This window comes from Cupressus sempervirens, chromosome 6, assembly GCF_028749045.1.
Source record: "Cupressus sempervirens isolate cs-2001-9-10 chromosome 6, ASM2874904v1, whole genome shotgun sequence".
NCBI lineage: Eukaryota > Viridiplantae > Streptophyta > Pinopsida > Cupressales > Cupressaceae > Cupressus > Cupressus sempervirens.
In genome coordinates this window covers 618219873-618291961 of record NC_143123.1, presented here as the reverse complement: position 1 = coordinate 618291961, position 72089 = coordinate 618219873, and the positions used below count along the sequence as shown (strand labels likewise).

At 34.6% G+C, this 72089-nt stretch overlaps 1 protein-coding gene and 1 pseudogene across 4 annotated transcripts; both read right to left on the bottom strand.

Moving 5' to 3' along the window:
* Nucleotides 1-12951: 12951 nt before the first annotated feature.
* On the bottom strand, nucleotides 12952-71579 carry LOC149553763 (diacylglycerol kinase 1-like). 4 transcript variants are annotated; one of them, XM_089789123.1, is made up of 13 exons: nucleotides 71140-71579; nucleotides 55082-55337; nucleotides 54546-54668; nucleotides 54245-54373; nucleotides 42183-42268; nucleotides 41595-41724; nucleotides 41067-41115; nucleotides 39949-40031; nucleotides 19502-19569; nucleotides 19101-19175; nucleotides 14448-14535; nucleotides 14081-14197; nucleotides 12952-13492 (listed from the first exon to the last, which is right to left on the bottom strand). In XM_089789123.1, exons 2-13 carry the CDS (start codon nucleotides 55304-55306, stop codon nucleotides 13172-13174), a joined length of 1494 nt encoding a protein of 497 aa, XP_089645249.1. In that variant the 5' UTR covers nucleotides 55307-55337; nucleotides 71140-71579; the 3' UTR covers nucleotides 12952-13171. The 4 variants fall into 4 exon arrangements, with proteins under 4 accessions (XP_089645249.1, XP_089645247.1, XP_089645246.1 ...); XM_089789121.1 differs by lacking the exon at nucleotides 71140-71579 and adding an exon at nucleotides 61153-61476; XM_089789120.1 differs by lacking the exon at nucleotides 71140-71579 and adding an exon at nucleotides 59782-60250.
* Nucleotides 45549-47342, bottom strand: LOC149553764 (vacuolar cation/proton exchanger 3 pseudogene; annotated as a pseudogene).
* Nucleotides 71580-72089: the final 510 nt, after the last annotated feature.

Sequence of the window (72089 nt, the reverse complement as noted above, 5' to 3'; positions counted from 1 at the left end):
CCTACTTTGTGTCTTCTTGGGTGTTTGCATACTGCTTATTAATTTATTGTATTGATTGTTGAATAAAGAATTATGTTGTAGATTTTGAAAAGGGAAAACTTATTAATCAAGAAAACTTGACTGAGAAAAATTTTAGAAAAACTGTAGAAAATTATTGTGACTGTATTCTTATAAACCCCTTTCTAATATAATGAAAATTTGATAATTGAAAATTGGAAGAAAACTATAAATTGAACGGTTAGGGTTTCACCTTTAAATTTATCATTAGAACTATGTGATTATCATGAATTTTCTAAATATAGATGAATATTCTTCTTACATCTAAAATAATTTAATTGCAATATTTATTTGGAAAGTAAAAAGTTAATTGAGAGGAAAGCACGTTGTAACTAAATGTATACATGCATGTGAAAACAAATATGCTACAAATAAAAAGTTAAGTATAGTGTAGTTACATGCATATGAAAACAAATACGTTAAAAATAGAAAGCTAAGTATAGTATGGTTGCATGTATGTGAAAACAAATATGCTAAAAATAGAAAGTTAATTATAGTATGGTAACATGCATGTGAAAACAAATATGTTTAAAATAGAAAACTAAGTATAGTATGGTTGCATGATTTGAGAGATCAACGACATTTGAAAATTCTAATTGTACGTGTATTTTTATTTTATATAATTTAATTTTCATATTTATTTATTTAAAAATAATAATAATAATTTATTAATATCTAAAATTAAATAAATATTATCTATTTAGTTATAAATTGAATGTTAGTATTAGTGATTATTTGTCTAATTAAACTCTTAGTTGCATATAAATAATTTTATACTTATTAATGCAAGAGGGAAGTTAATAAATAAATATTTAGAATTTTATTATATTTTAAGAGAAGTTGTGGCAAAGTTCACTTTGTAATCATTTAGTTAATAACTATTTGACTTTATGAAAGAAATTATAAATAATTAAATTAGATTTATAATTTTATCTCTATTTACATTATGAATTAAAGAAAAATTAAATGTTAATTTTAGACTTAAATAGAAGTCAAATTAATATTTTAAAAATGAAATTGATATTAATATTTAATCTAATAATATATATTTATGTTATTGATTAAATTATTTATCATTTAAAATTATTTAAATTAAAAATATAATAATATTGAATTATATTTTATATGTAAAGAGATTGAATATTTAAATACTTATTTATTTAAATAAGTATATTAGCATAACAATTTATATTAACATGTATATTCTTACCTTATTTCTAAACACATCCTTATGACCCAAACTAAACAAGAGAAATTGGTGAAATTAAATCATGTGGTTGAAAACTATGTGTTTTCTAATATTCTATTTATAGTCTTGTGATGTTTATTTTCGTGATGGTTTTTCTTTGTGGGTTGTTTAGTTGGCCAAGTTAGGATGTGCACTAGAGGCATTTTTTAGATTTCTTTTTTTATTATTTGACTAAATGTCATGATGAACTTTATGGTTTGAATTGAGATTTATGTTTTATGAGCTTTATACTATTGAGCATTTATAAGAACTTTGATTTCAAGAACCAATGTTTTTTTTGGGTTGCTTGTTAAGGAACCATATTCGATCAATATTATTCTTGTGGTATGGTACACTATTGTGGTTTGTGATTTGTTCGGAAGGTAGTCTAGGTGCATGTCTATGGGAGTGGTTTGCAGTGGGGGTCGGGGCCCAAAGTGGTTGCCAAGGTAACTCATTGCAAGTTGTGTAACAAGTGATAACATAGTAATTAAAATATCTTTCCTAGCCCTTTTTCCTTAAGATACATTAAAAAAATTTGTTAGAGATTTTTCCTCATCCATGCCTTGAGTGCTTGTATAGACCAGGGTTGAGATGGAGATGATACCTTGAGAGGTATGACTAGTTTCCTCATCTTCACGAGAGGGTATCCTAGTTCCACATAGAGTCACTAGGGGGTCGGGGTCTTGAGAGACTGCCAGGGTAACCTTAGAGTTGGCTCATGTGATGACACTCCATAGCATTTAGCCTGAGTCTCCTTCATGATTTCTTTTTATATTTGCCTCTAGTGGTGTAATTGTTGGATATTACTTTTGATGGTGTATTTATTGTAATTTTTTACTCATTGATTGGATGTCATTTATTGTTGATAGTTAACTTTTATCAATGAATGATTAATTATTCATCAGTGATGTTTTTATTTTTGGAGTTAGTGATTAGTAGTTTACTTGTATTGATGACAGTTGTTATGTGTTGGTCATTGTGCTTGTGATACTTGACATTGATTTTGAGGTGGTTGTATATTTTTTGTCTTGGTATTTGTATGTTGACTTGGTATGAGATGTTAGTATTGGAATGATTTTCCTTTCGATTTTGATTATCTCTTCTTCTTGAGTAGTTTGTGTTACCTTTGAGGTAGTTTTGGCTATTAGGATTCCTTACCTAGGATTATTTTATGATTTGATTATCTATGTGTGGATCATACATTATCTCTCCTGCACAATGGGAGTGGGAGCCTGATTACGTGACCACACAGTCGAGAGGTAGTGTACTCGTACTGTTTGGGTCCCCCTCAAATTGACAGATGTTGGATGCTCCTTGATACAGTGGCACATTAACATTCTTCCTCTTATCTTGAAGACTTCTATTCATTCGATGTATCTATGTACCATGTGTTTAGAGATCGTATGGGATATTGTATTATATATTGATGTACTTGTATCTATTTTCACATACCCTATGACATGTGCAGTGGATGTTATTTATTAGATGTGCTTTCATATTATTAGTTGTACATATGCATTTTCTTATATAACTATGCATGTGTTTATTCATTTTATGATTATGAACATTCTAATTGAGACTTAAACTTATTAATAAAACTTTCTTAAATGTGACTCAACGTGAAGGAACCCTTGAGGAATTGAAACTATATTTGTAATTGCTTATGTGTATTTGATGTGTATGTATATATTGCTTTCGCATTATTGTTACTTTGATGTTTAAATTTCAAACAAAATATATAGTTCAGTAAACTTTGTAACATATTAAGTTTATTTCTTTTGGGTTTCCAAGCGAGGTGTTACAATCAAGCATTAACGGGTTGATCTTTTGGTGCAATGATAAACCCTAGCCTTTCTAACAATTGGTATCAAAACTTGCTCACAAGTTCAAATCTCATAGGCCACGGCAAGTGACATTGGAGGGGGATTGTTGGCAGTAGGCTAGAGTCCCTTGGAGGATTAGCGACATGGCTTAACTGCCTCTTGTGGTTCTATAAGACTGTTGGTCGTATCGAACATTAAAAGGTCAATCTTTTGGTGCAATGGAAGCCTTGGCTTTTCTAACAGCAAGGCCTCCTTTTTTTTTTTGTCTATTAAACAACCTTATATCTCCCTATGAGCACCCTCTTGGTGGTGTTAACTTTTTCTCAATATTAATTCAATTCTCTACCATTTTAAATGAGATCACATATCTCTCTCTCTCTCTCTCTCTCTCTCTCTCTCTCTCTCTCTCTCTCTCTCTCTCTCTCTCTCTTTACTCTTAGCATTAATGAATGTTCATGATTCTACCTTGGGGGAGTATCTTAAGTATTGAAGAGTATTTGCATGTTGCATTCGTGATTGTATTTGTGAATGGTGTCAACATAGTTGTAAGTCTATGAAGACTGGCAGAGTAGTAGACAGAGATCTTAGTTGTACGGAAAATGGTTTGATTGTCTGGTGATGCATGGTCATGGACACGTTCCTCACTATGTCCTGATGATGTGGTTAAATGCGCAAAACGTTAGTCGAAGATGTACGAAAGTTGTACCTAATTTACAGAGAGCGGTATAGAGACAGAATGCTTGGAAAGTAGTTTATGATGTTTGTATTATATCTTTCATCTAAGATATAATAAGAATATGTGCAGTCACTCAGTGACTCGTGATAGTCTGATGATGATGTCAGCAGATGTGCAAGCCCTAATATCTCACCTGTGAGAAGTTGTATAGATTGTAAGCCAACAATGCTATTGTAATTTTAATTTAATTAATTATCTTATTATAATTAATTGGGAAAGCCTTAAGGTCAACTCAAGGAATTATTTTGAAGATATGGTATAAAGGAAAGGTTTTTTTCCTTGTTTGTAAAGTGTGGTAATTATTGTGTTGAATGCAAAGTGTGAAAAGGATTAGAGTGTTTACTGAATGCAAGTGATCTAGGGGATTATTGGATGCAAGATTTGTGATCAGGTTACAAGATCTTAAGGAGCAAAATTTTGGTTGAAAGGACAAAGAAAGAGGAAGGAAGGACATTTCATTTCTATTATTCTGCAAGGAATAATACGGAGATCATTTGGACAATGGGTTCATTGATCTTAACCTTGAAGTTGTTTGGGCAGTGGGTCCAGCTATATTCCACAACCCCTAACAGGGTTGGAATCTCCTAACGAGGATTCAAAGTCTCCTAACAGGGACTAATATGTATTCAATGTTGTTATAGACTCCTAACAGGGTTCAACCTCTAACAAGGAATATTTATATTAGTAAATCATCTTGTGGGTACCATCCCCACCGGGGTTTTCCCTCTGATCAAGGGTTTCTCTAGTTAACATATCTGGTGTTATTATGCATAAGTATTGGTTGTGGTTTCTAATTATATTGCTCATATGGTTAAAGTTTAATAAGGTTGATAATTGTTATATTAGTTGTATAGCTAATTCACACCCCCCCCCCCACCCACCCTTCAATTATATTGGTCGACTATATATTGTAACATGTGTGTGTGTGTGTGTGCACGCATGCGTGCAAGAGGTATATTTTCACCTAGGGACATCATAAAGTAATTATTATATTATTATATATTATAAGTAATATAATTATTATCAATATAATAATTATATTCTCATTTTAAATATAATATATATAATAAAAGTAATGTTAATACAATAATTATATTATCAAAAGCCTTATGTTATGTATGTTGACCTAAAGGAATCAGACCATAGTTTCAATGAAATCAACACTCCCTCTTAACCAGGGAGGAATCCTCCTTAATAAACTCTAGTTTTTCCTCTTGATGCTACTTTCCAACGCTCCCTCTTTAGCTAGGGAGGTTAATATATATAAGGTGGAAATATATTAACTTGTAAAATATTTACCATAGTGGATGTGGAAATTATCTCTATGGCATATCGTCTCATATCACCATATGTGCTATCCACCATAAAGAATTAGAATTTCTGCCATTATTAGAAGAATCTCCTACCATAATGAATTATAAGGATTATCTTATGGCATGTTTTCAACTTTATTCGGCATGGTTTCCCCCCAAATTTTACTGTGGGGGTTTGGGGGTAGTGCCCCTTGCAGGGTCCTAGGACTCTACCCTAGGTGCACTCCCTATTGCAGTACAGGGTGGGGTTGAGCCTACGGAGGTTTTTAGGGGCAGCGCCCCCGAAACCTTAATTGACTTTATTATTGTAAAGGGTGTCAGCTACTATTTTTTATCTTGGACAAGTTATTCTAGCCCTAATTTTATAAGTGGCAAAAAGCTTGAATAAAATGGCTTAAGGTTAGAGATTTCATAATGTATAGTGAGATGTAGCTTCTTGTGGTGGTATTGAGTCGTAAGAGATTACAGATTGTAATCAGGTTGTGATCATTGGATAATAAGAATATTGGACTCGTTGTTGGTGGGCGTAGCCTAGGTAGGGATTAGGTGAACCATGTAATATTTATGTTGTGTTCTCTTCTATGTGGTTTATTATTTTCTAATATTGGTTATATGTGCATGTAATTGTTATTTTTGTCTCTTTAATCCTAACATACCCACCATTACAACATGTCGTCAGATATCACCACATGTGCTATCCACTATAATGGATTGGTTTAACTACTATTATGACATGTCATTAGGTATCACCTCATGTGTTATCCACCATTATAGATTTAAAGAATTACATTTATGGCATGTCATTGAATATCACCATTAGTATTATCCACCATAGAAGATTTAAGTATCTACCACTATGATATGTTGTCAAGTATCACCACGTGTGTTGCCCACCATAATGGATTGAAGATATCTACTACTTTGGTATATTGTTAGGTATCATCACATGTGTTACGTACCCTAATGGATGTAAGATATCTACCATTATGGCATTTTGTTAGCTATCACCACATGTGTTACCCACCATAATGGGTGTAGAGAATTCGCCATCATTTGTGAGATCGTCACCCCGTAATGAAGGTAACAATGTACAAGTGCCTTATCATTGTGAGATCATCAGCATTGCAAGATCATCATCTCACAAGGATGTTCATATCACAAGTACATGGAAAATCACCACGAATTGTCCCACATAGCGTAATTATGGTGTCACACATGACATCCATAATGAACCATATCAAAGGATGGAATAAAAGATTTCACCTCAGACTTATTTCTCACAAAGAAAAACTCATTTAGAATATATCAAACTTTTGAACTCTCTTATTTTGCTTCAGTTGAACTGCCAAAGTCTCTCTAAATTTGATATCAACCTTTTGACCTCAACAAATTGTGTTGTTGTTCTTTATCCCAAATCAAGCTCTCTTCTAGAATGTTCCTTGATCCAACAAGTATCCATCCATCTAGGAATACAATATCCTAGATATCCACATAAAGGCCTTCTAACCTATATACATGGAACTTTATCATATGAATCATAGTCCTTTGACTACTACAATTTCCTGGAAACTAGAGAACCCATCTTGATATGATATGCTCCCTCTAAATCACTATAGCCAAGTTGTATTTCATCAACTCAACTATATCCATGGATCCTTATGACCTTTGAGAAAAATGACCAAGGGATGTTATTGTGATGTTATCATTTCCACTTCAATGCTTGATGATGCCCAATAGGCGAATGTCCACTTCTTTCCTCTATTTGACTATTTTTGACTTGGAGGGATGAGATGTGTGACGTGGAAAGTTGAATATCCTCTCCAAAACTACTTGTTGAGTAGATTGTGTGGAAGGAATCAACTCAACGACATGTTGGAGGGAAGAACAATATTGCTTGAGAAATGGGAGGAATTCGCAAGTACCCACAAATCTTTGCAAAAGAAAGGAGTCGCTTCATAAAGAGTTGAGTGTTGGAGCTAGATTGGAATGCACCAACATTGGAGCTTGATCAAGACGCATGCATGATGAATTAGCAATGTTTAATGCAAGATGCAGAGAGATAAATCCACACGGGGCAATGAAGGAGTCGATGCTTGTTTATGCAAGCCTTTTATGTGTTCACAAATTGATCTCTCTATAGTGATTAATGCAATGTCAAAGAGGTGAGAATGTATCACAATGTCTACGATAACTCATCATGAATGTAATGTTGATGAGCTAGACTTGCACTCAGTTAGATGCAATGTTTGTTTCAATATGCATTTTGGTCGACAACTTGGGCAAGTCAATGTCAAATGCAACTATGAAATAATGTCTCTTCTTCAATGCATAAAAAATCTTATTGTAGCAAATCAAAATGAAGATTGCGAATTAGAGGGGTTTTGACTAACAAAGCAACGATAAATGCTCTCATTAGTAACCTCTATAGTGTCATTTTTTAAGGTCTTTTGCAATGGACCTCTTCTACTGGACAATGGTGGGTATCATTCACTTGGGAAGATGGTGATGGAGTTAAAGGATGTAGCCCAAACATTACTGTAAAGCCACTAGAAGGTTTGCATGATCCTTCCATGAAAATATAATTTTTCCTTTGCTCTGTTACTTACAATATCTATGTTTTATTTTTTGATATATCCCATAATTGTTTGTCGCAACCTTTATTATTTGGCTCTAGAATTTCTTTTCTTTTCCTAAGCTCATTGTAGCACATAGGTGAACTTTCACTCAATTATATAAGCTCTTATATTTTGTTTTACATTAATTACAACATATGAAGTCAATTTGCCTACTTGGGACCCTGGTTTGGAAAAGGTTCGAACCGATTCTTGGTTTTGGCTCTCTCGATTGTGGATTGAGCAGGGTTCAAACCCAGGCAAGCTGGATTTTTTGGGCCAAACTAGGGTAGGCCCAAGCAGACCAAGTGCAAACCAAGTACATTACCACAAAGAGACCTTTTATATTTTAGTATTGCAAACAATTAATACAAAATTTGAATAAAATCTTCAACATTGAAAACCAAAATTTCTGGAATTTTAACTTATTACCATTTCAAATTAAACTAGGCCTAAGGATTCTTCCAGTCAAAATCTCATAGCCAATTGTTGATAATGACCCATGTCCAATTAATTGCAAGCTCTCTATAGTGATAAAAAAAAAATTTATTTTTTTTGGCAAAACTTTATATTTATATTAATAATCATCTAGTTCAAAAGGGCTCCCGAAGAAAGAACCAGGAAAGAAAACTTCGTTCATAACCCATTTACAAAAAAGAATAGAGTTTATCTGATTCAGACCTAAAACTACCCAAGATTCCTGGACAAAGAGACACCACGGAACCAGATTACAAAAAAAGGCAGAGAACAAACTATCAGTAAAATATGAACCTAATGAAAAAGGCAGAGATATCCTCATACATTACAAAAGTAATAACACCCAAACCTCAATTACATGGGAAATACATAGATACAGTACACATGTGAAAAAGCTAATCCACATAAATGAGCAATCATGAAGATGGGAAGATGCATGAAGACACCTCAAAGTTGCAGCCGACTAGTACGAGTAGGAGCAGTAGGCCACAAAGGGCAATATGATATCAAGTGAAAAGAGCTGACCAAAGAACATTCAAGTTAGTCAAGCCAAAAAAAGAACAAACATAGGGAACAAAAAAATTATGAATCGCCACCCCCAAAGCCACATCGAGAGGGAGGGGAGAAAAACAACAAACTCCATATCATATCACCATGCTCATGGATGGGATCAACAGGTCAAAGAGGGGGGGAGGAAACAAAGGGAGAGGATGAGGAAGCTACATGAGAGGGGAGATCCACAGAGTGACACAAAGGAGACAAAGGCATGGTATAACCAACACCAGCCCCCAAGCTTGGAGGACAATTGCAAGAGTGTGAAAGAATACCAAGAATCGCATAAGTGGGAGTGAAAGCCTTACCCCTAATAGCAGCATCAAAAGGGGTCTGATTCAGAAGATGATCCAAGGGCAAGATGGAAGAAGTGGCAATGCAGTCTTTAATTGCAGCAAGGATCATAACATGTTTGTCCAAATGAAGAAGAAGCTAGCACAGAAATAGCCCACCAACAAATGCTTCCACCTGCTAGAGATTGTACTTCTGAACTGCAATGAGAAGGGCATTATCATGCAAATAATGTGGCAAAATAACCCAATTAGCTATTGAAACCAGTAAGGACCACGATTGAGACAAGTCAAGTAAGTTTGAACAGAAGATGGAGACAATTTGGGACGAGGATATAATTATGCCAAAATGGGGGGACAACATAGATTCCCCAATAAGCCAGCAAATGCACCTAGCACATTTCGGACAATGGATATTAAACATAGTCGAAAGGTATGCATCATTGATAACAACTTGAAGGGGAACGTCAAGCCCAGGAGCAGAAAGAAGAATATGAAGATTGAAAGGTCGAAACTCATCTGCATAACGACTGAAAGCCATGGCAAATAAGTAGTAAGAGCAAAGTGAAGGATAAGCCAAAAGACCCAGTTAAAGAATAATATATAGGAAGGAGAGAAGAAGCAAAAATATCACATTCAAAAACATGATTACAAAATATTTATCGTGAAGTACACCAAATCAAGCAAAAGACAAAGATCCATTGATATGCAAACGTGCGGGAACGAGCCAAATTGTCAAAACACCTACATACTCATGAAACAAACATCACAAATAAATGCTGACATGTACAAAAAAGGATAGATACGATAAGAGCAAAGCAAAGATTGACATCAATTTGTAATCATCAACCGTACGAAGATGACATAAGATGGAATAAATAAGTTAGCATAATGATCAGCCACAAAGGAGGTGTCAGAGAATTTAAATAGACTCGGATTGGATCAAGTTGAAGATCGCCAAATGGGATGCCGGAGTCACATCAGTGGATGGATAAACAATATGGCAATCCTCTGCCCCATAATTAGCAAGCAAGTCTGCTAAAGTGTTACCTTCACAGAATGTGTGAGTAAGAAGAACATCAGAAAAAGAGTCAAGGGACCATATATGTGATGACACATAGTGAATGTCTTGAAAAAGAAGTTCTCTGAATGCATACATTAATAATTACAGAGGAATCCCCTTCTACATGAATATGATGCACACAAAGTCTCTTAGCAACAGAAAGACCTTGTAACATAGCATAAGCTTCAACAAGATTGTTAGTACTAGGGGCAATAGGGCAAGCCTCAAAGTAGATTACAGAACCAAGCTAATCACGAAGAGCAAAACCAATCCTAGACTTACCCGGATTACCCTTAGAAGAGCCATCAAAATTTAATTTGATAAAACCAGCTAGAGGGGACCATTTAACAAAGGCCCGAGATTGAAGTCTATCCTTAGGACAAAAGAGAAAGGGGAGAGAATGGAACTTCAATTCCATCCACCTTTTAGACATAATATTATCCCAATAAGAGAATCCTCGCTCCCCCATAAATTTATATGTATAAGCATTTGTAACTTCAACAATGGAATGGTGAAGTTTATTAAGCACAGTCTATAGAGAAGAAGGGGAATTTCAAAATATATGCTTATTTCTTTCCCACCAACTAGCCCATAAAACCAAAAATGGAGAACAAATCCAAATACATGAAAACATGGATTTGGGATACAAAACAAGCCAAGCTTGAAAGAGGTCCCACAGTTGAAGGAAGAGGCATCGGAAAGTCAAGCTTTCCCAAGACAAAGAGCTAGCAATCCCAAGCAAAGGGGCAATTAAGAGAAAGGTGATCAATCGATTCAAGGGCCTGATTGCATAGCACACATGAAAAAACATTAGCAATGTTGAGTAAAACAAGCCAGGTAAAACATCATGCCTTGAGAAGGACAGACTTATGCCAACAAAAATGACACACCCTTTGTTTAGCTTTGACATTTTGAGAGGCATTAATCAATTCATACCCCAACTTAACAGAGTACTTACCATCCAGGAATGGACACCAAAAAATTCGATCAGAAGATCGTGAAAAGAAAATAGATTGCTTCGAAAGAAAGATTAGCAGAAGAAGCATTCTAAAGATCAATGGGAAGGAGGGAGAAGTCAAGCCAAAGGACAGATCCAGAATATATAGAAACCGCAGAGACATAATTAACAAGCTTTGATCCCCATGTAATTGAGCCACTACCCAAATATCAATGAAGGGTTGAATGGTGTAAAATGGAGGCAAACCATTCCATGAGTCCAACTAGAAATTGACTGATTCACCATCGTGGACTTCCCAAGAAATAGAGGAGGTAATAATATGTCAAAACTTAACAACAAAATTCCAAATGGCCAAACCTTTTGGGGGATCTAGAACTGTTAAGATTCTAGTTAGGACATGATTGTCAAGATATTTTTCTTGCATCAGTCGACACCATATAACGTTAGGTTGAGAAAACAATTTCCAAACAAGTTTACCACCAAATGCCAAATTACGAGCAACCAGGTTGAGAAGACCAACACCACCAGTAGAAGGTGAGGAAGACATTTTTGATAAAGATATGAGAGGAAGTTTCTTTTCACCCGTCATATTGGCAATCCAAAGAAAATCCCAAATTAACTTATCAATTTGACCGAGGATAGATTTTGGGGCTTGCAAGACAAAAAAGTAAAAATTAGAAAATTAGGTATGGCTGATAATATAGTTTTGATTAACAAGATTCTACCAGAAAGGGATAACCATCTAGCCTTCCAAGCCAACACCCTAGACTTAATCTGATTGACAACTGATTGCCAATAAGCAACCTTGTTTGACCCAATGAAAAAGGGACTCCCAAATAAGTAGATGGGAGGACATCAAATTAAAAACCAAGAATCCCAGTAATCCTATTAGCAAGATTAGGATCAATATTAAAGAAATATATTTTAGATTTTTGCGGATTAACTTTTTAGCCTGATGCCAAACAATAAATATCAAGAACTTTGCAAATCTGTTTGGCCTCAAGAAGGGATGTCATACCAAAGAAGTGTATCATCGGCAAATAAAGAGTGTGTGACTGTAACAAATATATCTGGAATGGTAACACCTAACCATGAACCAGTCAAATGAGAAGCATTAATAGTCCAACTTAAGGTCTCAGCCATAATAATAAAAAGAAAATGGAATAATGAGTCACATTGCCTTACCTCTCGAGATGCAAAGAAACAGCCCGCAGCAGAACCATTAATTAAAACAGAGAAATGGGCACTAGAGACGGGCCATAATCCATTTACACCATTTTTGGAAAACCCAAATTTTGATAATACCTTTAATAAAAAGGACCAATTTAATCTATCATAAGCCTTCATCATATCCAATTTAACAATAAATTATATTTTAAACATTAAACAATATCTTTAATAGGTGAACAATTGCAAGCTACTGTTTGAACAATTTTTAAGTAGGATGTTAATTACAAACAAACAAGCTCATTGTTTAGTGAAAAAGTAATAAGCATTTGAGAACTTGGAAAATAAGAATGCTATTGGTACAGCTGATTTCATTGGCCTTGACACTATTATGTGGGTGCTCAATGCTTATTTCTTAATGTACAGGTACACTAACCAACAAGTTTAGAAATTGATGTCTATCCTCTTTTCTCCATTTCTCTCTTTTTTTTCAGAGAATGCAAAACGAAAAACGTCATGAGTTTTAAAAGTTATTAGCAGGTTAAAAAGCTTGTTATTATATTGTATTGTACAAAACCTTTGCAGCACTCAAACTGCCAAAATATAACATACATGAAAAATATATATGAAGGGTCTGCCTTCTTTTCCACAATAAGTATGACAACTCAACTATTTGATGAGAAAATGTTCTATTGATACACAATATGCTACAAACAATGTTGATAATCCATAGTAGTCCGCTAAAATACAAACACCATCAGTCAAATCCCATACCCATTCATAATGAACATCAATTGGTCCCTATTTAAGAAAATTCTAATTTCTACAAGAGCAGATAAAAATATACTGCATTTAGAGATGGAACAAATAAATAATGTCAATTGTTAAATGATCAATCGACGTGATCTGCATCTATTTTGAAGGTATTTGCAGCACCAAATTTTCTTCTTAATTCAATTTCTTCATCATCTATGTTTTCTTCCTCTACTTCATCAGCTTCCTCTTCAAAAGTTGTAATAGAGTCCTTTGCATCATGTATGCTCTTAGCTATACAGTTATCAGTTGCAAGCATTGTAACTTGTCCAAAATGAGAGATTTCAACAGTTACTGTATCATCGTCTGTTGGAAGAGGCTGCTTCCAGGGCTCTCCATCCATCCTCATGTATGTGTGCTTTGCAGCCCCCTTGTGAAATTCAAAACGAATCCCATGTGACTGCATCCACAAACCACACACAAACTATTACATAATCATGCATTGCAGCGTTTGAGATGTAAATGTACTATCACATGCACCATAAATGTTCACTATTATGCATATTTCACTTATATACACAAATATAATGAGAATAATGTCATGGGCATATTATGTGTCTTTTCCAAAATAAGTGTAATTGGGATTTCTTAAAAACCATGTATAGGATGAAATTCAAACCAAGACCACCTAATTTGTTTGGTCTACTGCTAAGCTAATTGCCTTGGTACAAGTCTTTACGAGTGTGGATTGTTACATCCAACACTCCCATTAAGCCACAGTCCAGTTTATATCCTAGCGATAGATGTCATTTTGAGATATTGGACATGATAAGAATCAAACCCAAGGTAACCATATAAAGCCAATAGGCCGATCAGCAATAAACCTTCTTAACCTTTCAATACAGATTTCTTTAAAAGTGAAAACTGTTACCTTCAAAAGTTTCATCTAATAAAAATTATCTTTTAGAAATTGAAAAATAAACCATACAAGAAGTATTATCCAATAGTGGCCCTATCTAATTAAAGAAAAATAGAGTCTCTTGGGGACCTGTGCAAGGCGTGTTCCATGACCATTGGGAGTCAGTATAGCAAGTCCATGCCAACCATCGCGGAATCCAACCACCTCTATCAGTCCATCATCCACATATGGAGGAGTCAATCCTCTCTTCATACAATTCAAGAATAGAGAGTCAAAGTCAGAAATTATATGTGGCAGCATAATCCTTGTGTTAGAAACATCAAGGTGCACTCAATTTCAAAACCCAAACAATACTTTAATAAAATCATTGCAAGTACAAATAAGAAGAGGAACAAATCATTGCCATGAATATAAAATCAAAATATAGAAAGCAGAACAATTATCAATATAAAATCAAAATATAAAAAGCTTTCCAAACCTGAGGATGGTAACTCACCTCTCGAGACTTTTTATCATTTGGTGTACCCCAAGGATTCAAGCCACCAGAAAAGCTGGGTAAATTGAGGCAAACAATTGACCTAATGCTGTAATACAAAGAGAATATATATTAAAATGACTTAATTAAATGCCGAACATGCCAAATGAATCTCAATTGTGAAACTCTAACAATATACCAAGCTAAATATAACTAGCAGAACACCATGTTGTGATGCAACAATAGAAGATGACTGGTCTTTTAATCCTACCTAAAAGACAAATAACGAAGCCATCAAAAACAAAACTGCCAACACATAAGATGTTTCGGTAGAATATGAATTGCACATAATTGCCTCGAGACAGCTAGTGGTGAAGTGATAACCATTGTGCAGGATGGTTATAAAACAAAATTTGGAGTGTATGGAGGAAGTAAAATAAAAAGAGAACCCAAAGTAAAAAACTTGATCTTCAATGATGACTGGTGAGCTCATGTGGAATATGTTTTGAGTTTCATTAAGCCTATCATGAATATAATTAGATATGTCAATATGGACTGATTATGCTAGGATGAAATTAATGATGGCAAGGACTCCATGATTGAAAACATGAGAACTCTGACATAACTCAAGGAGCATAACTCCAAGTATTTTTTAAAAGGAACGCAAATATCATTCAGAATGTTTTAATTGTTAACATTTTAGTTTTCCTCTTTTGGGATAATATAAAACAAGAAACAGTGAGACAAACCTTTCTTCAAATGAGTAAGGGATGATTTATAAATTATAAGATCTAAAACTATCTCCTGAAACCTAAAGTAATAAGCAAGCTTTTAGTTAGGTGCACTATATAAGATTACCATTGCGGCTTAGCATGAAGGGAAAAAAATAAAATCAAAATTGGCCGAACTTTTTAATCTCAAAGATTGAGCAGAATACCTAGAGATAGTGTATATAAAATTGCAACTCAAATAGCAAAATTGAAAGACGGTTACTAACTCACTATAGTAGAGACAAATAGATCCACATCCACAGAAGGCAATTGAACACATTGAACATCTAGTAATTTTTAAAAATAAATGACTAAACCGCATTTTATTTGGGCTACTCAAAGTTTGAAATACTTTATTAGAGGTCATGATAATTTTAGCTTCCTACTATTTTTAGCATCCACTATTTGTGATTTTGGGTTAATTATTGTTCAATCAAATATCTCATTATGCAAGAGGTGAATTTTTATGGCTAAATGTAATGTCCCCTTTCTAAAAAAGTATTAAGCAAGACACGTTTCTGGCATAATATTGGATACATGGTGAAAAAGGAAAATAAAAAATATAGGTTGGAAAAAATAGGTGAATATTCAAGTGCATTACTAGCATATTCTTCTATCACCCCAAGTGCATTATCCATCCTCGAATAATCCAAGGAGAACTTTCTTTCAATGTCAGCATTTTGGGTCTCCCAATAGAAAGGAATGGGCCCCTCCTTATTAACCAACAATTGATCTGTCATATTCCAAACAAAGTGGTGTTTCTTCTTATTGAGGCAGCTGTTATGGGCATAAGACACTTAAAAGTTTATTAAAATAATGACAAATTGAAATAACCAGAGTCTTAATGCTTAATTTGCTACACCCTACCACTAATCTGTGAAGGTAATCTGAGTGGGGACACCCCGATTTTTCTCTCCACTTGCAGACAAAATCTAGCAAATAACAAGCACTTCAAGAATTCGTGATTGTTAAAAGTTCTAGTTCACTCTACAACACCCCCAAGATCAAATGAAATGAAGATAACTTCCAAAAGAGAATGGCAAAACAATTGCACTAAGATGCAAGAATGATATTATTGATAATCGACACAAGAAAAATGTACGTAATAGGTCTGCTTATATAGGAAAGCTTATAAGAGACTATGATATGAAGAAGACAAGTTATCACCCACACACAATGGAGTCACATGTCCACCAAAGGTAGATCATCCTCCACTATGCAATGATGTATGTGCATAATGTAAGGACGATAATGTGATAAGTGCACCGAAGGTGGATCTCACACATAAAGTGAAATGTGATCACCGATAACAACTATCACCACCTAAAGTGGAATTTCTCCTACACCATGTGCTAATATAGGTGCAAACCCTAGGTGTCTCAGATCCTGAGTAAACTTAAGTGAAGTGTAATTAAAGATATTTAATTATACCAGTAGGAATCTTATCAATGGCACTATATTGGCCAAAAGAATTGGAAATAATCATGAGAATCATTTTGTTCCAGAAATCCAAGGCCAAAACAAGAAACGTTAATGTTACCTTCAAAGTATTGAAACCAGGAGATCAATCTTGAAGGCTAAGACCATTCACTCCCATAAAACAGAGAAGGATTCTAGAACTTACTCTAACAAAAAGGAAAAAATAAAAGGCCATTCAGCATTGTAGAAAGTTGAACCTTACCTCTAAGATTCCAAACCCTACAGATCCATTTTCTAACAGTGTCAGTATTGGGACAATTACCACAAAATCTCTCCGTAAACAAACTCCTTAGCACACTCAACTCAATGAGAAGAGAATCGAAATACATCCATTTGGATTTGCACGTCCTCCAAAACCTCACGAGAAATACCCTTGCCACCCAACAACATGGGGGGAAAAAAACAGGGCAGGAACATCAAAACTCTCATCTATTTCACCATTATCTAGAGAAGATGCAACATCCGCCCACAGTCCTCCAATCTGCAGAGAACCACCAAATCTCTAAGGTCAACATTAGGAAGAGAAACATCAACCTCCTGACACACCTACTCAAACTCCAAAGAAGAAGCATCAACAACACTCTTTAACAGAAAACCTTGGCATACCAAGGACAGAAGCAGCAGAAACAACATCATCTTTAATAGCCTTACATTGAATCCCATGTTTCATTGGAGTAGAAACAGCACACCTCATCAGATCCACGGAAATGTGTTTCAACTCAGAACGAAAAACACCCTTGGGAGAGGAAAGAACCCCTTTTCATTGACCCAAAAAAGGATTGCCAACATTGACCATCAACTGAAAAACATGAGCAACCTTTTTTCTGCTTAAGACAGGCTTCCAAGAGGATATCCAAAGGGGATTCATCCTACTCTTAGTTTGGAGTATCCATGGAAACAAAGACACCAACCCCATCTAAAGGAGAGAAAAGATCATCAAAAGGAGAAGGAAAATCTCCTTACATCCTCCTCCAATGACAAACCTCAACAATGACCCCATCAACAACCTCATCACCATAGAAGTTGTCAACATCCTCAGCAGCAACCAAAACAGCAAAATAATAGGCAGAAACATATGATGAGCTTGCCTCCATCTCCACATCTTTGTCATCGTCACCATCATCCTTATGAATATGTATCCGCAGCCATCCTTGCCAATGCAAAGCCAGCCCTTGCAGCCCCTCAAAAAAACGGCTGCAGAAGAAGCCCTAGACAACCTTCCAACACTCACCCATGGTTTCATTCCTGCTGTTTGGTTCTACTTATTAGCTTCATACAAATGTCAAATTTGTGTGCAGAATTGCATAAACTAGAAAATAAATTGCATGTATGTATGTATGTATGTATGTATGTATGTATATGTGTATATACATATATATACATATAGATAGATAGATAGATAGATAGATAGAGGTCTGCTATTACTACAGTAAATCAGAAAAAATTATTTGTGAAGATATTGAAATTGGTTGTACATTACCAAAAGGTGTGGATGGTTAAAAACAGAGATCGCTGTTGTAAGATAAGTGAGGTGCCACAGAAGGAAAAGCCAGTGCTACAGATTTTAGTGGACCCAAACACCCAACCACCATTTATTCTCCCTATTCGCTACCATTTCGCACCACTTTAGTTTTATTCACCTCTTCAAAATGGAATCGTAGGGTATTTTCAAGCTGTGTTCTACATTATATTTCAGATAAAGCACTGATATGGTGATATGGGTTTAAAAGGGTCAAAATTCAGTGAAGGGTTATTTCAAAGCAAGTCATGGATTTAATAGGTTAATAAATATTACAGCATTTATATTGTTTGTGACAACCATCTCTGAATTCAGGTTTCAATGGTCTCCATTAATAACCTGGTGTGAAACCATTCAGGTCAACTTCAAATTTTTGACCAAAGCCCCAACTGATGTAGAGATGCAGAATAGTTTCATCGCTTCAATTTGAATGTAGTTAGAGCAGATAAAAGGATCAAACTACACTCTTTAATTGGCTCGTATTTATATTTTTGCCTCGGCAAACAAGCAATAGAAGTGCTCGAGTTTTTTCCATCCTGAAAAGAACCGTATCCATTTTCAATTGACTGTTGTAGCTTCACTTGTATGGTTTATGACTGTGTATGCTTTACTCAGTATCAATATCCGTAGCAGACCATTACTGATAATAAGCTGGATTCTCATAAAATAACCATAATATCCATTCCAAATTTGTTTATAATGTTTGCATTGAAGAATGCTTGAAATGACAATCACTTAGCATAATGTTTGCACACTAAAAAGATCCTTCTCAAACAGAATTGTCTACTTTTCAAACCAATGAAAAATTTAATTAGATCCAAAATGCAATTAGTTCAAAACCCAAGGATTTCGACAAATAAACATAAGACATGAAAATAGAAAATGGAAGAATGGAAGACTATATACCTGCGAGGTATGGAGAGTTCTTCCCATGAACCATGTTGGTTTAAAACTTTCACCTTAGCAAGCTCAAGAATATTCCTGTAATGTAGCCAAAAAGGACCTCATATTCAAATTGATAGTCAACAGGTGATATGTTACAAAAATAACTTTTGTTATTGCAGATTACAACTACATAATGAAGACACTGTGTCTGAAATTAATTATGCAAAATAATCTGTTAAAAATGGAAATTGCATTTTCAAATGACCTAGATCTAAATTTTGTTTCTAGTTGCAATGGCCTTGGTCAGCTTCCTAAGCATAATATGTGATTCACCTTTTTTATTGAAGTAAACAAAAAATATCAATTCATTTCAATTTCTTAACCAAAAGTTTAAGTTATTGCAAGCATGACTTGAGATGTACCTTGAAGAAGGATGTGTAAGTGGAGCAACAAACCATCCTTGTGACCATCCAATCATAGCGTAAGCTCCCTATCAAAATATCAAAATAAGAAATATATTTTAAGCATCTCAATGCAATACACAGGGATTGCATGTGAGAAGCAAAAAAGTAAGCCGTTTTCCTAAGAATCCAGTATCAGTCATCTCAAATTTGGGACCATTTCAAAAAGACCTACAGACATTCAACCAATGAGAACCTTTTAGCATTTTAATGTGTCATGGAGCTTGCAAGAATTGGATGGAAGACATGTCAACAAGTGTATGCTTGTATTTATTATTCTATGGGGAAATAACATTGGAAGTCTTAAAGGATAATAAGTTAGCTTTTTGACATAACTAATGTAGCGCTATTACATTATTAAGAGATAAGGATTAAATGTCCATTTATTCAGAGTGTTGCATAGTTCAAGAGGAATTCATATTGCTTCCAATATCTTCTAGACGTTTCAGACAATATCTAGAACTCTTAAGCTACCTCCCTTTGTATTCTAAGATTTCTAATCAAAGAAATTACATTTATCCACGAGCAAACATAATTGTACTTGCACATCTAAATGCAAGCCACATTAATTACCAAATGAATTAGTTTCAATCAATATTTTAAGTTTTATGTTGATATTTGTGTCCCACCTTGTTTATTTTACATAAACTCTTCATTTTGTTACTTAGTTTATGGGGTTGTAAAGTTATGTTGAATCAAGAAATATTTAACAAAAAGGGTTTAGGCACAAAGAATCAGGAGGCAAAAAGAAACTTCATTTCATTGACTGTCCAAAACTTATCATGAAATCTTCTCTCGAGGAATTTTAGGGCTCGCAGAAGTGGAAGAAGTAAGGAGTTTTTTGTTTGACTTTCATTCACAAGGTCCATGGAGGCTATGCCTCGCTGGTGCAGCTTCATACAAGTAAAAAAGAGGCAAAAAGCAGTGGCACATTGCAGGAGTTCTGTTTGGCATTGAAAGAGTCATCTTCATGGCATGAGAATGGCATTTTAAAGTAATTACCCCACTCATGGAGATCACATGAAAGCTACAGATGGTTGAAGGGGCTCATAAAATATTCTCCACATGTTCATATTTCCAAAAAATTAGTGGGTAGCCTTCAGGCATTATGTGGCATGCACTCTACCCATCCATATAGAATGACTCTAAACATTGCATTCACAGTGTTCCGAGTTTTACATTGAATCCTTGCTTATGTGGGTGGACTGTCTATTCTCCAAATTTTACAAAGGAAAACTCTTATGTTTTAGAAAGAGGCTATTGGACCCATGAATACCTATCTAAAGTTTAAACAGTGCTTGAAACTTCCCTAAGGTATTCTTATGCTAGTAAGGTGTAAGGGTGAGCAGTCTTTATCTTCTAGGACTGTTCAGAGGCAGCCCAGAGCTCTGTCTAGCCATGTAGTTTATTCTTTAGTGTTGAGGTTATTCACGGTTTCCCAAGATCCTTAGTGGGGCCCTAAGGGGTTCTCCCCATCCCCCCTTGTTTTGTTTCTATTTGTGTTGCTTCCTTCAGAAAAGACGGTAGAGCCTCCCTCTAATCTAACAAGACTAAGGCCTCGCAAGTTGGTGTTGAAGTGTATGATCCCTAAGCCTACTGGCTTCCTAAAGATAAAGAGCAAGGCACCTTTGATCTATGTACCTCGAGGTAGAGAGCGACTCTACCTCCTTGAAGAGATGGTAGAACCTCCCTCTCATCTCCTAATATAAAGGGCAGAAGAAGATAAAGTAAATCTTAGACTCAACCTCCCCAAGACTAAAAAGCTGAAAAATCCTAGGCTACTTCTCAATTTGATGGTTTGTCTCAAAACGGAGCTGATGAGAAGCCACTACGAAGGAACCTATGGGGATCTCAAGGAAATGAGACCAATGGTTAGATAAGTAGCAAGGGTCGACAACAAGTTCATCCTTCAACTCCAAAGAGTGCCCTGCATAAAAGCCATCTTAGGTTGAAGGCCCCCGTTGGGTTGACACAAATGGTGTGGATGAACTGCCTGTAGATATTTGCTTTGACACACCTATTAAGCTCCTGTCAGTGAGTGAGAAGATATGGGGGGAGGGAAGGCAAGACATCAAGAGAGTACTATGGGGAGGGAAATGTTCCATCTCAATCCCAATAGAACTGAAAAGGGTCAAAGTTTTAGAGACCCAACCATGACCCCAACCAGAAAACACTAAAGCAGCAATAGACTTCAATGACCATAAGCGAAGAAAGGGTACTTACCACTCAACTGAATCAGCAAAGCCTTGAAGGTGATAAAGGAACCAAACCAGATCAAAAATATGGCCTCGAGCGAGCCTGAAACTCTACAAGTTTAATGTAGTGCATGATGGAGTGTTTGCACTTAATGATGCATTCAAGAAGGAGACTCTGAACCTGCTCAGCTAAGGCCCAATCGAAATCCAATAGAGGGACCTCAGACCCCTAATCCATAGAGAACAGTGGGTCCAATAAGAGTATCCATAAATGTCATCTTGGACAAAGTGTCCTAAAAATGGTGTTGAAAACACTATGACTCAAGAAGAGCCAAAGATCCATACCCCTTGTTGATATGTGGCTAAAGGGCAAGTCTCATGCTAAAACAGGACCCAAAGAACTAACCTAAAGATAAGTGTATAAGGAAGAAATCTCCACCTCCATGCCCCTATAAATGAAATGGAGGTGAGAGGGCTTAAGTGCATTGAAGAGCATCACCATGGTCTTCCCTAAATTCACTATCAAGTACCTCAAGTCACAAAAGGATGCAAGACCATTAACTTATCTGTACAAGCCCTTCGAAGAGGAAACCAAAAGAATGCCACCCACAAAGTGTAGAATAGAAAACTTGGTGAACAAGGCAGCCATTTCCTGCAAGAGTATGATCCTAAAGAAACCTCTCAAGCTCAACAATATAGGTATCGAACAAAGTAGGTGATAAAGGCAGCCCTACTTGACCCCAAAAGCACTCCTGATGAAATGTGAGAACCAAGAGTTCTCGGGGGTCTTGAGATGACCCAATACAAACTTAGAAGGTTTCATGGTAGCACACAAAAGAGTCTCAAAATACCAATGTCTTCAAGACTTTGAAACAAGGTCATCCTTAGGACAGAACCAAAAGCTTTGCGAAAGTCAACAAAGCAACAGTAAACCTTTGAGTAATGATGGCGTGCCTCCTCAATAATGACCTAAAGAGTCAAGATGTGGTCCATAGTCTGATGATCCCAACTTGTCCCTTGGCACAAATGTGATGCCGATCCAACTAACAAGAAAGGAGAATGTGAAGAGTTGTGGTTTGATGTTTGGAGGTGTGCCCAACCATGATGGACCTGTAATTGTTGAGATCTGAAGAGGACCCGCGTTGTGGGTCAAATTAATAATGTGGTGAAACCGATGGAGCCTCTTGCAAACAACATGATTGAAGAGATCGAACATGTAGGAACCCCAAAGATATATGATCTTAATAGAAGGGACAACATACTTGAAGATACTATTGATTCGTCTTTTATGACCCACCAAACAATAGAACCGAAATATCTTATCCTCTCTTGAATAAGGTCTCCTGTAGGCTAAGATTGCTAGAAGATCATACAATGACTTCAAGGTTCTTTTAACGTTTGGTCTTGACTATGGATAAGCTCAGTGGTTGATGTGATTTTTTGATGATCACAAGGGGCCTTACATGTTTACTCAAATGCATTTCAAGCCATACGAGATGTGGGAGCTATCTTAAGTTTTTGCAATGAAGCACTTTTTGGGTTTTCACAAAATATGCAGAAATGAAATAGGATAGGGTTCAGGAATTCTATTCTAATCCTAAGAGTAGCGATGAAAATAAATGGTACTCTAGTGGATAAATTTCTCAATTTACTGAGCTCTACTTCACCAAGTTATACTACAACTACAAGTGAACAGGTGCAATCTTCAAGGTTTATGCAAAAGATTTCCATACCACCACATACACCATCATTAAGAACAATGTATATGAAAGATAGAAGTGAAATATATCATGGAAGGGGTTCAAGCTAACTTTGCACAACAATTTGGAATCACTAAAACATCAAAAGTATGAACCAAAGGAATTCATCAAAACACCATTGCAATCACAACACTTTAACTATGCTAAACTTAATCTAAACGAGGAAATTTAAGAGAACAAGCAAGCACCAAGACACATCAAGTATTCGCCAAGCTTCAATGAAAACTCTATTATCTTAGTAGATCATAGCAACAATCTCAAAAATCCCTCTCTTTACAAACGAGGAGTGAGGCCTTTATATAGGTCCTCAATTACAATGGGCGGCCCGGATAATCACAATTATTGATGTCCAAGATCGTGCCACATCAGCCCTAATTAGGGTTAGGGAAAAGAAAAGGAAACTACAATAATGCAATAAGGAATCCACTACTATAGTGGGTAATAAATGTCCACTATGCATGCTCGTATGGGAAGGGAGTAGGGTGCAATAAATGACCACTTAAGAACACCCACTATGCATTAAATGCATCTATCCTTGATTCCCCCGCTTGAAGGCATGGAATTGGTCCAATAATGTCTCCAACTCCTTTGTATTGAAGCTTGGTGCCGATTCTTACTTTAATTCTAGAACTACAATTGCTCTTTCTGCTTTTCCCAAGCTTTCCTCCCAATCTGATAGTAAGTCCTAAGTGGTGTGCATTGTATTTGAGAAGATGGAAAAGTTCTCAAAATCATCTCTTCAACAGACATTCAGTTGAAAGAATTCCTCTAACTTGACTTTAAAATTATCAATTGTCATTTTCTTCCACCAATCTTTGTGACAAGGATGCTACTGTATTGGATACCCCTTGTTTGATGTTGTCAACCACCTTTTACATCAAGCGAACTCCTTGGTGAAGCTCTCAAACATTTCCTTAGCTATGATCACTGCACTGTACCATCAAAGAAAATCATAGATATCCCCCTCGCTAATAACTTGACCATCAATCAATGCTTGCTTTGGGGTCTCCATCAAATTCTAAATTTTGGAAATCATTTCATCTTGGTAAATATGCTCATCCTCCCATGATTCCTCCATGCACTGGATCCTGGAGAGTGCAACTAATGCCCTACTATGTACTTGCACTAATTCTTCTGCATGTTTGAAGGCTTCCTCCTGAATTCCTTTGACAACCTTTGCACCTTGAGCAATCTGCTTGATCCAGTCAATATCATCTACTACTTCAACTAAAACACCTGTTGGAGGGACTAAGAACGGACCTTCCTCTCTTACCGAAGGAGGCAAGTTGTTGATGTACTGGCACAAGACTTTGATTTCTCCTTTTTGTTTTTGGTATCCATCTTCTAGCTTCTTTAGCCTATCCTTCAAAGCCTATGTAGAGTCATCAAATTCTTCTAATATTTGCTCCCAGGAGGCACGACCAAGATTTATTTCTGTAACAAGGTATTCATCTGGAGCTACCTGATTTTTACTCTTGTGGACCGTAGGAGTTGCAATCTGCAAGATTCTGGATCCTGATTCTCCTCTCACAACCTTAGTGAATCTTTTTGCTTTCCCTTGCTCTTCTGATCAGTTTGCTTGGTCCAAAATTTCATGTAAATCAATTGCCGGATCAACCTCCTTTTGTTGACTCATCTGAATTCATTGCCTCAACCATTCTGGAATGGGTAATACTTTGGTCCCCTGGAATCACCAATTGCTCTTTCCTTTGGACTTCTTAAATGTCGATCTCCTCTTCACCTCCTGGACTATTCACTATTACTTCAGGAACTACGGCTTCAACATTTGGAAGATGTATTGCTACTGCAAGAGCCTCTTCCTCTAGTTGACCATCTTCGGCCTCCATCATTTCTCGCTCTAAAATTGTAGTTAGACTTTCCTCTATAGCTATATCTTGATCTCTCCCTCTCCCTCTCCCTCGCACGGATTTTTCATAGGCATTTATACTTAGTCTATCATGCGCTGGCCTATCCAAATTTTCTTCTTGCTCGAATCTCCTTATGCTTGTCTCTATTGTTAAAAATAGAGCCCAAAAATCACTAAAGATAACCAGCAATAAGAAAGAGATAAAGACTGAAACAAAGACACCAGAAATATCCAGCGAAAACCCTTCTAGAATGAAGGGAAAAACCCAACCACGCAATAAAACTTATCATTTTATTGATGATAGAATTCAAGTGTTCAATATCCTTTGCTTGATGCAAATATATATCAATAGGAGAGACTCTTCACATTATAACCGAAGGTCTCTTTAGATACTCATAACTCCTATAATTATTTATAACTCCTCGAATATTCATGCCTCAATGCATGTGAATGACACATGTCATTCACATTTAATATTTCAAATTAAACTTAAGTGTCATTTTCAGCTAAAGATGATAATAACGGAAATAACATTCAGATTTCGAGAGATAAAGATCTCTATCACAGCTACAAACTTTAACATTCCCTCTTGGCAAGAGAGAGATCTTTAGCTGAACAGTCACACAAAGCTACAACCAAAAAAATGTTAATAATAAATTCCTGATCATACGAATTCAAAACATAATTCATAAAGTTACTCAACATGAAGACCTATAACAACGAGTAATATTCATGGAATCACTCAACATGAAAACCTGTAACAATTACTCATATTCATGGAATCGCTCAACATGAAAACCTATAACAATTACTCATATTCATGGAATCACTCAACATGAAAAGATTTGTAAGACTCATAGCTAAGCCTTTAATCACGGACTCTCTCAACATGAATTGTCATGGAATCTCTCAACATGACATCCAACTCCCATCACGAAGTTTCTCAACGTGATGTCATCATGGATTCTCTCAAAATGATGTTCACTATCGCATAGTGAAAGAGTTATCATAGCTGATCTTACAATCTCATGTATTCACACAAGAATAAAATAGGCAATAACAAACTAAGACTTGATTCCATTTAAGTCTCAAATTTTATATATACCACAAGCATCACAAGCATATATGAGAATGAAAGGGATTCCATAAGCACTCCTTAATAATGAATCCTCCCTCTGAAGCTAAAATCTCCCTCTAAAGCTCAACATCTCCCTCTAGAGCTATAATCTTTATTCTGAAGCAAGAGATATTAAAATCAACTATCAATGCTAAGAATAATCTCTTTCAAAAATATATCCATAAATACTCATCTTTTGTGGTCTAATCTCAATAAACACACATACACAAGGAGATTTAGAATAAGCCTCTAAAGCTAATATATATCTCATAGCATCAATATAGTTATAAGAATATAATATCAACATCACAATAATACTTATCTCTTAAATTCCATGCAATACTTATCTTTGCAACCTCATGCAATACTATGTCACAACAAAGTCCCACTTTGTAGCTGAAGAATGCAATCGCATTTGGAACTCTTTTCCAACAAGAATCTCAAATTTTACAATACCAATAACTTATCACAAATAAAGAATCATATTAATAACATGCATCCAATGATTGAAACATCCTCGCAACAAAAAACAAATATAACGTTGAGTATCATAAGAAGATAGCTAAACAAACCTCCCTCAAAAAATCATAAGCTCCCTTTGAGTGTTATATCTGAAGCAGAGTTGGTCTCATCGTACATGACCCATATCCAACAGAACCGGTCCATGCTAATGACCTAAGTCCCGAATGGAATAAGAATAGTGTTTTGATCGAATTTAGAGATTTCCTCTATACAACATTGTGCCTTGGGTATCTGATATCCCTACCAACGTCACCTATTCCTCGACCTACTCCTGCACCAGCAACGGCATGATGCCATATAAGAAAAGCAACATGACTAGAATCCAACCAAATTAGTTCGATGACAAGGATATAAACACAAAGACATTTCCAAGCCAGCACACATCGATATAAAAAATGATGGATACAAGAAGAGGAAGAAAATAACACTCGAGAACATGTTGCCTCATGAGTATTGAAGAAGATGATGGAAAAGACTAACATTTTAAGAAACTTTTTGCAATCCAAAAGAATCGAAGGAAAAATGAACCTAAATTAAACGTCAGTTACAAATTGAAAATAGAGACTCATGGCACAATAAAGATTGGATGTCGACAGATGAGAGGAAGGGAAACTGATAATCCACAACACAAAAATAAATAAACAAAATGAAGACACATAAAATATGAGAATGGTGAAGTGTATAAAACTGACGAAATAAGTAAAACAGATGAGCATAAAGGAGTAATAATAATAAATCTTGCCACAGAACAAGACAAAAGACATAAGACCGAACCCTTGGCATGGCCGCCACAATGACTCAAAAAGGAATAAAATTCAACTGGCAATATGCTAGAACGTGAATGACGTCAAGAAATACACTCAGCCATCTCAAAAAATGAAGGAAGTGATCGACAAAAGAGATAAAGGAACAGACTCACCAAATCACCATCTTTGAGCTAGACGCAAAACAAGAAGCTACTACAATTTGCACTTTTTTTTAAATGGTTGTCCCCATCATCCGTAGCTTTTGAATTTGTCATATTATCATTTGATTTGCTAGAAACTATCATGATCGGCAGATTGGCTTGACCAAACCTACCCTTCAGATGATTGCCTCTGACTCAAGATTTTGTGCTCTCATATGATTGTGATTAGAATAGATGACGTGTAGAAAAAAATATTGGTTGCAAATTCAAATTTGTTTCCAAGCCGAAGGTAGGAAATGTTTCAGCCTTGAGTCATGTCCATGGACCAGCCCGAGTAAGAACAGATCTGGTGAAGGGCACACTTCCACTCAGTAATCTCCTCTTTTGGGTGTCGCCCTAAATGTTTGAGAAATAATCAATAGTAGGGACGGGACACCTTCTCGAGATATCTAACATTTGTTGGATCCACGTGATAAAATAGAGGAATAATCAACCCAGGAGTCCTTGACATTGCAGCTGCCTCTCTGAGACGCCATATTGAATCCACATAGCCATTGGAAAATATGGGAATGCATACCACACTACTCTCAATTGCTCTTTCTATGCTCACCCCAATCATTTCCCCCTTTACCAATTTGTCACTGTCTAAGAAGACATTCAATCCTCCTTGGGTAGAGCTTCATAAAAATGTTCAACCAGAGTCTTTCTCACATCTAGTCCCTTGAAACTCAAAAATACATGATACCTAGTATTGCTTTGTAAGACAATTCTAGTTGTGGGAGGCTTGTATTGTTCCATCTCAAAAGAAAACAAAGGATTTCACTCAAAATTTCAGAGCTTAATTTATGTGATTAACAATACATCGCAAAGAAATTGTCTTGAATTTTTCATTCACTGAAGAAGAGACCAAAAGATGGAATATCTAAAAACTAGAGCAATAATACAGGGATGCACACAAATATCATCTCAAATCAAAATGATTGATAGACATGCAACAATGATTTCACAGATTGAGGCATAACATAAATTAAACTGAATCAAAGATATTAAATGTCATCTCATAGACAATCGCCTTTGGGCGCATGAAGCTTCTTCTTTCACACAAAATTCTGATTGCTACTATCTAACTAGGCTCTAGTACCATGTTAAAACTAGAGCCCAAAAATCACTGGAGATAACCAGCAATAAGAAAGAGATAAAGACTAAAACAAAGACACCAGAAATATCCTACGAAAACCCTTCTAGAATGAAGGGAAAAACCCCGCGACACAACAAAACTTATCATTTCATTGATGATAGAATTCAAGCGCACAATATCCTTTGCTTGATGCAAATATATATCAATACAAGAGACTCTTCACGTTATAACCGAAGGTCTCTTGAGATACTCATAACTCCTATAATTAATTATAACGCTTCGAATATTCATGCCTCAATGCATGTGAATGACACATGTCATTTACATTTAATATTACAAATTAAACTTAAATGTCCTTTTCAGCTGAAGATGATAATAACAGTAATAACGTCTAGATTTTGAGAGATAAAGATCTCTATCGCAGCTACAAACTTTAACATCTACTTCCTGCCTTTCAAATCTTTCTATCTCTTGAACACTAAATGTGCGACTCTGAGCAGAGGGAACATTTCCATGTTTCTACTTCTTATGTTGAAACTTGAAGCTCTTGGATGACTTTCTCACTCCTAGGATGCTTCTCTTGAGATACTTCTTTCCCTTTCTTAGTTCCACATCCTCTAATGGAGTTCCTCTTTCTCCAATTGTCCCTTCAAATATTTGTCCCAATCTTTCATCCCTAAGTGGTTGGTGACCAAGCAACCTATACGTGAATCCATTGGCTGGTGCAACTAATTTTTCAAGCTTACGCTCAATCCACCAATTTGTAAAATCCAAGACTAGCTTTGAAAGAATATCTATATCTATGACTTCTTTCCTTTTCCAATCATATGGCTACACTATCATTTCTAGAATGAATCCTTTTCGCATCACATTTGGATCTTCCTCCATTTGATCAAGAACCTGAAATATGTTGCATGCTCTAATAATGTTCAATGGTAATCTAGAATGCATCCTCTTTCTAATCTCGTACTCATCCGCAACATTTGCCCAAAAATCCTCAAGGTGAACTTTATGTAGGTACTTTGATCCTACTACTGATGTGATCTTGTTGTAGGGATCAAAATCGAGCCTTTTCAGATAATGTGAAAGACGAAAGAAGTGGAGTTCATCTGATGATATCTCTACAGCCTTCAAACATGGGCATACCTCAACTTTTTCTTCTCCTATGGAAATTGGGAACTGCAATCCCAACTTATTCTTCCCTTTCTAGATCTTGTCAAAGGCTGTAAATTGTCGAGTAAGCTCTAACAAGAACATCTTATCTATTGGGTACCTGGGAATCTTGCATGGCTCTAAGGAAAATCCTTGAACTCGAATGTATGAGAAGGTAGGAAATTGGATGAACCAGGCGTCGTAATCTTCAACCAACTTCATCGCACCAACTAACAATCTCATATGTAGTCTCTTTTGCAGTGTTCTCACTATACGCATGGCAAATGCATCATTAACCCTTATATAATCATCTTTTGAGTATAAATGCAATTGCAAGTAGCATTTATGAACTTTTAAGTGTTGGGTTCCACTTCCAATTGGTCCTTTGCATCATAATCCATCATAGTTCATCCTCTGTGCTAGCAAGTAGATGACGTAGAGCTCATGTAAAATTTTCTTGTGTGCTCTAGATTCACCAACTGTTCATTCAAGTTGTCACTTATGAGCCCAACCCAATCTATCCTGTCAATTGCTCAACAAAGTACCACATCCAAGATTCAAATAAGAATAAAGCAAGCCAAATATGCAACTCAGCATCGTGATCATGTCGTTATACTCCCTTTGCAAGTTGAGCCATACTATTTCCTTAGGAATCTTGGAATGATGCGATCTATTCTTTTTCAACCATCTTTTGTTGACTATTTCTTCATAGAAATGGACTCCAGAGGTGTAGATTCTAAGTGGCTATTCCTCTGTTTTTGTCACCATCTTTGGATGAGAAGGAATCCCAAATGCTTCAGAAATGGATGCCGAAGAAAAATCTGCAAGAATATTTCATTTTGAATCCCTGATGGTTCTATCCCTAGGACTATAGTGTTTGGTGCATTCCACAATCAACTCCAAATGCTGAAAGGAAGGAGGGAAACCAATTGTAGCAACAATTCCACTTCTCACAATTCTGGCAACTAGGTGCATTGGATGATGGTCATTGTATCCAAACATCCTCCAATTGAACTCTTTCAAATCAAGGCCGCCAAGGCTTGTATCTCCAATTTCCGCCCATTTTTACATGATTTTAGATTCGGGGTAGAATCCTCTCCTTTCATTCTTTATCAATTGTCTGCGTGTCTCACCTGCTCCTCGGGGTTCTACCATTCTTCTTGCAAAACAAAAAATGTTCATACATAAGAATACGTAGAAATCATAAATAGCAGATAAAATTTGTCCAAAAGACAGATTTTGGAACTTCATCAAGATTTTCAAATTCTTCTCAATCACCATTTGGTGCTTCTGCTTTGGCCGACTCTTCTATTTGTATGCTCAGTCCCATAAACTTTGGTGGTTTGTCGTTGGACATTAATATTATTATCTTATCTCCTCGAGATCCACTTTTCAAGATTTTCTCAAGAAACATGCAATTTTCCACAACTCACTGAAAGGTTCCTTTCTGATAAAATTCAAGGTCCTCTGTTGTGAATTCTCACAAAACTCAATGATTTCAAAAAAAATCTCCAAAAATTTTCCTTCCAAACTCTCAAGATTTTGCTCCTTTTCTCAATTCGCTCTTCAAATCTCTAGGTGTGAGAGGGAATGAATGAAAAAGTTTCTTATATAAGTCATCTTTCAAAAAAGCTTCCTTTAAAACTGTGGGTTAATACTAGGAAGCTTCTTTACTTGTTGCTTTTTTCCTCGTTTTTCTAAAAAGTTTTCAATTTGATGCTTTTAGCTTCAAGATGAAGCTAAGTCCTCATTTATCCAATTTTTTGATTTTTTTGACAATTGATAACTAAATATTAATTAAAATCAATTTTTAATCAACTTTCATGATTTAATGCAAAAAAATCAAATTTCCTTTCAATTTCTCCCTATACTTTTTTTTTGGATAATTTTTCAAAATAACCAAATTAAATATCAATAAAATTAATATTTAATTTCCCATATAAATTCAAAAGAAAATCCATTTTTTAAATCCAACTTTTCCATTCATGAAGAATTTCCCAGCCTTTCGCTTTTTTCAATTTCAATTGATTTCTTTTCAAATTTTTCAAATTTGGGATTTTTCAAACTTTCCAAAAATTTTGACTTTTCACGACTTCCACACCTTTTTGAATTCTCTTTTTCTTTTTACATTTTCTCAAATTTTCGATGCTTTGATTTTTTTCCGAATTCACATCCTTTAGAATTTTCACCATGACCTGGATTTTTTCGCAACCTTTTCCATATTTCGAGATTTTTCAACCTTTTCTTGAATTTTCCAAGTTTTCTAAAACTTTTCCAATTTTTTGGGATTTTGGATGTTAATGTTATAATTTTGTCGGATAAATTATATTATATATGAGATATATAATATATGATATATGGAATAATTAACTTATATTCAGAGTGATATTATTATATAATCATAATAATATATTGAGGGTATATTACTTAACTATAACTAATATAAGTTAATATGTTAAAGAGACATGTCTCTTCAAGAGACATGCCTCTTTATTTCACATATATAATCATTCATATAGTAACTTGGAAAACACATAAAAATTCTACAAGTGCTATTACAAGTTACAAATCCTATTTCACTAACATGGTATTAGAGCGAAATTCTAGAAGAAAATCTAATTGATAAAAAAATGCTGATGGATGATTGAAATGCTATATGTGGATAGATTACAGAAGTCTGCACGCCATTTTAATTGCGTATGTAGTCCTTGGTGACTGTTGGTATTTTATTTTACCAAATTGCTTGGAGATTGTGATTTTATCTATCTACCGTATCCTGGAGTTCAGAGTTAAAGGAATAGTTGAACTTATGGGTATTATTTTCTTGGTTAGCGACTGCGAGGCAAAAGACATCGATGAGCGGAGGAACCATCTTGCATGAACCCATTTTGGTTCTACACAACATCTCCGCTCACCACCAACTGATCCCTAGAGACTAAATTTGCATGATAAGAAGAAGAGATCAAGAACAAAATCGAAAGCATTCAAAAGAAAATTGAAAGGAAAGACCAATTAGGAGAATGTGCAAGAAGCACATGTCAACACGGTGTGATATAGTAAATGACTCATGGCAATCCGATCCTATCCCTTTAGCAGTGTGTTACAAACATGCCACATGATATAGCAACCGTGGGAAGGACAAAAGTCATACATGGATTCAAACCTACTTTAATATTGAAGGGCAAATAAGATAGCATAAAAAAAAGTAGGCACTGAGTTATTGTTTCCTAATGAAACAGTTTATATATATATTGGAGATGAAGGAAGCTAAATGTCTTGGTTATAAATTCAATGATTCCTGAATTTACGTGTATTCAGCTATGAACTAGCAATACCATGTAATACAAAGTGTCAAAAATCACTTAGTACTCTATGGTTTCTCTAACCAAGAAATTGAGGAAAGAATTCGAGATCACTAAGTATAAGAAATACAAATTCAATTTCAATATTAATTCTCTCTGATGATGATCTTCAAGCGTCTACAAAAATTGCGGTCTTATGGCTGGTGCAAAATAGTAGACACTTTAATGTGAAGCAGCAACCTTAAGTCTTACGATTACTTCCATTGGTTGGAACTTTAATAAATGGTTGAAGTGAAAAGAATCGGTTTATGAGCATTTATATTTCAATGAAATATTAATCTAATTTACTGGTGACTAAGGCTCATAACTACGAAGAATTATTGACGGCAGTAAACAAGACTCGTGCAGGGATAAAATACTGTGCATCCTGATAAAATATAGAAGTGGAATGGAGGAAGAAAAAGAAATGATTAACGATAGACATTTCACGTGGGGGGTGATAGTTGATCGGTTGACCAAATAAATACCTGAGATATGATAACAGTTTATATAAAGTTACATATTTGTAGATGGCCATCAAAGAAAAACGAGCTGTTAGGTGGAGTAATGAAGCAGATCTCAAGTATCAAAATATAATTAAGCTCGCACAATTGCCAAGGAAGGAAAGCAATGGCAATGAAATGAACGACCATCCATCATGCTCATCAAACAAAAATGGGCAAAACTGAAATAATTCCATATGCAAATTAACACTGGAACTTTATAACATTACATTTCTCTGTCAAATACATTCAGCAAGATCCAGAGAAAGTCTCCAAGGAGAAATGGGAACAAAGGTGGCAACCACATTTAACTCCACGTTTCTTAGGGGCTCTCTTACTATTCCCGCATCATCTTCTCCATCTCAGAATTGTGCGCTAAAGTTCAATTGCCGAGATGAATGCAGAAAATGCCATCTTGATAACACGTGGACACCATAGCGAAAACATTAATATTTTGATTGTATAGGATAAAGGTGATATACTCCTACGTGGAAGGAGCTATAATGAAAGAAAAGAAAGCTTCAAACAAGGATCTCCCTAGAGTCATTCATACGTCATGTTGGAATGACATTTATTAAATACAATACTCAAAATCGCAGAAAATAATGGGCATAGCATTTGAAATGTAAGGAAAGAACATAAGACTCTGAAGTTATCAAGGGTGTTCAGTGTTGAGACCCTCACCTAAATATGTAGGAAGAAAAGGTGGTAAGAGTATTGGGAAGCGATCCCAAAGGGATGTTACGGTAAAGTATATTTCAATACATTATTAAAGTAATATATTTAGCACCTTTGATATTATAATGTGGTCTACATACATAATTTGAAATAGTGAATTGTAGACAATTATAATAATTCAAGAATGGTACTTAGAAATACATATTAAAGAGATTAATATGTTTCTTACTTGAGTTCCTAGGGTGTCAGTATAAGAATGATACTTAACTCTATATAAATGGCTGAGTACTAGTACAGTGATTGAGACTATCATTGTATAAATGCCTATATGAGTAATAAACCTATCGTGCCAATGCAAGAGATGAGTACCTCTCATATAAGTAGCTAGTAGTGCCAGAGTGAGAGGTCAATAGAGTCTAAATATAAATGGCTACATAAGAATATAAAAGGTTCTAACTTCTTACTTCACCAAGTATTATTTTAGGACATGAGTTAAATTACTAACTTTCTTATTTGTATATCTATATGTACTACAAGATATATGCCTTGATATTTTCTTCTAGTATGTTCTTGTAGGACAATGATGACTGATATGAGATTTAGAGGAAGACTGATATTTCATTAGAGACAATCTTGATTGAGAGGGAGTAGATATAATTCAGTCAAACTTTGGTGAATCCAACCATATATATGCAACGTTGTTGGTGTACTTATATGTTCAATAATATAAGAGTGGGAATCCAACATTGTAAGGGGGAATGATAACCAATGTTCTATTCCCATTTGAACCATTCTTATATGGGAGCAAAAAAGACGTACTCAAATTGTTTAATTCTTACATGGAAGCATTTCCTAATTTGATGCATATGGACCTTCATTGGAGCAACTTATATTATTATTGCAGATTAGTATTTATTATCCTCGGGTATTGCATGTATCTACTCTTTGTAATCTCTCTCTTATTTTGTATTTCTATAATTACTATAAAGAGCTATTTTCCTTGATCTTTTCCTTTGTCTCTTAGGATGTTCTTGTAGGAAAAGAAGAATGGTACATTAGGCATGCTACCAAATATTGTGCAGACTCAATCTTATGATAGTAGCTTCAAAGAAGCTATGATTTAGGATTCACGAATCATCTAATGATTAGGTTGGATAAAGTGAGTTCCTTGAAGCAAATATCCTTGATGATTGAAATTATGAGAGGGAGTCTGACAATTCATTAGAGGCAATCTTGGAGAAAGAGAGGGAGCAGAAAATTATAAATGCTTCAATCAAACTTTTGATGATCTTGGTTCAAAAAGAGTAGACCTTGTTGATGGATTCTCCACAAGTTAGAAAATATAACAGCTAAAGGAGTATGATTCATGGGATAAAGTCTCATGTATGTAGGCCGGAAGGCCTTATGCTATCAGGGTAACCATTGAACTAAGGAAGCTTGACATGACTTGCTACCAAGAGGTTAGAAGGATGATAACAAATTCAAATTAAGTCTGATACTTCATCAAGAGAACCTTGTGCTAAGAGGTCAGAAAAGTTGATCTCAAACTAAGAGGGAGAAACTTTATTCTCTAATATGTTTTATGGTAAATGTTGTGACAACACCACATGACAGTATTCGTGGAGACTTCATGCGAACTTTTGATGTCATACATGTAGGAGCTTGTCCCCTGTGTACATCATGAAGAAGTGATGACTTCTAAATGATTATCACTTGTATTAGGAGAAGTTGTTGTAAAGTGACATCCTTACAATAACTTGTAGCATGATTCATTTTTGTGAAATTGTTTCATGTAAAGGCTTTATCTTATAAATCAACAACTAGGCAGTTGATATCATTAATTTGATTATCTACAAGTTGCTTGTATAGATATATTTTCAGTACTTGGTGTATATCTTGCCTTGATATTTTAATAGGCCATTACCACATTGAGTACTTGGTGGATATCATTTAGTTGATGTTCTGATAGGCCATTACTCAGAGTATTTGGTGAATATCATTTGATTGATATTCTGATAGGCCAATGCTCATGTTACCAAATATGATATCAAATAGTAATTGGTGAATATCACATGTTGATATTCTGATAGGCCAATACTTACATGATATCATATTCTAGAAATCTTCTAATCAAAGATTTCCTATATGTATTATTCTTGAAATATTACCTATGGTGTAATATCTATGTGTTTTATCTTTCTTCATTAAGAGGGAGTGTTAATGTTATAATTCTGTCGGATAAATTATATTATATATGAGATATATAATATATGATATATGGAATAATTAACTTATATTCAGAGTGATATTATTATATAATCATAATAATATATTGAGAGTATATTACCTAACTATAACTAATATAAGTTAATATGTTAAAGAGACATGCCTCTTCAAGAGACATGTCTCTTTATTTCACATATATATTCATTCATATAGTAACTTGGAAAACACATAAAAATTCTACAAGTGCTATTACAAGTTACAAATCCTATTTCACTAACATTGGATTTTCACATTTTTTGAAATTCTCGCAATATTGTGGATTTTAAGTTTTCCAAATCTTCACAAAAACAATTCCTCAAATGTCTTCCAATGTGTGAAGAGAATAAGATTTCGCGAGGATCAAGGAGTTTGTCCACAAGAAACAAAATAAAATAAATCCGAAGCATAGTCAAAAATGCGCCAAAGAAATCAGGCAAAGCGGAATTTTGAGGACATTTTGGATTCGTTCGTTGTGGATGAAATCCACGATATAGAGGAATTTGTGCTCCATAAAGTGAGGAGAGCACATTCTCAAAGGGCTGAAGGAATTTATAAGCGCCATACATATTCCAGGGCAACGACAAAATGGCGGTCCACAATATACAGTGAGCGTGTTTTTTGGTGGGTTGTGGATTTTACATGGTTTGACCATTCCATGCCATCCACTGACTTGTGCTGCTAAAAACATGGAAAGCAGGGTTTGGTAGGTGTTAAGGATAACCATCCTTTGGAGACCTTCCACGATATGTATAAAAGTGTGCTCCACAATTTATGGAGAGCGCAATTTCCACCTTATCACGGATTTTGTGATTTTCACACTCATTCCATCATCAACGCAAAACCCCACTCCAAGATTCTAGGAGAGCGCATTTGTGAGGACACTATGGAATTGTTTTGTTCTAACCGTTCCCCATATCCATTGACCTGCACTCTGCAATTTATGGATTTCCAGCGAATAGGTGTGATGATATCCATGGTGGATTTGATGTTTGGCATTCTCAATTCTGCTTTGGTCAAACAGGGAGGGGCCCCAAGTATGGACGATGGGTGGCAGAAGGTCACAACAGATACAAACACTCATTCAAAAGAACAGAAAAGACCTAGGAATGCTTGTGCAACAGTCAAATAGTAAAATTTGCATCAGTCACACCATGGGGCAGAAAAGAGGTCATAACGTATGATATAAAAGAGGGAGTGATTTTCAAATGAAAATGCCTATGTGAAAGTGGTGTTTATTAATAGGAGGATAGTTAGAGGCAGTGTCACAGTGTTTGCTGAAAATTTGTGTCTAAATTCGTACAAAGAAAATGCCAGGCTTTTTACCAGATGTTATTTCCGCAAGGCATTTTCAGAAGGGGGTTCTAATAGGTTTTTAAAGATAGGGCTTAAATTTCTTCCACTACCAATTCACATAGCTTGTCGACTATGAATAGCTATAAGGCATTTCATTTGTGGTGTGTGATGAAAGTCGACAGAAGTGTACCAGTGACAAGCCACAAGCAATGCATCCTTTGGCATGAATTTCTTCAGCAGAGTTCCTTTTCCCAAAAAGTTGTTCTCTGCAGATTTCTTCTACAAATTTCGCATATTTACTTTGGAATGCAGTATTATTCGAGCAGTTGACTAATTTTCATTTTTTTTCTTTAGCTCTTGTTGTGCTCTATAACATTTTAATCATGTCTGATCAATTTTATAAATAAATTTAGTATTCCTTTTATTTTTATGAAAAATTTATTAAAAATTAACCTATCCAAAAAAAAAAAAAGATTTAAATTTAATGTTATGTATTTTTTAATTCCTACATTATCATCTAATAGATTTTTTTTTTAAAATTATTTTATTATTAATTTTTTATATTAATCTTTAATAATTAATATTATATATATATATATATATATATATATAAATATATTTTGAATTTATGGATTTTCTATACTATTTTTTAAATTAAATCTATATGGCAAATTTGATGTCAACTTTTTTCTAAATTTTTCTCCTTGTTGATCTGAATTTTGTTTTTGCCGAACTTGAACCTTGTGACTTAGGTTAGAGGTACCGTTGAATGGCAGTTCACAGTGCCATAAGACAAGGCAATGAATATGAGATTCTCACATAAAATCCATATGACAGTACCAAGGAATAAAAATGTGATAGCAGCTGTTAAGAATGAAACACACAGTAGCAACATTCAATCTCAAGATAGTCATAAATGTTAAAAATGTAAAAGGCACTGAGATTTTGACAGTCTATGACAATCCAGTAAATATTGAAAATGACAGTCTTCAAGGTTCTGGACATGATAGGATGCAAGAGTATGCAGGGTGATTCGTGAATATGCAATTGAAGTAAACAGTTGATTCCATTCATGACTGTTGAGGTAAGTGGCATAACTGAGAAGATAGAAATGTGTAGGTCTAGGTCAAAGAATGAATTTAAGACAGAAACTTGTTGAGGAAAAACAGAATGCCCATAAAATACCTTATTCTTAAAATTCAGCAAAGCAACTGTCCTATTATTATGCTAGTGATCATTTTAAGGCCTTGAGGCTAAAGTTGAGTGGATAACAGAGCAGTTGAAGAACTTCTGCCCAGTCAATGCCTCCTGTGAAAGCAGTTCCAAGCAGATAGGCATAATTTTAGGAGCAATCATGAGCGGCAGAATATATATATGTGAAGAATTTTGACTACTCATTCTCATCCTCATGCCATCTAAGAGCCATTTCATCTGTCAAACATACAAGTTAATGAGGAAAAAAGTGCAGGGCAGAGGACATGCATACACAAAGAAAGAATTCCAAAAATCTCACTATAAATATTGTAATGTTATCACGAATTTTGCAGCAGGCAGAGTGAGAAAAGAAATATTGCAATCTATCACGGTAAACTTACAGTCGTGAGAATTATAACTTTGATGAATGGAAATTCAAAAGCAAAATGACCTCTAATCGTGTAACAATCACATACCTGATTCACAAGTTGATTTTTGAATCTTTCTGGATGCAATTTCCTTTCCGCGTGAAAAGCATATGATACTTGTGCATCCATGCCTAAAACACACCAAAAACATACATCAAAAAGATCCTTTCATGCATCAGTATTGAATCTTCTGATTTCGTTTATAGAAATTGTAACACAAGTTACAACAGATTATCTATATTAGATTGTTATATTCAATATTATTTATGCAACTTCAATAAATATTAATCTTATGTTGCTTTTAAACATTGTCCTTCGCAATTTGATTTTCTGTTAATAACATATTGTTTCATGCATATATATTATGCAATCAAATTATAATTATATTTTCATGCTAGAGTTAATTCCATAGATACCATGTAAGTATGTGTTTTCAGTTTGTTCAGTTAAATCTTCAAAAATAGTTTGCTGTTGTTCAAAACATATAATACCAACCAGCAGTGGGTATTGGAAGATATGATGTTAGACTAGGCCCATACCAAAATGTATTGATATCAAAAAGAGCATTATAGACAGAGTAAGTGAGCTACTTAAACTGAAACATAGGGGCAAAGGAATAACTATGAAATTTAAGTTTGAGTAAGTAAATAACATCATAACTTATATTTAACGCACAACTTCAAATTGGATAAAGGAAAACACTAAACATAAGGAATCCATTTTCAGGAAAAAGGCGAAAAAAATAGAGTATAGGCCAAATCTGCCAAATTTCAAAGACAACAGTTGCACATATCCTTCAAATAGGAAAGGTTAGCACCTACACATCTATCAACCTAAAAAGTACATTTTATAACACAAATTTTATTAAATGTATACCTTTTAAAGGGATTTTCATTTTCAAATGAATTTTAATCATATCTTTCCTCCTCATTGTGTTATGTTTTATAGGAATACCCTGTAGTGTTGCTTTGAATTCAATCAAATTGCTAAAAATAGTTAACAGGTCACAATGAAGAGTAGCCTATATTTTTTCAGGCTTGAAGGCACATGTCAATCATCATTAATAAAGTTAATGCTAAATAAATGGTTAGACAAGGATAAGTTCAGAAACTTTTTTTTTCCTAATATATTCATATTTATGGTGTCTTAAAAATACACTTTCTCACCTAGGCTGAAGTAATTCCAAAATCCTCCACGAAAGGTATGATATCCTTCCTACAAAAAGGGTGTCAAAAATGTACATCAATAACATTTACTGGTTCAGTGTAAATTTTATTTTCAATCCAATAAAGCAACCCTGGTTTTGCACAGTTCATCATACTAATGATAGCAAACTCATACATGAAACGAGCAAATTTATAGACTAAAGAAAGCTGAACAAGAATTTGTATGCAAACACTATCTTTCATGATTGCACATTACAAGTAATGCATATTGAGAAGCTCAATACATATAGTGGAATGCATAGCAGATTAAAAGCTGGTTTGATCTGATCAAAAGCATAATCAAGCCTTTCTAGAACTATATCATTATTTCATAGCTGCAAGGCCATAAGTTGCTTATCCTGTGAAGGATATGGATGCATTTTAACTACAGCCAAAAGTGTCATCATAATCAGGCACAATGACATTGTTAAAAAAAATTAAAATTAAAAACATCAAAATAAAATGCTAGAATTACTTATTCTTGACAACCTCATTTAGTTGGTCGGACTGAGAAACACGTTTGAAAGCATGAAGAGAATGTGGTAGTTCTAGAGGTGGCAATGGATCAAGTGAACCTTCGGCTTCTTGTGGAATTCGCATCCTCATGATTACATGCCAACTGAAAACACATTACAGAAAATTTTACTTACAAATATAAAGAGAGTGCCAAAAATAATTTAGTTGAAAAATCATAAAACATCTAAGAACACTATTCAGAAAAAATATGATATATGTTATTTCCTACATGGTCTTAGTCACCAATTTATATACACTTTTTTCTACATGGTCTTATTCACCAATTTATATAAACAACTTTTTCTATTTACGAAAAAAGACAGGATTATTTCAAATAAATTATGTGGTCTGGATGAAATACCTACAAAAATACTAGCAATTTAGTAATATTTATTTGACAAGGCATTTATGCTGTTTCCAGTTAATGCTATCCACTTTGAGTGGTCAATAAATTAGAAAAATGTTTTGCTTTCTATAATTACACAGAGTTTGACAATAAAAAATTAGCTAATGGTTTGCATAGCGTTGTTAATAAATTGAGGATTTGGAGGAACAAAACACCTGTCTACTTTCATAGGTTTTGCCTTCGTCGCTTGGAACAAGAATTTCTTTGCGGATTCACGATTAGTTCCAGGGTTCTTCTTTCCCTGAAGCACAATGTGTTTTGGACTTCATTATTATTAGATTTTATACCTAATCACGCAAGATGTAAGCAAAATTTGCAACTTCAGAATAAGCACATTTCCTTTCATTAGATTATAATACAATATTTATAATAGAATTTTTCTTGAATTTTTCAAGCACATTACAGAAATGGACAAAAATCACACCAAGAAAAGATCTAGTGATACTTATAAGAAAGAGTAAACAAATAAGAAGAATATTCTAGTCGGGGAAAGAATAAAAAAATAACTTCAAGAAAAGAGTCTGCTTTTAGAGATATATTATAGCTTGAACAGAGTATAAGAACAAAGGAAGCAAAAGCTCAAAAATAATTCATGAACATTGAAAGGATACAATCTCTGAAAAGCTGACTCTTTTCTGTCCAGTATCGTGTTTTTGCGTGATATGCCATACACTTTGTATGACTATGTGCAAAAGAAAACCACAAGCCAAAAATATTTTATTCCACAAATTCCATCCGCTTGTAACATTTGCCACAATATGCTTACAAAGTCCCCTGCCCTCACTGTTTTGGGGCCCAAAAATATCATAAATATGTTATTATGCCTCCTTTCCTTCCAAAACATGCCTCTATATCCAGTCAGACACAGGACAGATGCATTTTCCAACAATTTCCTGTGGCTTGATGAAGAATGCCTATACTTGCTGACAAGAAATATCAGCAAGTTAAAAGAAAGACAAGAATTATTACCAGTTAAATCTTCAAGAATGCAGACTTAATCAGCAATGAGCCTCCTGTTGTTGGGACCATTGCCGAATTGAGGAATTTAGAAGCCAACATGGGATGGAACACAGAAAGAAACTGTCTATAATGTCCTTTTTAGTGCATTTGATAAGGATTATAATGCCAAACTGGGAGAGGTGACTTCCCATTTAATAACTATCAGATAATACCTATGTTGCACAGTTCACACCGTGCTGGCTTGCACCCAGTGCGAGTATGGGTGCATCTGTGGGCTGGGTGTGCACAAGGTGTGCAACCCCGCACACCCACGTGTGCCCACAAGGCTGGGCACTCACCCTGTATGCACCTATCCCATACCCAAGTGCACCCACAAGCCCACTGCTTAATGTGGCATAATTACATATTAAAAAATGTTCTTTTTTTTTTTTTAACAGTCCTTAACCCTAGAACAGCCCTTTGTGAGGCCTTCCAAAAAAAACACATATCAGTTTACCTCTTATTTTAATATTTTGTAATTCAATAATTGTAATGATTTTCATTGGAATCAAGATCATAGCATATATGATATCATTGATATGGCTTATTTAAATATTTTTCAACTATCAATTGGCGCTTAAATTATCTTTGGCAATGGCACTGAGCATCATATTATGAATTTGAAATGATCTAGTTTACAGTCTTGTATATTTCTCTTTGTTTTTGTGTGTGTGTGTGTGTGTGTATATATATATATATATGCACATACCCATATGCACCCAAACCCCCATAAAGAAATGCACACACCATGCACCCGGTTTGCATACCAACACCCATCCTGGCTCACAAACCAGCAATTCAGGATTATACTTCTAGAAACAGTGGAGTTCAACCAAGTTCAACAGATAAAAATCTATGAATATTAAAGGTCTAGCACTTTCCAATTAAACTGTGATAAATGTATGTAGCGGTTTCTCTCACTTTGGGGTATTCTAGGGTAACCAAATGGTTGAAACTTGTAAATCAGCCCTCACAAGATCTTATGAGTTTTCTTTTATATCAAGAAGCAAAAAGAGTGACAGAAAGAAACAGTTTATGTCAATCATTTGGTCCAATGCCTCTGAAAGTCAAAGATGTCTTGGTCAATTGCATGACAAACACCAGACCCCTCACATAAGCTGGGGACCAGTTTCAAGTTTCAGAAGCAGTGTATTGAGAGAAACTATTCAAGCATAAAAACATGACAAATCAAATCACATTCACTATGTCAGTATGTACCACATATAATACAAAGACTAGTGATCACGATACATTTCAGTTGAACTTGGCAGACCTAATTGTGCATTCATGATTTACATAACCGCACAATCTAGAGATACTGCATTCATCATTTAGAGTTCTATTCAGCTGATGGATCTGCATCAGAAAATCAGAACAGTGATCAAATTTGGGGACATCACTTTGAATTTTAACACTATGGAACTGAAACTCTATTCAAAAAGTGGTCCACATGATTTCTGCTAAAGTTTCAATATAGCTGCAAGAGAGCTCCTTCATAACTGTGTTGGTTGTGTTATCTTTTGGCAAACTCATCTTTGTATATTATGATTTGAATCGACTTCAGTCAATGGAAAGTTCTTTGGAATCATATGTTATCTTCCTTTTGTCAAGTTATATGGCAGTTGAAGACTATCGCACTGTTGGTAAACAGATTGTCCTTCTTCTTTTCCTCTTTTTATGTGCCCAAACTTATAACGAAGAACAACTTTACACAACGGTTGGGAAACCGTTTCTAAGAATATCTAGTTTCCCTCTGAATTGAGGTACAGCTCCCTATGTAAATGATATTCAATGAATTATGTTTTATCTCTAATTCCTACTGCGGGGTATGTTCTTAACCAGAGAACAGCAGAGGCAAAAACAAGCTAATCCTACCCAAGACTAACTCAGGCAGATTTAGATTCTAATCCCATCCAATTTCAGGAACTCACACATCCTATGACTTCCCAACATTGGTGATGCAAGAATGCTATTTGTTATGCAAATGCAATGACATGAGATGAAAAATGAAGATTGAACATTCAAACCTTTGCAATAGGATCAGTTGGCAGTACTCTGATCTATCTCCCAATCACCATTTGACCAAGAATACAAGAAAGTGCTCAAAACTGATCATAACAATACTCCGATTGAAAGTAATCAAAAAAGTGTTGCCCAAATACTCTGATTCATAACAAAACCTTTCCTTGTTTTAAACACACAGATACAATACTCTGATCATATTTGCTTGCAGACTATAGCCAAACTTATTACAAAAACTGAACATTAATCTCAATACATGAATGAAATTACAGAAATTAAACGTGTTCTCTCCTCCACTCCAGCTCTCTGACTGTATGTAGAAAAGGGAAGCACCTGGACAGAAAAGAATTGACACCAAGCGTGATTTTCTCTGCAATCTCCCCTTCCCTTCAGCTCTCTGACTGTATTTCAGAAAAAGAAGAACCCCCCCCTCTTGCATGCAAAGGTTTTTACCATAAATAATGGCATCTCATGACCATTCTGATTCTTCCATAACCATTCGGTTCTCCTCTTTTCGTGACTTTTCAGTTTTCACGTGATGACTTTTGATTTCATGACCGCTTCTTTCTAATTCTCCATTTCCTTTTTGCCTTATCAGATTCTCTTTGTAAATCTTTTAAATTTAGTCTTTCCCAACTTTAGACTAATATTCTTGAACTTCTTTCGTAAGCCAATATGTGGGACCCTTTGCTTACCTGAAGTTGACTATCTTCTCCAGCACATGATATGAAAAGCTGTTTCAAATTTCCAAGTAACATATCAAGCAGATTTTCTTCAATTACAAGACGAGGTGTTAATGTTGGCACAGAATCAAATGGTTTTAAAAACATAAGAGAGAGGGAAGAAATTGATTCTGCCCTTTTGCCTTCCTGAAGCATAAATGCTACCACAAGGACTGTAATAATTAGTGAAACAGTCTCAAAAAGTTGAAAGTTCAAATCCATTCACTCTGCCATAATCCACCCAATAACCACACAAAAAGGAATCACCAACATTGATATTTCTGTTGAAGACCCAATAGCAACCCCTAAGGAAATGTCCAGCTTATCTTTTATTGCAAACATGATAGCACTAGCGTGTTCTGCAGCATTGCCAACTAGGGGTAGAAGGATAACACTTATGAAAGCAACTGGCATGTTCCATGACTCTGAAGCGCCCTCTATTGCATTGACAAGATATCCTGAGAGGAAAGAAATTCAAGCAGTCAAGGGGGCAAAGCCACACGATTGCTTCCCAATGAGTTATTTCTGGAATTTCCTCAGCCTCTGAAACACCTTCACTTGATCTCCCAGTCTCCTCTATGGGATCATAAAGATTTCTATGACTCTTCAGCTGGAATACAAGATAAAATGCATATGCCACAAGCATTATACAGCTGCTAAACCTAGAAAGAGCTAATTCAGCTCGTCCAAAATGTCGTTCTGTGTGGGTAAAGTGTAGCACAGCTGGAAAATATAAGCCAATCACTGCCATCAACAGCAATTGAGTTGACAACAGCAGCAGCCTTGTTAAAGCTTTGCTCTTTCTTATGATGAACAATGCCACCCATGAGGAAGGCTCATCCAAGCACAAGCGACATATTTGATAAAATAGAGCCAAGTATTGACTGTTGCACTACTCAAATCATTCCATTTTTTTAGAGCATAAATTGAAATGATCATCTCTGTTGCATTTCCAAATGTAGCGTTCAGAAGTCCTCCAACTGTGGGACCAGTAAAGAATGCAAGCTGCTCTGTTGCAAAACCCAATTGCTCTGCCAAAGGTGTTATGCCTAATAGACTGAAGAAGAAAACCCATCTCTGTTTCTCTTCCCAGGAATGAGCCAATATAGCTGCAGCAGGACCAAAAGGAAGCAGCAAATTAAGTTAGTTTTGCATTATCACAATACTTATACTCTTCCATATTTAACTTTTGAATCTTTCAATTGTCCATGTCTCTGCAAGGCGATGGATTTGATCTTTATAAAGTGTCCAAAATCTGCTAATACTTCCATTTACTATCTTCTTCTCTTTGTGTATGTCTTCGGCAAAGAACATGTGCAAATCACCCATGTACGAGAGACCACATATTTTGACAAAAAGATCTTCCTTTGAAAATTCAGGTGGCAAAAGTAGAAGTGCAGCTGAAGGAGCTCTCGACCTCATTAATTCTCTTGGATTCATAATCAAATGGCTGCGCAGCGTCCATAGCTATAACTTTCAAATGTGTTGGAATGCAAGTCTGTGTTAAATTTTGTTTCTTGTTCTTTAGAAACAAAAACTATCGACTTTGTGCATCTTACCCTTATCGGCGCTCTCCATGATATATAAAGCAACGAAATCATATCTCAAATCTTCATCTGCTTTATAGCTTTGACCAATGTGGCAAATGCTCTTTTGGAGCACCCAAAATCGGATTTTACGCCCAAAACATTTGGCTCATTTTTAAGTCTTGCTTTCTAAACATCAAATGTTCCTCGAACCATTTTAAAACGACCCATATGATCAAAGTTCAAAAAGAATTCAAAATCACGAAGATATTCATTTGCGGGTTTTTGCAAATCAGGTGCGCAAATGGTCCCAGCACACTCAAAATTTGAATTTCCGCCTCGACCATTTGTAGGTATGTTCAGGGCACACACTCTGAAGATGAAATCTTCTTTGAAACATTTCAAAGCAACCCAAATGATCTATTTTTAAAAAGAATATATATCATGCATGAAATAGGCTGGCGGGTTTTGAGAAAATAGGTGCGCAACCTCAATGGAGTAGCTGGAACTCAAAAATCTGCCAAGCAATATCTCCTTTATTCTTCAATCACTTTACATGCCATTTTCTTCATTGGTTTTATAGAGACCTGGAGAATCGACTCACACCTTCTTTTCATTGAAAACATTGACCATATTTGATTGTCGAACATGCTCTATCTGGTTATGCCTTGCATTCTAACGGCCATTTTTGCATCGCTGTCCTTTTAAACTTGCATGTTATGAAGACTAACTTCATTGAGACATACTTTGAGGGAAAAAGCATGCTTTCGAGCTTGAGCAAGAGCTAAAACCAAGTTTAGGAAGAGACCTCTTTTTAATGCACAACAATTATATTGATGCATTTTCTGATCACAATCTATAACCATATCATATTAAGTATATCACCATTGTAATGATACGCCTATGCAAGTCATTGGTACTGTCCCACACTTCAATTTAATTTTGAAATCAATTGATCAGACGTTCTTGAATCTCAGCACCATTAACAATGTAATACATGTACAAATTGTAACATTCAAGTAGCTATATCTTTTAAGAGCTCGGCTTCTTCAAATGTGTCATTCTTCACAAGCCATTTTGTTTTGAGAAATTTTCAGAAGATAAGTCTTTCATGCATTTTCAAACTTTAAAACTTCCCTTCAAATCTGGTCACTTATTTGAAATGAGACCTTTATTGATATCAGATAAGATATAATGGTACTTTGATCACCTGGAGATCTTCCAAATTTGCAGAGCCCTTAGTAACCAAATGTCTTTCCGGATTGCACATACTGCTCCATGAATCGCTGAAATAAGAAAGATTTGTATATCCTTTATCTGAGAAGATCATCAATAAAACATGATATCCTTGCCAAGCTAGGAGCTATCACCTACCCGTCATGACAACACTTAAACCAACCCACCCGGAAAATAAATGAGAGGGCAAGAGAAAGGGAAACCTGACAAGGCTGCACATATTATGAAAATGCTGGTAATATGTACTGTCATTTATTCTATCTTAAGAGCCTATGTGGTTTCTTGTATTGCTGACAGAGCATATTGTCATCGATGTCTTTAATTGTATTGACTGTTTATTTTCTTAGTGGACGGTTCTCATTTTCTTGTCAACAATCCTTTAATGTTGGTGTAGTTTCATATTTTATGCTTCCATAACAGCTCTTGATTGATATTCTGGAGACCTTTCTTCCTTTTGTTGATGTGATGCTTGGTCCCATCGTTTGTTTTATATATGTCTACAGGCAAGGGAGTCAATGCTGTTGTTATTCTATGCTCACGACTTCCATCAAGACTCTCTGGATACAATTCATCCCTTGCTGACAGTCTTCCTGACACATGTCCATTCAAGAATCTTCATATGATTGTAACCAACATCTCTATATGCTTCTCAAGACTCGTGACTGACGGTAGCCATCTGTTCGATGTCAGTTCACTATATTGAAGTATCAAAGACCGCTGGTATCTTTGATTGTTTTTTGTGTTCGAAGTTGTATGTTGTGTGAACTTTTCTTCTGTGTTTCTCAAGGGGTGATAATCTCACTGAATTGGCTTTTGATCAACAGCATCATTTTTTTGGTAATATGATCATATGAGGTTGAATAGTCTTATACTTATGCAAGTAGCATTAGTATTTAGAAGCAACATTATTTCACTATCAGTTTCTCTTATCTGAGAACTGTGCCATCTCTGATAATTGTGTGATCATTGCATGGTGAATATTTCAATAAGGGACAGAGGTCCTCTTATATTTGATTTGATATACTTGAATAAAGGATCCATTTTTTGGGTGTGGCTGGGTTTTCCCCTTGGGTAGGAGGATGGTGCCATTTGTTTGTGTATGTTTTTGAGTTTTTTTTGTTTATTACATGTGAAGCTATTCTGGTTCAAAAAACTTGAACATGGTATCAGAGCGGATCTGAGAAAATTTGATCTAGAACTAGAAGTATTCAGTTATGTGTTATTTGTTTCTCTTCTGTTGTTCATTCTCTTCATGTAACCATGGTGAATGACTTGAAAGTTGAAGATAGATTAGCTGGCTCTTCAAAATACTCTTCATGGAAGCCTAGGATTCTGATTGCACTTGAAGAGAATGATCTTCCTGATTATATGAATTCAGATCCAGCAGAACCTTTTGAAGAAGCTGAGAAAGGTTTATGGCAAAAGAATAACATCATGGCCAAGAAGATATGGACTGATTCTGTCAAGGATCATCTAGTTCCCGTTATTTCAAGGTTAAGTTCAGCCAAAGAGATGTTTCAGACTCTTAAGAACTTGTACGAATTCAACAACACTAGAAGAGCTCTAACCCTGAGGCATGAACTTTTGCATGTTAAAATGGCTAGAGGAGAATCAGCTGTTTCATACTACATAAATATTGCAGAATTAAGAGATCAGTTTAGTGCAATTGGAGAATCTTTTGCAGATAAAGTCTTAAAGATTTGGTCATGCTTGCCATAAATGGACTTCCCCACTCTTGGGAATCCTTCATTCAAGGTATCAGCGAGAGAAATGATCTTCCTAATTTTGATAATTTTAGAGCTATTTATATTCAAGAGGAATGCAGATTGGAGGCAAGAGGAATTGGGTGGGGATCTCATAATGAAGAATATCATGTTCTTGCTGCTCATACATCTAAAAAGAAAGGAAGCAAATGGAGGATAGAAGATGTTAAGACATATACAGATACAGAATCTAATTCATCTCCAGATCCAAAGAAGAGAGAATCTTTCCAGGATTAAAATCTTCAGATGTGACAATTATGGTCACGTTGCTAGTGATTGTTTATCAAAACCAAAACATCAAGCTGCTGCTGCAAACATTGATGTTGTTGATGTTCATAAATAATCCAATGTCAAATCTTAAGGATTGTTTTTCTAAAAGTTTTAATGCAAGATGCTAGGATCTATATATGCTGATCCATATGAACCTAAGAGATCAGGTATGATCTTAGTGTGTCCAGATTGTTGTTCAAACTTCTAGGAGTCTGTTGTTTTGAATTTGAATAAGTGTTGAAGATTTGATAGTGTTACTTGGAGGTGTTGGTCAAATCTTCAATCTTGTACTAGCTTGAATTTTTATTCTTTGATCAAGAAAGAGGAAAGCTGATGCCATTCAAAAGATAAGTCTTTGTTTCCTGAATAATGTTTATAAATCCCATCTGACAGGATTTAAGATGTAAATCCTATGCTCACTCTTGATCCAAATATCTTCTTTATCTGTATCCTTCTTCCTTCCTAACTCTTCTCTACCTTCTACCGGATCCTTCAACTTCTTCTGCTCTACACTTTTTCTTTCCTGCCCCACATCAGCATTTGATAGTAAGAAGCTTTTACAGCCACCACTTTTCTTCTGCGCACCTGATTTACCTCTGCTGCAAGACTCCATTTGATCAGCTACCAAAGTCTTCTTCTGCTCAACTTTACCTCTATCACTATTCGGTACCTTATTATTTTCTAACCCAATCATAAGATCCTTATTCAGATCCAAGCCTTCCTTCAGCATAACCTCTGCATGGCAACTCTTCACAATTTTCAAGTTCCTACACTTCTCCCCTCTTCCTTCAAGGGAACCAAAGTAAATCTTTGTCCACCCCTTTCTATTGTAAACAGGTTCCTCTTGCAATCATAAATAGATCCTCTATCAAATTGCCAAGGTCTATCCAATATAACATGACAAGCACTTATAGATACATCATCACACAATACTTCATCTTTAAAAGGCCCAATGTTGAAGTTCACCAAACAGTTATCTTTCACCTCCACCATATGATCATCTTTAAACCAATTTTCTCTATAAGGACAAGATGTCTGATGCAGGAGCATCTTGCATGAAAAATTATTGGGAAAAAAAAAAAAGTTGAAAAAAAAAAATCTGGAGGAGAGAGAAAGTGACGAAAATTAGAGGAGAAATAATTAAAAAAATAAAAAAAGGAGAAAAGAAAGAAAAAGAGGATTTCTATTTTCGAGGTGCACAGGTGGCATAATAGAAAAAAAATCAAAAAAATAAATGGTTGTCATTCCATTTATCGAGGTGTGTGGGTAGAATTCTAGAAAGTTATGAATATTGTAGAAAGTTGTGGAAGTTGTAGAAAGTTGTGGAGGAATTCTAGAAGCTTGTGGATAAGTCATGCATGGGGTGGTAAGTGCCTATTTAAGCAAGGCATATGAGCATTTCTAATCAAGCTCAAGGGGAAGCTCGAGGAGGAGAAGCTCGAGGAGGAGAAGCTTGAGAAGGAGAAACTTGAGAAGTGGAAGCTTTGGAAGAAAAACTTGGAAAGGTGAAAGTTGTGGAAGGTGAAGCTTGAAAAGCTTGGAAGTTGTGAGAGAGAAGGAGGAAGTGAAGAGTGAGTTTTCCTGAGTCTGTGGACAGAGCGCCGAATGTGAGGCAGTTTACACTTGGATCTTGGATAAAGTTGGAGAAGAGCTAGTGGCTGCGGTTTAGAAACAAGGAGGTTGCTTGGTGGCTTGCGAGCACAACTTGAGATCTTGGAGGTTTCTACCAGAGTGCAGATTTGGACTAGCTTGGGTTTGGATTGGATCTTGAGAGATCTTACAGACATGTTATTGTAATTGCTATTGGATTTTCAAGTATAATAAAATTGTCTTCATATTGTTGCATTCTTGGTTGTGAGTTGGTAGGGTGGTGTGGCCCTTTGTCAGTGGTATCAGAGCGTACCTTCATCAATGTCTCAACCTCTTCAAACCAAGATTTTGTACCATCTCCTTTGATACCAAATTATTAGTACTTGCACTATCCACTCTAACTTTATAGTCCTAAACAGATTCCTCCTTTATGAAGGTTCACTCTCCTCTCTGCTCTACTCCATCAGTACTCTCCTAAGCATAAGAGAATCCCCCATCTCAAGTTCCAACATACTTCCCTCAAGTGCCCCAATTGTCTGCTCCTCATGTGCCACAAAGTTCCTTTTGCCCATTCTTTTGCTAGATCCCTCAAGACATTCAATAGCTCTATCTCCATTCTCTCCACACTTGAAACATGTACCCTTAAACTCCTTGTCGCCACTTCCTCTTCTTTGTATCCTCTGATCAGGTTCTTTCCTCCACTTAGGTTTCGACACACCTTCAACTGTCTACTTTTCTTTGCTATTGCTACTTGTTAGCTTTTCATTCCCTCTAGGGTTTCTCTGTTGTCTCCTCCCTACCTTATCTTTTGTCTTCAGTACATGTTGATAAGCATCCTCTACTGTATTAATCCTCAACATGCTCATCTCATCCTAAATATAGAAACTCGGGCCATTAATATATCTAGCCACCTTCTCCGTATTTATCTCTCGGGATCTAGATCTGATTGTCATCTTGTAAAACTCCTCAATATATTCCTTCACACTCATGTCTTAAGGCAAGAGAAGAAAATGTTCACATTTTTCTCTTGTGCCTTACACAAACAAGTAGCTTAGCTGTAGCACAACCAGTAAAATTGTAACTAACAAAGGAGCTTTGGGATTAAAATTAAAATGCTATTGCTCAAGAAGTAGAAATTTTTCCAAATGTAAAATTCATTGTTCTAGCTATTTCTAAGAAACCTGCAGAGTTGTAGCAATTATATCACAAGATAAGTGCCACAAAGACAAATTTAAAATTTTTAAATAAGTGCCTTTTAGTGTCATACAATGACAAGATTGCTTTCTTAAAGAATAACAAAGGTGTGCATGCAAATATCATAATTAGAAATGCCATAATTTTGTGAAAATCCTTTGTTCAACTATATGCTTGAAAACTGTCTGAGAACCTAGAAGACAAAAGTCAATAGTTGGAGGCTTTGCTGCACTTGTTTGGAGCCATATCAACAACCAAAATGTATAGAGTAACAATAATAATATTTCCTGATTCTAACGTTCCTTCTTGGGCTTCAAATGAAGTCACATGCCATTTTCTTAAGGCAGGCATTTACAAGAAGATGTTATAAGAGCATAGAAAATGAAGTTGCACAATAACTTTAAAAAAAACTGTAAGGGAGTATTCATGTGCCATTTTGATGTATTATATTGGGATGGCTGGAGCTTTTCCAAACACAAGATATAGAAGGGAGAAAATATAGACCATTGGAAACACATCCATGTGGAATACAGGGAAAATGGATTTCTTTTGTGGTTGAAACGTGCTTTTATCAATAAAGACTAAAGCCCATGATGTGAGTCATGACAATAACGACATTGATAAAAGGTGAAACACTGATGGAACTTATTTGTAAGGACCCTAAAGAAAACAATACATGATAGTTTAACTTTAGAGTACATGACTGGATTCCTAACCTAACCAATATATCATTGCAATCTTTACCAGGTTAAAAAGCTTTGTAACACATATTTCTATTATTTCTAAAATATGGTCTCTACATCATGTATTCCGTATCAATTACATTAATTACAATTGTCTGCGCAGCGGTTAGTGGTTAAATATAAATGAGTAAAAGTAAACAGATGGCTCTCACCCAGCCAAAAGAAAAAGGTAGATTGTTTCCTGTGCCTAATGGAACAGTAGCCACTGGTGGTGGGTTCTCAAGTTTGAGGTCACTGATTACTCCCAAAAGCCAACCTGCAGTGCCATCCCCCCCTGCAACCTGCAATGTTCATTTTTTAGAAAAACAAAAAAACTGTTCAACAGAAATTAAACAAAAGTACAGCCTGCAATCTCAAAGGAGATTCAAACAGTTTTCTAAAGTAGATGGTACTAATTTGTCACATATTCTTTTATATTAATAAGACTCTGACCTATAAATTTGCAATACTCACTATTATTCGCAAATTTGCCCGGATCTCAGCTGCAACCTCATCATTTTGAGCTTTCAGCTTTTCTAAATTTCCTAGGAATCTATGCAATACTTGATCTGGTGATTTCTCCCCCAAATCAAAGACCTGCAGTAGATGTTAAGAAAGCAAATAATTTAAAGAATCACTACCTCAAAGATTCATAATCAAACAAAAATAAACAGTGCAAGTCAACAATACAAAATGAAACAACCTCTTTATGATGTCCACAAAAGAACCTAAATGTTATATGGCTCAGCAAAATTACACATACATTTTCAGCTATATATTATTTGTTGATTAGCTGCTTTTAAGTTTGAAGCTATCATATTCTCACGCTCTAGTAATGCAACTGTGTAGTGCTTTGAAGGCAAGCTCAGTCTTAAGGAAGGTCTCTGACACACACATGGAGAGTTGGCATATACTAATCATGCACTATCACCAAAGATGATCTCTCATTGGTTGCACACAGCATAAGATAAAAATACTCCTACAAGTCTAGTGATGACTTAAAGTACTACCTGAGAATGATTCAAAATACCACGGTAGGTAGTAAGAAGCTGCACTCCAAGCTGACCACCACTCTTAGAGTTGATGAACACTAGCACAGGGAATTTGGGCGGTTTTATTCCTTCCTTCACTGGTGCATTAAAGTCTCCCAAATAATAATCCGGAATTTTCGTGTCCTCAATTAGTTGAGCTTCATCAATATCAGCAGTCAAGGGTTGTCTTGATGAAAAGTTCATTTTTGCCTTTGTGCAGAGCACCTTTGTCTTGCTATATGTACACCAATGAAAGAAGCATTAGCTGAATTTAAGTGGACAAATTCAAAATAAGAAAGATAGCACATTACTGCTTCCAAGTGACTCATCTAATAACCAAAATGAACATAAGCAACATATTTTAATGATTAATCATATGAATAGTATAGGCAAAATCAATCCCCTTCCTATAACAACAATCTGAAGAGATACTATATCATAATGAAAAGCTTGGGATGGTCCAAATATCTGGAATGCATTCAAAAAGAACTGGTGCCCTTATAGATATGAAGAAAAACCAAAATTAAAACAGTTCTTTCATATTTCAATTCTTAGGGTGGGAGGACTGTAGTGTCCCCAACTCAAGCCACGAAGCTTAACTATGCGTTAGTTGTCCTCTCCTTGGAACACCCAAGAGGAAGAGGGCTCAGAGCATCATTGGTTTCAGCACCCTCGGCTTGTTCTCTATTCTAATCATAAGTTGTGGCATGTATTTTTATGCAATTTAAGTGACTCTTAGCCTAAAGAATTCATATTTCCCCCATTTTGAGTTTGATGACTCGCGAGACATGTACTTTAAGTGACTCTATTAAACATGTGCCAAAAGGGTGAGGAGAGTTGGAAGATAAGGATCCTATTGGCTCTTTCTTTATGGTTTCATTTGGAGCATTGGGCTGAGCTTGACATTAATCTATGGGTGATACTAAACTGTTCCTTTAAGAGTCATTATATAACCTATTAGGGTTCTCTTGGACCTCATTTTGTGGTCAGACTTTTCTCTATTGTTGCTGCAATTTATTAGCTAGAGGTGTGAGACCCCTAAGTAAACCTGGTTTTGGAGAGACATACGGGCTCCCCCTAATCTTTAGGGTGTGTATCAGATGAAACACTAGGACGTTTGAGTCCCTAGCATATTATTTTCAGAGGTGCCTATTCATATTTGGTTTCACCATTTCAGAGAGCATGGAGGTGTAAGTCAAAGATATCAGGATTAGATTTGGACAACCTACAACAAGTTTCCTGCATTTTCCTGAATATTTTTGAAGCTAGAATCAGCAAGGGCAAGAGTAATGTCTTAGTGAGACTCAGTGCTGATTTTCTGGGGGCATTGGCAAGGATGACTAGGGTTTCCAAGGCATTTTCTGAGTATTTAAGCATTAAGCTATAAACTGATGGTTACATTTGTCTCGGAAAAAAAATTGTGAATTGTTTCTGAAATTTCTTAACAGTTTTAGTGTGTTTTCTGTAACTCTTTTATTTTCAGAAATTTCTATAAACTGAAAGGAAAATCAAAAAATATTCTGCTTATAGATATGAGTTTGTTGAATATTTATTATTTATCTATTTGAAAATAAAAATTTCAGAATTTTCTATTACTTATTTTTGGAGATATTGTTGTCTTTCCTTTACCCCTATTTGGGGGTATTATATGTGCCCAGTATCATGTATATGCATACAAGTATGCCTCTGGTGCTCATAGCAGCTCAATGGAGATCATCACTATATTAATTTTTTTAAAAACACATTTGAACTGAAACCATTGTATCAAAATGAGCTAAGTTACCGGTTCGAGTTCGGTTCCAAGTTTGAAGTTCTAGAACCGGTTCTCAAGTAGGTCAATATTTTGAAAAGGGGTTTGGGTTCATTAGGACAAAAACATGGTATATATATATATATGAAGCATGAGTTATAATTAGAATGTAGCATGGTTGCATAAACACATTTAAACGAAAAAATGTCAAAAACACCATAAACTTGCAATCATAGTGATCATATCATCATATAGTTCAAGTAACAAGTTCAACATCAAAGATTCAAAACATTAAAAATAAAGCATAGCATCAAGTTCAAGTATCATTGTTTCACATTCATTGTTCAACTAATGGAATAAAAGTCTATTAATATTCTAGATTCTTCAATCTTCAGCTTCTTCTTCGTACGCATCTTCATCTTCTTCTTCTTTGGCATTAGTTGACTCAGCAGTAGAGCTTAGGCCAATGGGATCAGCAGCAGCAACAATGGTATTGGCATCAAATTCTTCAAAATCATCTAGTATAAGCCAAAAAGTTAATAAATTTTGCAAAAAAATCACTTTTTTGCCATCCGCGGGGCCCAGAATTCACATGGTTTGAACTTGGTTTGCCGGTTTTCAGCATGGTCTGCCCGGGTTCAAACTGGGTTCCAAGAAGTTCGAACCAGCAGGGAAAAAATCAAACCCTGCCCGGACCACCCAGCGAACCAGCCCCGAACCACAGACTAGTTCAAATCTGGGGTTGTCCGGGGGGTCTAGGTGCAAACCCCGGTAACTTAGAAAATGAGTTAACCATGCACACACATATATACCCACCAGTATATCAATTGCAGAGAAATTTAACAGTAAACGGATGGAAGAGAAGCTTATGAACTGAAAGCAATGTATTAAGAAGAGATGAACTCAAGCAAACAAATGGAAAAATAAAAGCAGATAAACCCAAGTATAAATGTGAAGGATTTATTTCTATTCTAGAAAAAAGAAAAGCATATCAATCATACTGGGCTTTCTAACTATGATTTTCAGATTCTGCTCACAAGGATATTCTTTCTGACTCGACATTATAGATGTTTTCACAGATCAGATCCATTATGATCTGGAATCTGGATCTGATCTGGAATCTGTGCTTATTACAACTCGATGGAGGAAGTAGATCAAAGTGGGATGAAAATTAAGCTAATCTGACTGGGTGTGTCACAAACCAGAAAATGAGGTAAAAAGACAGTGATTAGAGTGATCTCCAGTCTAGCAAATTACCTTAGGTATTCAGTAGCAGAGATGTTAAATGTATATACCCTCAATCTAAAGGCATAGGGATTAATTTATGTCCAGATGAGAACCATTATGTCAGGAAATGATCTTAGTATTTAATGGTGGACATGTATGATTTCACAATGGCGTCATATATGCTGTAAACAACAGTGTGGAGAAATAGCTCATTATATCTTCATGGAGATATTAGTTGGAAGTCAAAACTGAATACTAGAAAGACAATCTAACCGAAAACTTACAAGAAAATTGATATATATGCATGCAAGTACATGTGCTATTATATTGAGAAAATGACCTTTATATTTAATGGTGGAATCGTATAATTTCAAAATGGACGTTGTAGATAAGGTCAACTACAGTGTCCAGGAATAGCTCATTATAGCTTCAAGCAAAAACTAGTGGAAAAAGCAAATTGAATACTAAAAGGGTTATCTGACAAAATAATCAATATGCCATTGATACACATGCATACATGTATATATGTAAGCATGCACACACACTACACACATAAAATCATTACAGCTCCATCTCAATGGACCTGATCAATATATAGCTCCATATCAATGGACCTTCTCAGTATATCAATTAAAAACAGATTGGAAAATGCAAAGAAGACAATATATGTAGTAATACTAATAGCAATATTAGGAAGATTATCTGACTGGACAAATTAATCTAAAAATAGCATACAACATCGAATATATTGTATGAACAACAAAAAGTGATATCCATTCTGTCAAATGGAATGTGCACAACTAGTATCTCAACAGGGTTTCAAACTGGAGATCATGATCGAACCCCTAGGAGACGTATTATATGTTTATCACCATTCTGCAGATATTTTACGAATGCCAGAAGCAAAAAGATGTTGAGATTAAGAACGTCACGATATAAACATCACCAATATGAGATTAACTACAGCTTCTCCATTTTAGGAATGTGACTAGCAGAGAGAAGCTAAATTTAGTAACCAAACGAAAAAAAATGAGCGCACGTATGAGTTTGGCAGATCTCACTATATGTAAAAGATATTTTGAGAATTTAATAAGCAGAGAAGCGAAGATATTAAATTTAAGAGCCTGGCAACAATATGCCACGAAGTTTACAAAAGCTTGAGCGAGATTAACTACGATTTGGGAAAGGTGGAGCTGGATGCCGATGCAATGAAGATATTTTTCTCTATCTATTCTAAGCTACGCATTTACAATCCGCAAGCAGTTAATTACCAAGCCAAAACAATAAAACAAACCAGGAGAATTAATTTATTTCAAACAACAAATTTCTTCCATTCCTGTACCTGATGAACCGAGTCATATATTTTAATGCAAATAATCAAGGCGATTCGATGGAGTAAGGTTATTAAGCGAAGTAGCTATGGTAAACCCGGCAAGCAGCTGTATTACTTTTGTGCAGGAGAACTCGAATCTGGGCCGAAATAATCAAAACCCTCATCCTCGCAACTTCAATTAAAAGATGAAATGAAAAGAAGAAACCATCTCGTAGCACAACTAAATACCGCGTACAAACACCGACCAAATTATATTCTATTTAAAGTTCTTTAAGATTTAATGCAAGACACATTAGGGTAATCCGCAGTCCACGAGGCTTTATCTTACTCAAGAAGACACGGAGTGGGTCAAAGGAATGGTTCGCTTACACAAATAGACAATGACAGCGAATTGAACTATCTGAACACGGTTGTATGCGGGCAATTTTCTTCTGTTTCTTCCCCCGTTCCTTTTCTTTCTTCCCTAATTCCTCGAAAATGCTAGGATTAGATCGTCCTCCAGCAGTGCAGTTTGCGCGTTCCCCTTCAAACCTGCGAAGCAACGTTTCACTATTTTTTTTACTCCAAAGCTTCTTCATGCTTTTCGGGTTTCGTTTTCATAAGGGTACGCGCATGTTAGATAACGCCTTAGATAACAGAACGCTGAACGCCCTTTCATTTCGTCCTATTTCAGAATAGATGCAATTATTTTTGGAAAAGGCGAGGTAGCCAAATTCATCTGTTTATCTGGTGAAAGTTACTTTCATAACAAATATTTCCTGCTTTCCGTTAAAAGGTACTTTAAGCTAATTGCATATAGTCAATCCACCATTTCCATCAAAAGCGGACTCTCCGTCACCAGAAAAGGCGTGAAGCAACGGCAACAAAGCGAATGGCCGTTGAAAATTGGTGGGACAATTTAATTTCTGATATTTTTGATGCATGAAAGCTACACACGTCGCTTTATAATTTATCTTCAAGATCCTACAATGATATGATATTTATATGAAAACAATCTGAATGTGCTAAACAAAACTCCAAATGCTTTAGCAAGATCTATTAAAATTTTGAAAATGTCTCAAAATTGAGACCGTTCATCCCTTAAATTGCTTGTTCTCAACAATGTCATTAAAAATCTCAATTCGTTTCACAAGTTTTTCAGCTTTCATTTCGTTTCAACAAGATTTTCAGCTGTAATGCTGTAGGCTTTTTATTTTTAGGCAGGGGAGCTACCATAATTTTCTGTGCTGGTGACAGAAATTAAAACATAGAAACATATAAAACCAAAATGAACTTCTAAACTATACAGCATTTTCCATTCACTGATATTAGTTTCGACGGGATTAGGACATAATTCACGAGTTAAAATTCCTTTCCAAACTGAGCTGAGTTTGCCCTCTTTCCATTTTGCATTAAGTACCGAAAATCACAGGCTAAAGGGGATCAAAATCAAAGACGGCCCAAAGATGAAGTGAAGTTAGCCTGTAGCATTATTTGAGGAAATACAATAGAGGAAACCTTAAATGTAAAAGCCCTCCCTAAAATACCCTTTAATCTCAGAACGCAAATTCATGCTAACATCGTCTTCAAATCAAGGATCGTCCTCCTCCAATCCCGCAAAGGGATTCTGCCCAGTACATAAATCTAAATAGACCTTAACATGCAATCGACACAAGATAAATAATTGCAATCACAACTGCGAATTATATGAAAAAAGTCCTTGAACTAATTGAGGAATTTTATTTTCTCAGGATCTTGTACCTGGTTAGCTTATCCATCATATTTTATACATCACGCGTAGATCACTCATTCACCGGTTACAGTCAATATGAGGCGAGCGCTTGTGGATTTTTTTTGGCAGGCCAGAGGACTCGAACGCTGGATGAGGTATTCGGTCACAAGAATTCTACCCAGTCCACTTGTTTGTGAATTTCGAGTTTCTTTGCAGCGTGCTTCCTTAATAGATATAAATTGTATTTGCAATTCATTTTCTGGGAAAGGGGTCAATCAGCGTACGCAGCCGGCGAATTCCATTATTTGAAATTGGCCGCGCGATTTCACGTGGTCTTTTTGGTTTGTTCTTTTAAAAGGCGTATTGAGATACCTACTTTATGCCATCCATACAGTTTCTCGGAATGAGCGGACATTTCAACTCGTTTCTGCCACTGAATCCACGATTTAGTCAAACATTGTCATCTCTCCTGTATTTTAGTTTCATAAATATACTATGATGCAAAGAGGAGTGATTATAATACTATTTAAAATTGTTATTATAATCAATTAAATGTGGAGGTTTTAATTTGTTTCATTGATTTTGATTTTTAGCGTAGGCAGGATACTATTGCATCCGTTTGCTGCAATTAAAACTTTATAGACAACCAATCACATGAAAGAATTTTTTCAGCTGACATGTATTTACTATAGTTCATATATTTATCTATGATTTTAAAATATGAAAAAAGCTAATTATCCTTATTGCAATTGGTTAGGAGTAAAAATAATAGAGTAAAATAAATTTTCATTACATATAAATATACATTTTTCAAACACTTTGCAAATACATTGATTTATAATAATCTATCAATGCATTAATTACAACTTTATCTTTTCCATATTTGTGACAAGTGGATTAACTTTTTAAAAAACAATCATTTTTATCTTCTATCTCACAAATGAATATCTAATCAAAAATAAATTATCACTATCTATTTTTTCTTCCCAAATTCAAATACACATATTTTAATCAAATACAGAGTTAAATATTATATCTTTGTATTTGAATTTCTAATTTTTAAAAAACTTAATTTTTTAATAAAAGTAGTTAAATTATTACTATCATTTTACTTTTATAAAAATAAATTAAACAATATTATTTTTAAATTATATTTTATAATACTATTTGTAATATGTATAATTGATAAGTTTTACAAATTAAAAATTATATCATTTATTATTATTGTTATTATTATTTTTTATTTAAACAATTTATCATATAGTTTAAATATATTTAAAACTTAAATATATATTTTAATATTAAATTAATAATTATAGTAAAAAGCATATTAAAGAAAATAACCACAAAAAAAATCAATTTTAAAAGATATATTCCACAAAAAAGAAATAATTCAATTCTAAAAGATATATAAATTATTATTAAGTTTTTATAAACTATGTATTAAAATTAAATAGTTATATTCTATTTCTTATTTATTACATCATATTTATTCATTAACATCGAATTTATATATATTACGTCTATTTATTATTTACAAATGTACATATTAAATTATATAGATATTATTTCATAATTAAAAATTACTTTATTTTATGGAAAAATTGGAAATACAAAACATTAAATAGTAAATCTTCTTTAATTGTGTAAAATTAAACAATTATTAGTTTTACTTATAAAATCTTTTTATATTTCAATAGATTGCATTTTTTTCTCAAATGTGAGTTTTCATATAAAAATTAAATTCTTAGTTTCATTAATTAAAATATAATATATTTTGATTTTTTATTATAATCATGATTTTATTTTGACTATTTGTTTTATTAAGAAAAATAATTGTATTTAATTCTCTCTCTCATACACACAAAACTATTGTTGGTATCACTCTATCTTACTATTATTCTCTCTTCTTCTTCCTCCTCTATATCATCTATCATTTTTTCCTCTACATACATGTTTATGTTGTTATTGTTCCATACAACTATTTATCCCTATCTATATCTATATCCTAGTTTTTGTCTAGTGCAAATTTGTCTAAAGCATAGGTATTGATTGTAGTATGATATTAAGTACTTAGTGCCATATTAGGGATTTTGGCCTCTTATTCTTGGGCTTAAATGCCCAAAGATATAATAATATAAGACGGGAACTTAACTTAACAACAAAATATGAGCCATCCTATCATATCACAAGTGCATTTCTAGGCAAAAATTAATGCATTCGCAGTGCTAATTTAGAACTATTTAACCTTATTCTCACTCATCTACACCTCTACAGTCATGATGCATTACGCAGGAACTATGACGCATTGCGTCTCTTGTTATTATTTGCATTGGTGTTATGTTTGGTATTTGTTCATCATCACTAACAAAAACAAACTTTAGTTTAAGATAAACAAGTGCCACACATGGTGGCAAGTAAGTACTTGGCGTGACTAGTTATAAGATTATTTGAATTAATAGATTGTTAATTTTGTAATACGGTAGTTTAAAATATATATAATAATAAAAAATTATTAGTAAAATAATTGTAGTGAATTAATACTGTTAGTAGATAATTATAGTGAATTAATATTAGATTAAGTAGATTAAAAAGTAGAATTATGCAAAATATAAATAAAATAAAAAAACGTCTTTTTTAACATTTAGTTGGAGATGTTTTAAAGTATGATAAGATAAGCAAACAAAATTCAATAATTAAATTTTAGTTAACAAGTTATTTTGTAGTGTGTTATTTTTTTTAGAAAGTCGCTACTCTTGTTTTCTATGCAAAATAATATAAATTGGAGATTACAATAATTGTAAATGTGTATATAAATTGTTGATTTCATAGAGTTTAGTTTGCTTGTAAAAATATGCAATGATGCTCTCAAGAAATTGTAAGTAGAACCCCTATAAATTATAGTGTGACTAATGTAAATTCCTTATGGTTGATATTCTTGAAAAAGAATTATTAGAGAAAATTTCACATAGGTTATGAAGTCACTTATATATAATTAGCATAATTTATATTAGAATGAATGTAGTAAACATTGGGAAGTGGGATAAATTGATTCCTAAATTTGTTAATTACATTTAAAAAGGAGTTGACATGTTGAGGCAAAATTAAGATCATAATCTATTAATGTGACAAATTGAAATATTAATAGATTTAATTAATTTACTAGCACTTGCACTCGAAGGAGTTGCAAGAGGGACGTCAATAGTTTAGAAAAAGGTGTAAGTCTATCTATAATAGTCCCACACATATTTTTCTTGTTAAACATCTAATATAATATAAAAGGAAATGTAAAAGAGGAAAACAAAATAAAAATAGTTAAATAATATAAGGCTCAGTCGCATACATAGTTTGTTTTTTAATTCACTTTTCTTCCAACTTTACATTGTTAGATATTTGGGCATTATTTTCTCAACTAAAGGATATGTGGTTTTGGATTTTCTCTAAGATTGAACACAAGCATAAAAAATGGAAACCTCAACTATTATCTTTTGCTTTAAGGGTCCAAATTGTGTAAAAACATTAGTCATCTTATGCAATATATTACTTATTTGCTTGGTTGTTTGCCAATTATTAGTTCAATATGCTAGAAGATATTTGAAGAGACTTTTTATGGTTTGATGGATTGGGTAAGAAAAAAAGGCATTGTGCTAGCTAGGATTAGTGTTACAGACCTAAAGTAAGTTTGGTGGGTTGGGATTAAAAGATCTTAAAATGTATGGTGTTTCTCTTGCTGCTAGATGGATTATCAAGGCCTTGGTTGGAAATGAACCATGAAAATTTTATTAGAAAAAATATTTTTAGGTCTAGGATAAAAAAAGATAAACAATGGAAAGATGTCCTACAAGTGATATTGTTTTTGGGCAATTTGACATAAACATATTTGGATCTTCCATCTTTCATTCCTTATGGAAGGCATGAAAATATTTGGATCTTCCATATTTCATTCCTATGGAAGGCATGGTGTCAAGTGATGAAGCTTCTTTGTTGCAGAGAAATTGTTAATAAATCTCATGCATATGCTGTCCTTGATAGATATTTATCATGGGAGTCTCCCTGAATCTTAAGCCTCTTGCCCTTACTCAATGTTGTTATGCTAAAAATTGGAATGCCAAAGGGAATATGTTGGTTAAGGATCTTTTGGTTTACAACCGGTTAGGTTCTTAGGAGGAAGTTGGTGAGAAATTTGGCCTCCCTTCCTCTCTAAAGAAAACATGTATTTTGATCACTAAAACAATGGATAGTTCCTTTCTAGTGAAACTATATGATAGTGATATTTTTATTACTCAATTGCAATGGATTAATGGTACTATGATTTTTTATATCTCCACTAGATAGCTTTATAATATGATGAAGGATGATTTAGTTTTTATTAGTAGCATTAACCAGTTTTTATATCTCCACTAGATAGCTTTATAATATGATGAAGGATGATTCAGTTTTTATTAGAAGCATTAACCAGAGCTAGGACTTCAACTGGTCTATCTCTTTTTTGACTTCTTATTTTGATCTTTTTTGGCATTCTCTTATAGATCCTAAAAAGAATTATTTTATATGGTTTCTTATTCTCAAAAAGTTGGTTGTTGGGTATATTTTGTCCTATCTTGGTATTGAGCCCTTGATGTGCTCTCTTTGTAATTGGCCTGAAACTTTTGAGCATCTTTTTCTAGAGTGCAAATTTGTTGTTAAAATCTAGTCATTATTTTTTGGGAAGCCAACTATCTGGGATGGTCATGTTGTTTTATCGTGGCATGACGTCCTAACCAGTTATTTTGACGCTTTTAATCTCAAACTAATCAAGTTATGGTTTACCATTTCTATAGAAGTGATTTAGTATCTTTGGAAAAGACAAATGGAGAGGTTTTTCAAAATAGAAGGAGGGATCTTGTTGAGTTTAACTTCAAACTCATATAATGTCACATGTTTTTGTTGTTATTGAGATCCTAAAGGACAAATTCATGATCTTCATTAGAGAAGGTGCAATGATCATTTACAAGGAGAACATCTAATTTGCACATTTTTTAAAACTTATAAGGACATGCTCAATCAGAAAGAATTGGAGGCATTAAACCAACTCACCAAGTAAAAAGTTATTGACAATAAAGAAAGAGAATGAGGCCATCAAAGAAAAGTGGGATCATGTTGGTCCAAGTTGGGAGGTTACTCCATACGCTCCTTTGGATGTGGATCCTACTCGTGGGGCTTATGACTCTGATAATGCTAAGAACAACAACAACAACAACATTATTGGTGCTTGGGACTTAATATATTTTCCTTCTTAGTTGTTTCGTGTTTTGGCTAGTTTAAAAACTTATTGTTAATATACCTGATGAAGTTTTATTTTGATGTATATGATTGAAAGTAGTGTAACTTTATGGTTGATAGTCACTAAGTGTATCGTGTTAGAGCCATTAGAGATGAATATTGTGTTTCTCAAGTTGTACTCTTATGAGAGTCGATGCACTCCTTGTTCCTTTACTATCTTAATATATTTTTAAAAATGAAAATATTAAAGTTCGATTTTCTTTATTATTAAGAAAAAAATTTAATGCATCAAAGATTACTATTTGTAGTGGACTCTGAAACTGGTATAGTGTGATCTGCAAAAGAACATTATAAACCTGTTAAGTTAGGTGATGGTTATTTTCATGCTATGTTACATTTAATTGTTGTGAGTGTATAAACACCAATGGAATAGTCTTAGAGGATGATCGATTATATTACATACATCCCCAACATCTATGCCCTTGGTATGCTCATCATTTCTTTTCTCCACGATAAACTCCAGATATTCACCATCAAGTAAGCTTTGAAAGTTGTCATCATGAAAGGATGACTGGTGAAAAAGATAGATCCTTCTAGATGTTGTCAGGTATAATAAATCCACAACCCTTCTACATGTTTAACCAACTCACCATTTCATACTTTTTATCTGCAATTATTATAAACATGATGTGAAAAATAAAAAAAAATGCCAAATTAACAACATAGGAGATGAAAAAATAGAGCCTCAATTGTACCCATTCTCTTTAATGAATGACTTCATTATGCACTATTATTTCTACCACCCTTGAACATCACACTAAAGGAAATATTAGTTGGAAAAAGTAAGTCAACTTTGACTATTTATCACTTTTTTTAACTTAGGAATCAAGCCATGGTATGTGATGTTTAAACCGTCCATATTATTTATCTATTGTGCTTGATTGTGTTAATCATTTTTTAAAATATATTTTTGATATAAAGTTTATGTTAATGATTTATTGTCAAGCTATAATATTGTATGTTATAAACTAGAGTATTTATATGTTTGTACTCATATTAATGTATATACTAACATTCTGAAATCGGTACATTCGATGAGAAATCATTTCTTTGAATTATTCTTTAAACATTTATTTTCTAGTATCCTAACATGCCTTGTTAAAAAATCACACAATTATATATGGGAAACAGTTAAATGTTCCTTCACCTTGTTCTTCTTTCAATATTCTAGTCTAGATGTTTTCTTGCAAAGAGTTCATCGTAATGTTGCATAATTTTCATCTCGACAAGAAGTAAATAGTTTTCACCAGTAGGGACCATTATTAAAAATAAATGCAATTTGATATAATTCAATTGCATGGAAAACAAGAGGAGAAGTTGTGTCTATGGAATGCACAAAATTAATGGATATTGTAAACATAGTTGAACTAAAGCAAATGGTTCTAATTCAAATCATAAATTCAAACTAGACTAATTGAGCCAAAGTATCTATATAGTGAATCCCTTGTCTAATTTTCCTTTAAACGCATTAACAAAAAATTACTTGGTCATGTAGATGAATAGAAAAGATAGGCTTGAACATGCAACATAGCCTAAATTATACTAGAGTGGGTATTAGATAAACTTATCATTTTTTCTTTAGTAAAAGTAAAATGTACTTACACGTGTTCATAAAAAATGGCTATTATGATATTATAGTATGAGCATCTCGTATGATTGATCTATTTCATCCTGATAGATGTTGCTAGTGCCTCCAAAGAGACAATAACGAACAATATTTGCCATGATCGATCCTCCCTTGTAGGGCGAAGCATATCCCACATTCATTGGGTTGATACAATGACTTGCGCAGGCACCCTGTTGTCCCAAAATGCATCACTTGTCACATGCCAACATCCTCCATCCTCCTCGCTAGTGCACAGGGCATTGAAGTAGGGGAAAGATAAGCAACTCGTGGCTTTGAGTGTTGTTGGCATCGAGTTCAAATGGTAAGGCATGAGATTTTGACATTATAATTCTTTTTATATTCTACACAGTTGCGCATGCCAATGATTGCTACAAATTTATTAGTGAGTGACTTGCAATTATCCAGAGTACAACACATTTCTTCAAATTAAGAAGAGCAACAATTATTCCTACTATCTATCTTTGGTGTTGCTATATCAAGGAGGCCAAAGAGATGTAGTGGTTGTTGAACTTTCTCACATACACAAAATAAAAGCATACATTAAATTCAAAATTCATATCAGATTTTCTAATATATTTTTGAATCACTGACAATGAGCGGGAATATAGAGGAGTTTGGAAATTGACGAGCAGTAACAAGAAAAAAATTCAATTCCCATGGAGTTTGGTGCATTAGCCTTGTTATCACTGGTGGTGATTGTGCTCATATTCGCAGATCTAAAGGGACGTACTCTGGTGCATTCTAGATACAGCATATCAAAACGCAACATCATACCATCATTTAAACAAATTTGAAAATGTACTTCAAATCTGTTTTTCAAGTTTTAAACTCATACATAAAACCTCTGATTTCAAATAATTAATGTCTGATTTCTGGTGATGTAATTTACAAATATAAACAAATTCAAAACCCAAACTTGGGACTATTATTTCAAACACATTCAATGTTCCTCCCAAACTTTACACAAGTGTTACCCATTATAAATCTGGAGTATGATGTTCTCAATGTCTGTGACACATTGGTTGGGTGACAAAAAGCTTCTTATACATGACCCACACAAGCTGCGAGTATATTTATTTCTTAATCCTTCGATCCTATTGAGGAACTCAACTTGTTTTTGTTTGAATGAGATACTTTATATTGACACGAGGATAGGTACCCAAAGTTGCCTTGTATCAACCTCAAATGAGGAGCATGGCCATTGTATGTGCCATGCCCTATGGTTTGCTCTGTTTTCAAGTCTATCCTGAATTAATACCATGTTTGACCTTTGGGTTTAGAAATGTCCGATTTACGGTGTTCTCCTCTCTTCATGACAATAATCTCATTCTCTAATTTGGCACTCTGTCTCGAAGTCACATTTACTTTATTAGGGATTGGTCCATCGATTTCCTTCATCGAATGCATCATTGCCGCACAGGAACAAATCTGCAACTACTCGAATCTCTCCGGAGGAATAGTTATCTACAATGGTTTCTTCCTCCGCTGCGAATCCAACGATTTCTATGCAAATGCACACGCTAATGAATATTCACAGCTCCGCAATAGCCAGAGCATTGACTTGTTTGATGAGTATTTGTTTTCTGAAACAAGTAGAGATTTGTTACGGGGAGTGTGTGAAACGTGCGGAGGAATTACAGGGAGTGTGTGGGACATTGTAATGTCAAATCCCAGCAAGGGAAGTCCACCACGATTCAACCCATAACCTGTCAAAAAAATCTAGTGTCCTTGTTATGATGGATACTATAAAATCTTAGGCAGTGTAGGGTGTGCGGCAAAGAGCAAACTAAAAAGATATCTTTCTTTATTACAATCGGATAAGATGATTTCTTTGATACTGTATTCACTGAAAGATACACAATTAATTACTAAAAGACTTTGCAGTACAATTTGTCCAAACCACCTCTCAAAACAGTTAGTTGTTTTAAACATCAGTCAGGTTTGAGATTAAGTCTTCATCTATAATAGTCTATGGTATTATTACAATTAATATCATCAGCTACAACATTAGACTTTTTGAAATATAGATATATATCAAAAAGTCTAATGTAGCCGATTATATTGTAGTAAATTAATTAAATCTATTAATATTTCAATTTGTCACATTAATAGATCATGATCTTAATTTTAGCTCAACATGTGAACTCTTATTTAAATGCTATATCAAAAAGTTTCATCTATTCGATGAGAAAAGGTTCAGGTAAATGATTATTTATGAAACATAGATCAATAAATTTGACCTTAGAAAAAATCTCTCTATTTATTAATTGTAATACTTATTACAAAATTAAAATTTTATATCAATTATACTTTTTAAATATAAATCTACTAAATCAAAATATTAAAAAAAAAAATTTTAAAATTATATTTTACAATTTTACATATTAGATTGCACTAACAATATTTTTAAAATAAATAATATAAATAAACTTTATAATATTATATTTATATATAATAACTTGTATAAAAGTATAACAACGCCAATTATACATCTATTTTTAATTGTGACACTCCATAATTTTAAAATTGTCCACAAAAACTTGTAGTGAAGGCTGGATAACGAGTTGACAAGAGTCAACATTTTAGGGTTTGAATATTACTATTTGAAAGGGAAAATTCTAGATTCACATAAATTCAAATTAATAATTAAGTAAATTTTAATAGATTGTAGAAATCTAATAAGATTGGGAAAGTGCAATTTTAATACTCAAGAAAAACCCTATATTAAAAATCAGATGACTTCACATTAAAAAAATGCATATGGCTTCCCAAAAACTACAGTTCACATCTCAGATCCGGAGACAATTGTGTGCTTTTAAGTGGCGAACATTTGCACGGTAATTTGGCTCGAAAACAATGCAAATTGGGGAAAAGTTCGTTGCAGAGATCAGGAGATATGTAGGGCAAATGCTCAGATCCCGCCACAAGGAAGAAATACATCGTAAATCTTCCATTTTTTCATGAAATTCTAAGAGTTTTTCGGATCTGCATTCTAAATCTTAACCTAAAACTTCAATTTAATTTACAGTCAGAAAACTGATAAAACGGCATGGAACGGATCGCTTACCGTAATTGACAGTAGCGCAGCTCTTTTCTTACTTGTGTCGCAATTCCTCTGGAGCGAACAACCAGTTAAATGCTGAATTTTCTTCAATCTCAATTCAAAGCTGAATTTTCTGCAATCTCTGCCTCTGCTGCTGAATTTCTCCGTAATTTGATTAGTGCTGCCTTTTTGCCGTGGAGATCTGAAAGTCGCTGATGTTTTTCTATAAGATTGAAAACAAAATTTAACGGAAGAGACGAGCTCACCTGGCCCTTTCCATCAGTTTCCCATTTAACGGGATAAAATCGTGAAAAACATTTTCATACCGCAAATATTGCACGCCAATCACATGTGAGGAGCATTAAACATACGGTGAAAATGGATGGTCCAGCTGGGTTTGACATCTTAGTCCGTGTTACCAATTAGTGGTCAGTACCTATTTTTTAATCTACTACAATCCGAAGACGTATTGCGTTGTGGTTTATGTTAATAAAGAAATGCGATGGAATGTGCACTGAGTAGACGTATCCGCAAATTCTTCGACGGTATCTAGCACAACCAATTAAGTGTCATTTTAGGGACGATTACACGTCTTTAGGAAATTATATAGCAGAAAAGAGGATCTAGTTCTTACGTATTTTAATTTGGGGATCTCAAACTTCATTATAACAATTATGACATTTTTTTTTCCAACTAATTAACTTTTTAAAATACCATAAATGCTTAGTTTGGGGATCTCAAACTAATTAACTTTTTATAACTCAAGTTTTGCTCTTTACCATCAATATATTTTTTATACATCATAGAAAAAAATGTTCAAAATGTTACTTCTCTAAGTCCCTATTCATTGTAGTCAATTTATTACCTAGTCTTTACTTTAATATAACCTAATGCTTGAACAATTTATCAAGTAAAACTTCATTTTTTTAACCTAATGTTGAACAAACAATAATTATAAATTATACAATGTAATA

Excerpts from the sequence above, each read along its gene's own strand:
- LOC149553763 (XM_089789120.1), bottom strand. The coding sequence starts at position 59,990 with ATGAAGAAGCTTTGGAGTAAAAAAAATAGTGAAACGTTGCTTCGCAGG. Across the intron at positions 42,269-54,244 it reads TACCTTTTTCTTTTGGCTGG|GGAAAGAAGAACCCTGGAAC; the intron begins GTGAGAGCCATC and ends ATTGTGCTTCAG. Across the intron at positions 14,536-19,100 it reads GAACTCTCCATACCTCGCAG|CATTAGGTCAATTGTTTGCC; the intron begins GTATATAGTCTT and ends TTTGTATTACAG.